General features: G+C 34.6%; 1 protein-coding gene across 1 annotated transcript; it reads left to right on the top strand.

Moving 5' to 3' along the window:
• Nucleotides 1–35,270: 35,270 nt before the first annotated feature.
• On the top strand, nt 35,271–55,024 carry LOC149785251 (uncharacterized). The gene is made up of 6 exons (XM_089979894.1): nt 35,271–35,577; nt 39,508–39,636; nt 43,692–43,900; nt 44,837–44,989; nt 53,990–54,143; nt 54,876–55,024. The coding sequence occupies exons 1-6, from the start codon at nt 35,271–35,273 to the stop codon at nt 55,022–55,024; spliced, it is 1,101 nt and encodes a 366-aa protein (XP_089836020.1).
• Nucleotides 55,025–72,089: the final 17,065 nt, after the last annotated feature.

Here is a 72,089-nt window from a genome sequence, read left to right as displayed (position 1 = left end):
CTCTCTCTCTCTCTCTCTCTCTCTCTCTCTATATATATATATATATATATATATATATATATATATATATATATATATATATATATATATATATATATATATATATATATATATATATATATGGGTCTGGCTGGACAGGATTGGTTGACAATGATTGCAAGAATTTAGTTTTTTAGATATTTCAAAGCTGATCCTATTTGCAACTAAGAAAAGGAAATACAGTGTTTTGAAAATACAGCTGGGAGATATCACATTGCTTACCACAATTACTCTATAAATTGTAAATTGTATAAACTCTATATATCTGATTGAACAGATAGATCTTAACCAGTGTGCAAAACACTCCAACTAGCAGTCAAAAATACCCACTTGTTAAGATCAACCTCCTCCCCCGTTCATGGCAGTAATTGCCATATTTGAAAGTATGTGTAATACCCTACTGACAGTCACTTTGAGGTATACAAATGGTCTTTGTTTGTTACCCACAAATAGAACCATAATTTTGCATTTATGTAAAGATAATTGCTTAAGCATGTGTTGAATTAATATAGGGCTGCTGTTCTCTATAGAGGGTTTCACGGTTGCAGCAGAGTTACTGACTGTGGCACTTAAAATTACCTCCCTTAGCTCCAACGCGCATCCACACAATACAATTCCAATTCTGGATAGTTCAGAATTTTGTACCGTTTTACGCTTGGTTAGTGAAACATAAAGTCAACAATAAGGAATCTTAGCTGTACTAAAAATTATTATGGTCAAACCATGGAATAAATTATGTGTCTAATATCTTTTGTTCATACTAGGAGAATAATTATAGACATTACATCAGATAATTAGATTCGGTGTCCATATTTACACTTTTTATCAGATAATTAAATAATATTTACTGTCCATACTTAAATGATATCAAAAACTTAAATTAAATACACTGTCCATATTTATTTAATACCAGCTGAATTCATCCATAATTTCAGATACATTTTTAGGAACATTTCACTTTTCTCTCCGATTTTAAACATTTATTGCACATTCTTGGCTACATAACTTTAACGAAAACCATCTCAACAATTTCCTTTTTTCATACATTGATATATCCTTCTTTCTCAATATTTTCTCACTGCTACTAATTCGTTTATAACACGAGTTAAGAAAGTTATAAAATGAGTTTGATAAGAAAATAATAACACAAGCTCAATATGTCAGCTGATCTGTAATGCTGAATAATTTAAACTAGAACAGTTTTTAAAGTGGAACAGTATATTAATGTATTCAGAGGAACTTAACAAAGCAATAATTACATTAGCTATCATGAAGATAAATGAGTGCAATTAATGCAGATGGAATAATGATTCATATTTGGGTGTAAATGTCATACATTATTCAGATTAATTAACATGCCTAATTACGTTTATTGCGTCATTTTCTTTTTGGTGGGAGGGGAGGGGTTCTCCCATCTTTAAGCAATCAAAAAAGTATTTCCTCATATACATATTTGTTCTTGCTATGTCCAGTCAAATATAGCCATGCATTCATTCAGCCTATTTTTTAATTATTTACATTCCTTGCTGGTTTTCTCAAAACTAGGAACATCAAGTATCGGACGGTGCATGCAAGAACTTTCAGCATGATTTTTCTTTACTTATTGCGCTCTCTGTCACGGATCACTGCCATCTCACCTCTGTCTGCGTGGGTTTGAGTCTCGGGCTCTGCCAATATGAATATGTGAGAAAGCTTGCCGGTAGGTTATCGTGGGTCGGTGGTACTTTCTGGACTTTTCCCGGGTTCTTCCTCCACCATTAATACTGGCTGACATGTCTAGCCTATCTTGTGCTGAAAAATGGTGTTAAACCCTATAACAACAACAACAACAACAACAATTCTTTGCTTATGCTGACACATGGTAATAACTCTCAAATTTGCTGGGTTCCTGGGGTCTTAAGACAACATTTCTGATTGCCACCAGCAAATTCATCTGGAACAACCTTCGTAAAATTAATTTAATTCTGTTTTACATTCCTTGCATTGAATATGTAAGTTTAAAAGATCCAATTATTTCACACATTCCCTCCTATTACTTTTGGTTCGCCTTTTAAATCAATATTGATCCACATGCTCTTCAAGTCAATATTAAATGGATACTCAAACATATTCATATTTGTTATCTTTATCTATCAGTCACTCTTTCTATCTTAGTACCATTATATACTCGTTTTTAACCAGAAGTATGTTTATGTAATATACGTATGCCAACACATTCATTCAAGCATATACATACCCATGCAACAGATGAAATGAGACAGACAAACAGGGAGACTGTGAATGCCATAAATGTCCTATATATGCATAGTGATATTTCTCCAAATTGTATACTTCAAAAATTCCAACTGTTCAAGGAAAAAATAATTTAAAACATCATCAACTAGACTCGTGCGTGTGCCTGTCTGTTCAGGCATGGATGACATTTGTGCATTTTTCAAAGATATATCGTTCCTTGATATAACTCAAGTCATTTCATGAAAAATATAATGAACATTACTAGAGATGCAACAGTCAAAATCAATAATAGAAGACCCTTAAGAAGGTATAGCTGTTCGCGTTGTCGTCCAACCTCCAGTAACTGAAATGATTAAAGCTGTACAAATATTTTCATTATTCTTCAAGCAAGATAAATTGCAGTAACAATCGTTTTACGCAGTGATTATTTTCACGCAATCAAAAAATACAAACTAGAGTATGAGGTAGTACTGGAAAGATAATGAAGTTCTGAACAGAGAACATTTATTTTAAAGCTGCGAAAAGCGCAAGTTAGTGAAAAAAGTAAATGATGTAAAAACAATTGATCAAATATTGATAGAATTTCTTTTTAAGATATCGATCTTGCTTGCAGAATGTGAGCAGTCTGTCACATTTTCTTGATCTACATCTGTCATCTTTATTGAATGAACTATCAGGAATTGAGCTGCACCGAAACGCCCTCTGGTCTTTTCAAGAAGGGGAGATAATAATCATGAAATGGTCTATAGGACTGCAGACACTAATTCAACTCCCATAGTAAACCCATGCAAGCACCATGATATTACAAATTCTATAACTTTAAATTTCTGAATGTATATCAGCACAAATGCATCCTTTAAAAGTTCCAGCTAATATGTAGAGAAAAACCATACAGGTCTGAGGCATTTTATGGCTCTGCATGTGTTTGAAATGTGATTTCAATTAAACACCAGTTAGTCAGGAGCTTCAGAAAGGAGTTTGCCAGTCACTTTCGTTTGTAAAAGGATTGAAATTTCATCAGTTAAATATTGTCTACTTTTTCAGTTACAATTAAGATAACCACTCAGAAAATTCCTTTGACTTAAAGTTTACTTTATCAGACAATCATGGCCAGCCAACGCCATGTATACTATAAAGTACATGTTTTGTTCATTAATTCCTAGACTGGTTCCATTTTTTATATATCATTAGTACAGTGAGTCATGGTACTAATTATAACGGAAGAATGGGAACCAGTTTAAAAATTGATGAAGATTACATAGGGTATATAGGTCTGGCCAGGACTGGTTGATAATACAAATCCGATATTTTTAAAAAGAATTGTGTGGAAGCTTATCCTATTTGTAGCAAAAGAAAGTGGCTTTCTGTTACTACTGGCATTTCAGTCCATTAAATATCATTTGGTTTTCTCTGCACATAAGCTGGAATTAAGGTTATGTCTATATTGATAGATTTGATCATGAGCATTCAGATATTTAGAGTTATGGACTGGTTGGCCTGGTGTCAGGATAATGGAACTGGATGGGACATGATCAACATGTCCGCGGCATGATGCCCCAGTGCTAGATATCACTATAAAGTGCCATGCTGCAGATATCATAATGATACAACAGCAACATTGTTAAAACTGTGCTAACATTTAGTAAAATTACATCTGTAATAATCGTACAGGACTGATATACAGCTTTGTTACGTCGGATTGTGTCCTTCCATGAGACCAAAATCCAAGATTCGCAAGCCAGACAGCATGGCCCATAATGCCCTGTGTGCTATTGAACATATTCATTTAAATATAGCGATTATATTAATGGATTCCAGCTCCAGGCCTTCACGAGTGGCGGAACCTGTTTAAACTGACTGGAGAAGGGATGACATGCTAGTTTCTGGCGCCTCAAAACCAGATGCTTCGGGCAGATGGAGCTCGTTAACCTTGGGTGGTCGCCCATCTAGGAGAAGGTAAACTCCGATTTCAAACCTTCGCTACCTTGCGACTATACCCTCTCATGGGAAAGGCCAAGGGAGTAAACCTGAACAGAAAATCCGGAGACGGAGTCCATTAGGCGACCTGGCATTGATTTCAGTGTCATCCCGGCACCTCCTGCGACGCAGCTTGTGCCATGACGTATCGGCTTGTCCTTTGCCTTGGATCCATCAGCTGAGTGGAGAGGGGGGATCAGCTGCATGGGCAACAGTTGATTCTCCATATCACCCTGCCCAGACTTGCGTCCTGGAGAGGACACTCCAGCTTCGCTCCACAACGTCGACACAACACCGGAAGCAGCAGTTTACCGATTATAAGTCACCGCTCGATTGGCGTAGAGCCAGATGTCAGTAGTTGCTTCTGACGGTGGGTGAGACCAATATGTTTCACTGGACAGCTACCGCACGCCTCAAACTGGGCAGCCCCCAGCCAATAAGGTGCCGTCCCGCCACAGTTCGCCTGCCTTGCTGGGTGCGTAAAGCTTAAGGTACGCGAGTACCTGACAAGCGGACTGCAACTACTTCACCAAGAAATAACAAAATAAAAATGAAAGAGAAAGCTTCAATCCTCAAGTTAGGTACTGGAATGTCCGGACCATGCTGAATGGGCTTTCAGATGATTTCCAGACAATCAGTGATGTTCGAAAGACTTCAGTCATGAACGACGAACTTGCAAGGCTCCAGGCCTACATCGCCTCACTACAGGAGACACGACTACCAGATCCCGGGTCCCTCAGAGGAAAGAACTACACATTCTTCTGGCAAGGAAAGAGCGCTGACGAAGCCAGAGAGTTTGGTGTTTGATTCGCTGTCAGGAACACTCTGCTGGGGATGACAGAACCCTGCCAACAAGGAAATGGAAGACTGCTATCCCTCCGCCTCCACACCACAATGGGCCTGTCAACCTGATCAGCGTTTACGCTCCCACACTAAGATCCTCCACATATACCAAAGATGAGTTTTACGATGAGTTAAACTCGCTCATCGACAAAATTCCCAAGGAAGAGAACTTGATTTTGCTGGGCGACTTCAATCCTAGGGTGGGTGCCGACCATGACTCTTGGCCCTCCTGTCTTGGCAAGTTTGGCGTCGGGAAGATGAATGAGAATGGGCAGCACCTTCTAGAGATGTGCTCGTACCACGACCTCAGCATCACCAATTCATTCATTCAGACAAAGCCACATCACAAAGTGTCTTGGAGGCATCCCCGGTCTAAACACTGCACCAGCTGAACTTGATCATTACAAGACGGTCATCCATGAAGGGTGTTCTTCATACCCGTACCTTCCAGTGCTGACTGCGACGCCGACCACTCGCTAGTGTGCTGCAAAAGGAAGCTTCAACCAAAGAAGATCCACCGCTCTAGACAAGAGGGTCAACCACGCATTGATGTGAGCAAAACATCATATCCAGACAAGGCTAAGGAATTCACCGATGCTCTTTCCAAGTTTCAGACCCCCCCCCAACGGCAGTGCCAAAGAAAGACGGGATCACATCAGAGAGACTGTATACAGCACAACCACACGGATCTTTGGTAAGAAGCAATCAAAGAACAATGATTGGTTTGAGGCTAACTCTGCCACACTCATTCCAGCCATAGAAGAGCGTCGCAGGGCTCACCTGCAATACAAGCGATCCCCGTGCCAGAAGACACTACAGGCATACAGGTCTAGCAGAAGCAAAATGCAGAGATTAGCACGGAAGTGTGCCAATGAATACTGGCTTCAGCTCTGTCAGAGCATCCATTCAGCAGCAGATATTGGAAACATCAGAGGCATGTACGATGGCATAAAGAAAGCATTGGGTCCCACGAAGAAACTGACAGCACCAATGAAGTCTGCCACATGCGATACCATCCACAACAAGGGCAAGCAAATGGAGCGTTGGGTGGAATACTACTCCGAACTGTACCACAAAGAGAACCACGTGACCAATAATGCCCTCAAGGCCATTGAAAACCTCCCTCTCATGGCCGAACTGGACGAAAAACCTACTGTAGACGAACTAAAGAAGGCCTTAGAGAAACTGTCCCTAGGTAAAGCCCCAGGGAAGGATGGCAACACAGCAGAACTCATCAAGTGCGGATGTAGCGTACTGCTCACACACCTACACGATCTCCTCTGCCAGTGCTGAGACGAGGGTGCAGTGCCTCAAGACATGAGAGACGCTAACATCATAACCCTGTACAAGAACAAGGGCGATAGAAGCGACTGCAACAACTACAGGGGCATATCACTTCTCAGCATCGTGGGTAAAGTTTTCGCACGCGTCATCCTGAACAGACTGCAGACGCTTGCTGACAGAGTTTACCCAGAGTCGCAGTGCGAGTTCCGCGCAAAGAGGTCTACAATCGACATGATCTTCTCTGTCAGGCAACTGCAGGAAAAATGCAGAGAATAGCACAGACCCCTCTTCCTGGCCTTTATAGACCTCACCAAGGCATTCGATCTGGTCAGCAGAGACGGACTCTTCACAATCCTGGCGAAAATTGGTTACCCTCCAAACCTGCTAAGCATGAACCAGTCACTCGACGATGACATGAAATACACAGTGCAGTACGATTGCTCAACATCCGACCCCTTTGCCCCCACGCTCTTCGGCATCTTCTTCGCAGTCCTGCACAAGCACTCCTTTGGGACGTCCACAGAAGGGATTTACCTGCACACGCGAGCAGACGGCAGACTGTTCAACCTGGCACGACTGCATGCAAAGAGCAAAGTGCGTGAAGTAACCACCAGGGACATGCTCTTCGCAGACGATGCTGCTTTAGCCACCCACACAGAAACTGAGCTTCAGCGCCTGATGGCCCGCTTTGCTAAAGCATGCGATGAGTTTGGGTTAACCATAAGCTCCCCCCCCCCATAAGTATCACTATCAACAACTACGAACTTGATATGGTAAGTCAGTTCATGTACCTCGGCTCTACCATCACCAACAACCTCTCGCTCGATGCTGAGCTCAACAAGCGGATCGGAAAGGCATCAACAACTCTCTCTAGGTTGTCGCAGAGAGTGTGGAACAACATCATGCTGACCATGAACACTAATATCACCGTGTACCGTGCCTGCGTGCTAAGCACTCTCATGTACGCCAGTGAAACCTGGACTCTGTACGCCTCACAAGAGAAAAGACCTAGAGCGATCAAGTAACAACGAGGTGCTCGAACGTGCCAAGATTCCTAGCATGATCACACTCCTCCGCCAACGTTGCATCAGATGGCTGGACCATGTACGTCGGATGGATGACGGACGGATCCCCAAAAACATTCTTTATTCGGAACTCGCCTCTGGCAAAAGGTCGATCGGACGGCCACATCTCCGCTTCAAGGATGTCTGCAAGCACGACATGAAAGCCCTTGATATTGATGTCAACACCTGGGAAGAGCTCGCTCTAGACAGATCAAGCTGGCGACATGCTCTGATCACTGGTCTGAAAGCCGGAGAGGACAAGCTACGCTTGCAAGATGATGAAAGACAATCGCAGAGGAAGAAGAAGCAGCTCCGATCAACACCAGACGCAACCTTCAAGCGCATCAAGTGCAGCAGGGACTGCCACTCAGGGACTGCCACTCCTGCATTGGACTACATAGCCACAGCAGACGCTGCACAACCACCAACCGGGACATCTCTCATGGGAGCAGTTCCATCGTCTCTCGAGACAAACGGATGCCAACAGCTATATTAATGATATTAGCCTTGCAGGTTATTAATAAAAAATCCCTAATAATCCGTATTTTACTTAATAAGATTCCATGATTTATCGCATTCATTTTTGTATGAAAGTCGCTATGTCATTATTTCCTCTCGTAGATATGATATGGGATTTTTGTATATTAATAAGTTATTTAATTGTTTGTTTTACTCCTGCCATAAGGCCAAAATCGGACATAAGCATGCAAGACAGCATAGCTCATAATGCACTGTGCGCTATTCAACATATTCATTTAAATATAGCGGTTATGTTAATGATATTTGCCTTGCTGGTTATTAGTGAAAAATTCCTAACAATGCGTATATTACCTAATAAGATCGCACAATTTATCGCATTCATTTTTTAAATGAAAAGTCGATATATAATTATTTGTTCTCTTTGATATGATGTATGGTTTTTGTATATTTATAAGTTATTTATCTTTGTGTTTTACTTCTTGCCCAGTTCTGTAACTAATTAGGACGTACTCATGCACAACATGGCCTATTTAGTTTAATAAAGTATGCATTCATTATAGCAAAATCACCACTGTACTAATCGTATAGTACTGCTATACAGCTTTTTTACGTCGGTTTTTGTCCTGCCACGAGGTCAAATCCGACATACGCAAGCCATACAGCATGGTTCATAATGCCCTGTGTGCTATTGAACATATTCATTTAAATACAGCGGTTATGTTAATGATACTAGCCTTGCTGGTTATTAGTGAAAAATCCCTAACAATCCGTATATTACTTAGTAGGATCCCATGATTTATTACATTCATTTTTTTAAATGAAAAGTCGCTATATAATTATTTCCTCTCGTTGATATGATATAGGGTTTTTGTATATTAGAAGTTATTTAATTTTTTGATTTACTCCTTGCCGAGTTCTGTAACTAATTGAGACCTACTTATATATAACCCGTCATTTGTAATTTAACACAGTATGCGCTAAATTTACTAAAATCACTTTTATACTAATCCTGTAGTACTAGTATTGTATAGCTTTATTGGTCGGATTTTGTCCTGTATCATGGCCAAAATCCGACATCAAAAACCACAATCCGACGAACGAAGCTGAAAGCTGTAAAAATTTACGCATGCTAGGATGTCAAACTCGGACGTGTATCGAAGTCAGCTGTGTCCGCCAGGTTTGATATGTCGGATTTTGCATGTATATGGAGGACAAAATCCGAACTTCGATTCGAAATTCGACATTATCTGTTTATATCTCCGTGTCATGTATGGTTTGATTAATTTTTAAAAGGAACCATATTATCGTATTTACAAAATGAATGCAGGTATCTACAGTGCATAATACTACTTTTATTTTAAAATAAAACTGCCTTTGATAGCTATGATAACTAAATGAATTATTCCATGTCACACCGGCCTCTTTTTGTCATAATTTGAATATATTTGAAATTTCGAATTATATGTTTTTTAATTTTCAATATAAAATTGTTACCAATAGAATGTCGTTGGCTGTGATTCAACCATTATAATATACTAAGAAATTACTGTGTATTGCGCGTTTAAATTTTGTGAATTTAAATATTAAAGTTCCCCACTTGTGCAACCGGTTTATTATTTTGTTTTCAGGAGTTTTCAAATCGTGTTTAAAATAATTTACCGACAGATATTCAATTAGCATTATTTACATGGAATATATTGAACCTATATTTTCACAAATGAATAATCAGGTCAATTTACGTATTTATCTTTTCTTTTTAAAACAAAATGAAACGTCAGTGTCATGTTCCTTGTTTCGTACCTTTTAATGAAAAACAAAGCATGTATCCTTGCAGTTAGAAAATGTACCAATATGTCCCGGTAGACTTTTGTATTCCCCTCATTGTGACACCTATATCGCCTAATATCTTTATAAATAATAATGCAAAAGCGATTTTCTCCCAACAATTGCCCTATATGGCTCATATGTCGGTTTCAGCATTTTTATGACTATTTTCACAACTGTATTTGCTACTGCAATGTACTTGATATCTTTAGAAAGATAAGGAAATTCCCGTCTTCTCATGCCATACACGCCCATCTACTTCTTAAGATAACAATGTTTTTTCTCGTCAGGTTGATATCAGATTTTACGTACTGGCTTTTCTCCATTTTACCAGAAGTCGGTTTAAAAAAATGGATAATACGTTTTATCTGTCTTATCTATGTTTCTAAGCTTGGGTATTCAGATACGCCGATCATTATCCATCTAATTTACTATCTGAAAATTGTGTTGCTTTTACAAGAAAGAAATAATGACTGATAAACTTAGCCATCTCTTGCACTGACCGGACGTCGGTTTTACAAGACAAACTGTTAAAGTGGACTTCTGTAATAAGGTGAACCTCAGTTTACTGCGTCCCACCTCCCACCACTATAAAAAAAATTTACACACACATTATTACAAATATTGAGACGCTGGCTGTTGACCAAGATATTCGCTCGGTGCATGCCGGATATAAAGACCGATTCAAACAATAACTCTACACTGTAACTGATTGACGGTCTTTAAAAATACTTGGCCTAATTTCGGGAGTGTTGTCCATGTTATGTTAAACAAATAAAAGGAGAAGGATAAGATTTTTGTGGTAGTATATTTATTCCACTCTTCTAGACCTACAGAAATGAAAGTTACAAATGTCCTTTTACATGTTAGGAATTAATCACGGCTATTTTTCCAAACAAAGAAAAGCGTGTGCAATCCAGAGACTGACCATACAAACATCAGACTCGATTCATCCATGGAGTTTATGTGTCTTAAGTTGAAGATACTCTGAATTTCTAAATTAGCCACCAGGAGAACATGGACCACGGAAACTAAAATGGGACCAATATTAGTTAGGGAATGAGGGCGGGAAAGAAACCGTATAGTTTGCTCAAATTTTAGTTTATAATACCGTTAAACACGTTTGTGTTAAACATATTTTATTTTCATTTAGTTTAATAATATGGCATTCGACGCGAGTTGTCAAACTCATCTAGATTTTTTCCCAAAAGATACAAAAATGGTCCAAAGATACCATTCGTTTAACAAAGATTCGAGTGCATGTGAAAAGCAAGGTAAAAAATTTCATCTATTAAATGGCATGTAACATTTTAAAGGACAAACAGAAGAGACATATACGTATGTACATCAAGGGGGGGGGAGACATTGCCCTGGTTATAGTCACTTTTGTATATTTCGTTTATTTTATTTATTCGTTACTTATAATTGTAAGCACTAGAAATGTCTAGTTCCGAGAATATATTTATGAACATTTAGAAATATTACATAGTGTGTTTCTTTACTTATATTGACGTCACATTCCAGTAATAAATCCAGACCTAGACTAGTAATGTACTGATAGATAGAGTGAAAGAGCTGGGATCTTTGGGTATTAAGTAAGGGGCAATAGACAAACAAAGTATTCGACATCTTTATTATCTTAATCACATGTACACGTGGAAGAGTTAACTAAATTCACCATGTAAAGGTCGGATTTCAGAGGACTACCAGCATCTCTAAATTTTAGTATGCAGGATATTAAGATGACGTTTGCCAGTTGCATACTAGTGTGATGACCCGTTTGTTGAATTAGAGAAACATTTCTTAAAAATAGAAATATTTGGAGGATTTCGGATATCGTCAGAGAGAGAGAGAGAGAGAGAGAGAGAGAGAGAGAGAGAGTTCCAAAGACGAATTGTATATGGGTAAAAGGTGGTCTGAAAATATAAAATCTGGTAGAGATTGGTGTGATACTTTGAGAGTAACGTAGACGAGAATTAGATGCCTCATATCTCCTTTGTGACTTAAATAGTTACGTACTTGAGTATTTATAATCGAATACATTATGCATAATCTCTTCTTTTTAATTCGTTGTGCAAACCGAACAGTTTCCGCATAAAGAGACTTTCTTTTTAAAATATTTGCAATGGAACATACATTTCTTCAACTATACTTTTACAAGTTTATAACTTATTTAATCGGTTCCAGCGGTTTTGTTTAGGTCAAAACTAGTTATTACATCCATAATTTATCGCTTATGTATAATGATGACAGAAATAAGAGTTTGATTTCTAACTTCAAAATGCGGTAACTGTTTATCATATTTTTTAAACCTGTAACAGAGCAAAATTACGAGTTCAGCAGCTCGCACTTTTCCTGATCATTTGTTGCAAAGTTAGAGGATCGGTTCGTACGTTTCAGTGGAGGTATTAGGTCCAATGTCTTTGTAGAATACTTGTTATCTTATTATTTTCCAATAAGGTCGATGATTTGATCCGATGGCAGGGCTTGAACCCGCATCATTTCGGTCGCAGGTCTGAGACGCTAACCACTGAGCCACCGTGGCTCCGCTTAAGATTGATATACCCATATGATATTTTCCAGTATTACCCCTGTTTAATAACACCCAAAAACACAGCAAACGACGGCATGACGACATCTAATTTGAAGGTGTAATAACGAATGCATCCGAATGTAATTTAAAGTCAATTATGTAACCTATGTTTTTTTTATTGAATATCATTTTTGTCATGTGATACACATAACATAATCTTACATTTTACATTATTTAAAATGAAATTTATGAAATACGTTGAATAGTATCAATCTTTTGCGACTCTCGTGAAAGATCGTACATTGTTATTTATATAATTTTGCATGTCATTATAATCCTTTATTGAGTTGCACTTTGGTTTCAAAACAGACATCACTTTGCTGTGCCCTAAAATTCGCGTGCCAATTTAAGATTTATTTTATCTATTCTACACTAGTAGGACTCATGAAAGGAAGGCAGCTTACTTGGCCTCCAATTCACCTTTCGGGAATAATACATGTGGTAAACTTCTCTATCTCCTCAGTTTGTAACTATGGAAACGGTAATTTAATTACCTCTACTCCCGTATGGAGATTTTAGATTAACACTGAAAACAGCTGTCTTATATAATGGTCAGTTCTGTATATGTGCAGTTTAAAGCTGGGAGAATTATACCAAGAGAATAGCAAATAAACCCTTCTGTAAAATGCGCAAACTCGCACTCTTACATTTTTTTAACTAGTTTCTCTTTCACTCGTTTATAAATAATTACAAATACGTGAGTAGTAACCTAGATTATATAAATTCTTCAGACCAAAATCCAAATTTTATTTTTAAGTATCATGATTTTTATGCTTACTTTCCAAAAATAATGATAAAGGAAAGTCTTATTATTTTGAAAACGGTGCTTTTTTATAAAGCCCAAAGTAAGACAACTGGATTATACGTTCAAAAAATGAAATGTACTAATGTGTAATTCGTTCGTTTGAATTTTAAGATACATTTTATTTTCTTGGATTTGTTGTTCATGTGCAAGTTGTTCGAGTAATAAGGTCATTGCAGTGTCCAAACCTATGAGACGTTAAAGAAGAAATAAATCCTTGATTAGTTAGTTTTATGGCATAAAGCTGAAACAGCATGATTTATAAAAACGTCATGTTACACAAGAGACGGTTTTGGAAAGTTGTTTCTTATTACGTGTATAAATCTCGCACATATGGTATCATGTTTTATTGAAATAACTTCTAGTTTTAAAAGAGATATGAAAATAAATAATTGTGAAAAAACTGTATGTTCACATGGTCTGCACACTCAGTGTGCATAATCAAAATACTCTTCTCAGCGTATTTGTGGTTCACATTTTAATATCAGAGAGATCATTGACAATTCCCATTATCAAAGGACGATCCGTTGTCTATGTACTACATTGAGTCTTAATTTTTACTTCAGACGGTATGGTGACAGCCTATTGGTACCATACATTTACTCAGAAGTAGATGATGGCGTGCATAAATAAACTCATGTATCAAAAGATCTTTTTTGATATTTCAGATGTACGTAATTTTCACCACATCAACAAAGTTTCTACATGACGTCTACCTGTTTTACATAATCTGATTCATAAAATCACGAGCTGATTTCTTTTTTCTTGTATTGTTATAACGTGTATCCTCTTTGGACTGTATAATTTTTCCTCGTATTAACTACCGATGTTAAATGGACCTAAGAATTAAAACTAATGCATCATATTAAAATATAGGCTTGATAGTTGATGTGTTTCTGACATTTTTGTAACAAATTCAGTTTTAAGAAATGTTATAAAACATGGATAAAATATTGTGTTGCCAAATGTACACCACTGGCCTTTTTTTAAAGAAATTTCATTAGTTGGTCTTTTGTGATCATATATAATTGTACATTCCAAACATCAGCACGAATTAAATATTTCCCGATCTCTTATCCGGTTACTAAAATGGTGCAAATATAGAATGATGTGAAAATTACCTATACACGATATATAGTGCGGTCAGAAAATAATGAAAAAATTAAATGGTATTGCTGAAGTTAGATTTTTAACAAATACAGGTATTGTGGAATCTATGTAATTATTTCACTTGCGTGAAAATAGAAGAAATAATTGGTATCAATTGTCCAAGATCGGTTTAGGCATGCTTAAATATGGGTGACAGTAGAAATAGGCATACGAATAAGTAAAAGGCTGTTTAACCGACCATATTAAAAGAAAAACATTCTATCTGACCTTATTATTTTCTTTAGTTTGTGTTCAAAAAATCATTTCAACGTTTATATTTTTTTTAAAAATGCCATTTAAAACTACCCCAGCAATGACCTTTTCATTTATTTTCGAATGTACAGGTGAATTCATTCCCACAATTAAATGTTCCAGATAATATGGACTTGTATATTTCCTTTCAGTTTTCATCTTGTATGTGTGTTTTCAGGAATTTGCTCACTTCCTCACAAAATACAAATACTATTTGCTTCCAGTGCACCTTTATTGGTATTTTTATTTTCTTCTATCACGAATGCACATTTGGCAGTTAGTATTACCCTTGCTTGACTGCACGTCAGTCCGTCCATCCATGCGACTCATAATACCTGATGTCTGCAAGACAATGTTAATCCCTTCAGAAGGTTTGCAGCAATATGTACAACAGCGCTTATTATTATAACAATGCCCTACAGGTTATATCCAATTTCACACCATCACTTGCCTTTGTTAAAAATGTTGACATTCACGTCGGTTTTAATGTAGGTGATGATTCGGTTTGGGATTCTGGTGCTAAGAAGGTACAAATAAAATGTGAATATTGAAAGAATTTGTAAGAAAAATGTCTACTTTAACAATAACTTTCTATTTGCTGATGTCGACTTTCGTGTCAACGTTGAAACTAGTTCGGATCTTAACCAAGACAGAGAAACGCAACTTTCCCTGAATACCTTGTAACCTGCAAATGGGTTTGACGAAGTTAAGCAAATAAAATCCATAAACAAAACAACCCCGAATCCAAATCTCTGAAGGGAGTAGAAAACAAATGTTCAGTATTTTAGTTTCGTCTTAGTGTTCTTCCTTCTATGCAACAGTCTTAACGTTCCTTATAAAACCCAAGACTTTTTACCGTTCAAACATGACTCATATTAATAATAATCTATTTCCAAAATATTCCGTACAGGGATACACATAAGGTATCTACATGCATACATACATACATACATACATACATATTTATATTATTAAAGTTTTCCTTGATTTGTTTTAATTACTTAATAAAAATAATCAAACGAACACTAACTTTAACGAACGAGTTTCCAAACCGTATATAAATTATCCTGTCCGTTCGTCTGTAAGAAGAAGAAAACCAGTAATGTCACGACGATGTCTGGAGTGTGTGAAAAATGGCTTGACGGCAATTGTCTCCCAAACTACAATCTCGTATCTTGCAGTACGACATATCGATACATCGGCGCTGAGAAGACGCATCTGGCAGTGAAAACCGAATGCAATTCGCCCTGTCCGTTCGTACGTAATCGTTAGAAAACCGTCCATTTATATGTTTATCAGCAGTCTAAATCGATTTGGATAATACTATAAATATAAAGTATAGAGACGATGCTATCCAACAGTATATAATATGTGTAGGTATCATGCTAAATAAGTCTTCATATGTCTGTCCGTGCGCCTATATATAAGTTTTCAGTATGGGTAAATAAGTCTTACCATTCGTATACAACAACATATTGGGACAAATTTGATATCAATTTATGTTTCTCGGCAGTCTAAATCGATCTATGCCATTGGATTTGTACAAACACGCAAACTTAAAAAGTTGGTATTGTTTCCTAAATATTGCTTTGATAAGCTACTTTACGGGTAATGAGCCTCAACACTTGCCTTGTTGACATGCTTCCACATATTTTGGTGATAATACCATAGGAATGAAGCATATAATCCAAGCTATCCAACATTATATAAAATGTGTATGTATCATGTTAAATAGGTCTTCATCTATCTGTGCGTGCGCCTAGACATACGTTTTCCATATAGGTAAAATAAGTCTTACCATTTGTATACAACCACAGATTTGGACAAATTTGATATCAGTTTATATGTTTCTCGGCAGTCTAAATCGATCTATGTCATTAGATTTGTATAAAAATGCAAAATAAAAAAGTTAGTATTGTTTCTTCAATATCGCGTAGCTGAGCGAATTTACGGATATATATTTTCATGATATGTGCTTGCACCCTTGCCTTGTTATGATGTTTCCACATAACTTGGTGATAACACTATATATATAAAGCGTTTAATACCTTGAACGCTTTTGCAGATCTGTATTACCTTTTCTAAGAGGATCTGGCTGGCATGCTACTACCATTTTAAAATATAACTTTGTTATTATTGAAACCACCACGACCCCCCCCCCCCCATATACACACAGAAGATTTATTTACTCGTATGGTTTGGTACAGTTTATTCCTATGAATCCCATTAGTTTTCAGTTTCTGAGAGATGTAAATCATAACTGATACTAAACCTTCCTTTAGTAGGAAAACAAAATATGTTTAAATTTAAAATCAAATTGCATCATAGATTATAATAATTAAGTGCACCTAGTTTTTCTCCTTGGAATGGAGGCAGATTGGAGGGTATGTTAATTTGGCGAACCTGCATCTTCCCTCCTGGGAGCTCAGGCAGTTAGGAGAGTCGAGTTAGATTTCACATTGATTACACAAAGTGAACATTACTGACAGGCTTGATGTATGGTCCCTCTTTACAGTTATATTGAACTGTCAGCCGCTTGGATTTAGCCACAAAATAAAAGCAAAAACTGCCAACGATATACTGTGATACTATCTACGACGTTTAATACAAAGTCCTTGATGATGCAATATCAAGCAACATAGTTACCACAAAGAAGTTTCGGACTGGCGGTTTAGTGTCCCATCTTTCAGAAAAGCAGTTGCTCATTTCACACAATTTAGCCTTGTGATAACATATGAAGCATAGAGTCTAAGCTATCCAACAGTATATACAATGTGTAGGTATCATGTTAAATAAGTCTTTATTTGTCTGTGCGTGCGCCTATACATAAGTTTTCCGTATAGGTAAATAAGTCTTACCATTCATATACAACCACAGATTTGGACAATTTTTATATCAATTTTATATGTTTCTCGGCAATCTAAATCGATCTATGTCATTAGATTTGTGTAAAAATACAAAATAAAAGAGTTGGTATTGTTTCCTCAATATTGCTTATTTAAGCGACTTTACGGATATAAATATTCATGATATGTGCTTGTACACGTGCCTTGTTATGATGTTTCCACGTAAATTGGTGATAATACAACAGATATAAAGCATATAGTCTAAGCTATCCAACAGTATATAAAATGTGTAGGTATCAAGTTAAATAACTCGTCATTTGTCTGTCCGTGCGCCGATACATAATTTTTCCTTATAGGTAAGTAAGTCTTACTATTCATATACAACCACAGATTTGCACAAATTTACTATTAATTTATATGTTTCTCGGCAATCTAAATCGATGTATGCCATTAGGTTTGTATAAAAATGCAAAATAAAAAGCTGGTATTCTTTCCTAATATCGCTTTGATAAGCTACTTTACGGGCTATTAGCCTCTACCCCTGCCTTGTTGACACGCTTCCACATATTTTGGTGATAAATTACCATACTAAATATTTCGTGGCAACTTCGTCATTTTCAAGCTGCTTTACTTGAATAAGTTGAGGATGTATATAACGTTATTTGTATTGTATTGTGAAGAGTGTTTTATATCAATCTCAACACAAGGAACACAAGTATACAAAAAATTATAAAACAAAACACAACATATTTAATTTAACAGACCTATAGCACTGGCGGCTGGTGTAATAGCATTGATATTCTATAATTCCAGAAGTGAAGTACTCTGGTCAAACTGATCTATTATAGTAAATGTACGTACAGAGTTAGTTGATGGGCATACTTTTCTAATACATACTTGCAAAGTGTATAGCTTTGTATTGTTTTTACTCTAATAATGAGAGATACACTTTAATTTTACACTAATCTCACAGCTTACTTTCCAGGTTACTTGAATTATACATTTGGAAATTCAAAGTACACTGTAAAGGTGTTTTGTATAACTGTTTGCAATTGTACAGATGATACGAATATATTTTTTAACAGTTTTGTGATCACCAGGTAACACTGTGTGTAAACCTTACTTTAAAGATACAATAGGAGTATGAATGTCTAATTCATTTACGGTATATAGGCTGGTCTCGTTGAACAGTCTGTGCTTTGGCTTTGACAAAAAACGCATTTAAACAACTTGGAAGGCAAAATAAAGTGTAACGATACCTGATTGACACCGCTTACCTTGTAGACATATTGGTGCCTGGTGTATTTATATTCATAAACTTAGACATGGCTTTACATGAAATAAAATTGTGCAACTATAATCAGCTTCTTCATTACCACATTACACATAGTTTATGCTAGCCAACAATTGTACATTTCCTCTAACAGTATTTATATTTCATAATTTTTCTTCAGTTATAAATTACAAATTATTCATTTGAATCCCTAAGTTGGATTAGTTTGCTAATGTTTATAAGTTGTTCTACTGAAACGTATGCATCGTGTGTTCTAAAATTTATTTTGTATATCTGGTTTTCATCATTCTTGCAAGAGGAAGAACTCAGCAACCACAAACATGTAACTTTCTACTCTATTGGTATTATGTACTTCTTAAACCCGGACTGGCATACGGTGAACAAGCAGAATGGAGATAATGTTGACACACCTCTATTCTGCTTTCATGTACTGTGACTGAAAATGTCTTTATATGTGATATGAGGGGAACTGCATGCTGCCTAAGGTAGAGAGCGTACAGAAAAATGGATGCGCCCATGTGCTCGAGAAATGAACTTGAAATAGTCCAAAGTACACAAACTTTAGCAGTGATTAAAATAGGGAAAATTAATTTTGTGACAGTAGAAAATACTAACTTCTAAAAGTGCAATACATGAAATATAAAATATAACCAGAGTCCCTCAATGGGACTGACGCTCTACTGGGCAAAATGATATTTCCAGGAATTCAAGATAAGACAATTTCTTCAGTTTAACTGTCGAGTATTAAAACCATCTCCCGTATCCTTCAGCAATAACAAGATTTTCAAATTCGCGGCTGTGGTACTCATACTGGATGTCAACTTGGCACCAATTTCATTTAGGACAAAGTAGACATCATTAAAAGTGTATTGGTGAAAACCACGTGTCATAATGATCATTCATTCAAAGGGAGTAGTGACAACACGATTTAAAGTCATTCGTCGTGATAGCCATATTTTGATGTAATACTGACACCAGTTTCATTTAGGACTTGGTGAAAAACCCATCATAATGATCCATTCAACACGTGGTTTTCACTAAAAGACTTACGATTTTTAAGACAGTCGTCGTGGCAGCCATATCAGATATACGACTGGCACCATTTTCATTTAGGACCAACAAGGTGTTATAAAAATTCTGTTGGTGAAAGTTCTATGTTGATATAGCCATCCATTTGGAGAGGAGTAAAAATAACAATATCTTCAAGATATGACTTTCCATTCCGGACGAGTAGCAATAACAAGAATTTCAAGATGGCCGCTGTGGCGGCCATATTGAACATCAGATCAGCACCATTTCATCCATTCAGTAGGAGTTGCAATAACAAGATTTTCAAGATGGCTGCCATGGTGGCCATATTAGACGTCAGATTGGCAGGATTTTCAGTCAGGACCAACTAGATAGCATAAGAAGTCTTTCTAGTGAAAACCACATGTTGATATAACCATCCACCAAGGAACAGTAGCGATAAGATGTTTCAAAATGGCTGTCATGATGGATATCTTGGATGTCAGATCAGCACCATTTTCAGTTAGGACGAACCAAACATCATAAGAAGTCTTTTAGTGAAAACCCCATGTTGATATGTCCATCCATGTAGCAGCAGTAATGATAACAAGATTTTCAAGATATCCACTGTGGCAGCCATATTGGATGTCAGTTAGGTACAATTTTCGTTCAGGACCAACGTGGCAATCTAAGAAGTCTTTTCATGCCAATCCCATGTTCATATGACCATTCATACAGGAATAGTAGTGATAACAAGGTATTCAAGATGCCCTCTGTGGAAGTGATATTGGATGTCCAAGCAAAACCATTTTCATTTAGGACCAACTAGATCATGGGATGAATGTGTGTAAAGTTTCAATTATATCCTCCGAGTAGTTTAGGAGAAGTAGTGACAACAAACATGCTAACAGACAGTCAGATGATGAATGGATGACAGACAACAGACCATCCCATAAGCTCCTCAAGGCTATGACTATTACAGCTATAAAAAAGTAACTTTAGTTTTTTTCTTCAATTTACCTGTCAAGTCCAGGAAGTGAAGATGACCAAGCGGAGATAATAGTCTTTTGAGAGGTGCATATCTGAAGCAAGGCCAAACTGTATACTTTATAACCCTATTTACACTCAACAATCATACACGAAAACAATGGAAATACAAAATTATTTTAATGATACCTAACATATAAAAGGTCTTTTTTAAATAGCCAGTATAACCAGTGAGGGAAACCTGGGAAATTATATTCCTTTAAAAGTCAAACCCTGTGCAAACTATGAAACTGTAGAGTGGAACCTTAAAACAAAGATGAACATTTGTGCAATTGCTGTTCTCTTTTTCATATCATCATGTATGATTTTCTCAATAAATCCATGCATTAATACTGATGTTATGAATAAAAAAATACGCTAATCAGCCTATCATGCTGTTGTTGATACAATGTTTTGTGGCAGTATTGTGCCTGAAATGTTTCTAATTGTAGGGAAATTAAATGTTTTAGAACACAGAAGTAACATAAACTTGGATTAGGTGAAAGAAAAATGTAGGAAAAATGTTTCTTTTCATTCATTTGTAACACAATAAAGGAAAAATTACAAGGCAGATTCACTTGCTTCCTTATACTACTGTTAGAAGAATGAGCAAACTTTATACCCTTTGACCTCCGTGAACCTGATCTTTTCCATCCCTATTCAACCTATAAATTTTATCAGTGACATCTCTGGAATGAATGTGGTAAGTCTTGTGTTCCTGTCTTTAGCATAATAATGGTTGCTATGTTGAGAAAATACAATATGCATTTTTAAAATAGCTCACTTTTCCTATTCATAACCATTTAAGATAAATTTTGACTTGTTTAATTACTGATAAATGCACTGAGACTGTTTGGTGTCTGAAAACCAACAGCCTCCAAAGACACAGAAAATAAAGTATTTTGTTTTAAAAGTCTGATAGGTACTGACACTGCCACACAATCTAGTTAAAAGCGCATGGTGTATGGATCCGATGTAATGTCAATATTTATCCTTGCACAATTGTTGAAGTATAGGTATTTTGTAAGTCCATTAAAAAAGCTTTCATGTCTCTTTTATCTTCTGCTTTGTGGCTGTATGGTGCTTAAACGATAGTTAAAACATGATGGCCAGCCAAATAACTGCATGGGATAATTATGGACACCTCATGTCCGATGACTGACATATCGAGTTGGCAAATATTCATTTGAACCCATTTGTTTGTCAAATTTAACAAACATTGCCATTTGAGGACCTTTTTCATGTATGTATGTATGTATGTATGTATGTATGTATGTCTGTATGTATGCATGCATGCATGCATGCATGCATGCATGTATGTATGTATGTATGTATGTATGTATGTATGTATGTATGTATGTATGTGTATGCCATGTCTGAAAGATTCTTTTTAATTGGTAGGTATGTATATGAGCAACATATGATAGATTAAAAACAGACAGACCGGTAGATTAGCAGCAATTTTTAAAAATTATATCTAAGTTTTCCTATTATTGAACATACTTTATTATTATTATTATAATTATATTATTATCATTATTATTATTAGTATTATTTTTATTATTATTATTATTATTATTTTTAAATATAATTTGGAAATCATTGAATATATCAGTAACAGTTATTATTATAATCTGTCTATCTTTATTTAACATCCACAGAACCCAAATACCTGAGATGCTATTTCAATATGATAAAATTGCCATGGGGATGAATGGCCCAAGGGTAATGAGTTCTTAAGGAATGAACTATCCAGGGACAAATTGGCTGAGGATGAGTTGTTATTGAACACATATCATTTTCTTAAACAACTTGCCAAAAGGTGATGTCATGGATGTGACATTTATGGCCAATAAACAATGACAAGATATTTTACCAACAGACAACCCATCAACAGCACACACAGAAACTGACACCTGCCAACAATAGTGAAGAAAAGTCACCAGGTTATTAACAGCATGAATAGGTTTTACTTTAAATATAAGTATACTTGGATAAATATTAAGAACATAAAAATAAAACGTCAACAACATTAGAGATGCAGTGAAAAGCATATTTATTCTAAGGTATAGTTTTGATGATGGTAAATGTACATCATCAAGCTATGGTAATTGCAGGCAAATGTATCAGATTTGATTGGTGTCTTGTGACATATCAACACATGAAGGTTATGTTGTGCTTAGGCAATGGGAGTTATACACCTTGACCAAGGCTACAGTGAGGAAGACACAAAGCAAACATCGTGGTGACCAATACAAGGGAAGTATGTGATGTCATTCATTAGTACCAAAGTTTTGATCTTTTGATAAAACAGTAAATTGTTAGAAGTAGATGAAATTGGTAAAGTGCTAGGTTACTTTATTAAAATAGTGATTGGCTGTTAAACTTAATGAGTGGACCAGAGAATTAAATTACATGATGTACCAAGAGGGCCCCTGAACATAAAAACAGGTGTGCCAAAGAAAGAAAGTATGTGGTGTTGGCATGGTTGCACTGTCAATATAAAGTTCTGATAAAATATTCAAAAAATAAAAAAGCATCTGCAATCTGGCAACTCTACCTTTTATAAAACAAGTGTCATACGGTCTTTAGAAGTTATATACACAAGAACAAGAATCAAGATAAAAAAAGAAAAAAACACTCTTTCTTGATCTAATAACTCTGCAAAATATATTAGTTCATTTGTCAGACCTTGTTCGTACAATACTACTGATAGTAATCCTTCTTCATCTGCCATGAATTAAGGGCCTAAATTACCCAAATTGATTGGCTGGCAATGTTGCTTAAAGGCACATCATGACATTTTCACTATTCAGTGCTAAGGCTGGGGGAGTCAAGTTCTTTGCTCCGAGACCCACAGCAGCCAACGCAGTTAATCTAGGCAGGATTCAAACTGGCGACCCAATGATCATGAATCCAGCATACTAACTACTGAGTCACTACCCAATTAGCTGGGCGGGGATGGTGTCATGTTACAACCCGTCTCAGACCCACAACAGCCAACCCAATTAATTGGTGCAGGATTCAAAGTGGCAACCCAACGATGGTGCATCCATCATACTAACCAATGAGTTACTTCCCAAGTAATAGGGAGCGAATAGTGTAATTTTGAAATTTGTCTAAAGTAAGTGCCAAATAAGCTTACACTGGCATTTTTAATTTTATTTTATCAAAAGGTATGATTCCGTTTGAAAACAAACCGTACAAACCTAACATTTTATTATATTCCAATAAGATGATCATAATTTGGATAAGTCCATTCTGCAAAATTATTATGGTATATGAAGATTTTCAATGGAATCTGACACAACAATGCTGGACAGTTAACATAGTAATTTCCAGTTGCATGGGTTGTCCCAGTAGGTAGCAAAAGTATAGCATATCTGATGCAACTGTAACAACCCTTGCTGTCCAACTTTGATGCAATACATACATTGTTTTTCCTTTACTAATATAAATATGGTGTAGTCCTATCAAGACAGTAGCATTTCAAAGTAATTACTGTGCAGATTGTACAGCTAATGTTATTCAGGTGTCAAGTTTATCACCTAAAAGCGATGTTCATGTACATAAATAAGGAAGAAAAACGTGGGTATTGGATTATTTACCACCACCAATAATTGGCTTCCTATTGGTCTTTTCAATACGTTTACACGATTTTCGCGTCCCCGCCCCCACCCCCCAACTCCGAGTGTTGGAGCCATTCACTGTACTGTATATGTACCTGCGTGATACTCTAAATCCCCTTGAAAGAGTATTATTTGGAGAGTGCAGTTTATAGTACATGATTGCTTCCTTTTTTAATAAAATAATTAGTATCCAGTAAAGACGAAATATTCGTGGCTCGAGGCCAGTTATTACGATATTTTAAAAGATATCACTCCAAATGCGTTATGTTAAGAGTTATAACTGATCAATATTTCTTCTATAATAATAAATATTGCCTGTATATATATATATATATATATATATATATATATATATATATATATATATATATATATATATATATATATATGGCTGTTGGCGTCGTATAGGCAGATTTCATCGTGCAACTTACGTTTTGGGCAGTTGAGATCCCTCAGATGAGAACGGGCAGACGATATGAAATGAATTACTTCTGGGTCAATCTTTCGCTATGCCTGTTAAACCTAAGTTTACAATGGGAAGTAACTCGTATATATTATTCAATTCAATTCAATACACTATAAATCGTAATTAAACATGAAAAAGGCAATCATTTGTTTAGTAGATACGTGTCTGTAGGAGTTTTAAGATCTAGAAACGAGTATGTATGTTTATTTTATTGAAATTTGGGATAATAGTGGAGATAAAGATGACGTTGGTTGCGGACAGATTCCAATCTGCCCAATAAATTTTATCTCCTCACAACATGAGTATGAGGACAACGGTTCTGCATATAACCCACCTAAAATATATATATATATATATATATAAAACAAGCTGCAAAGGCCATTCTGTTCACAACACAAAGACTTTCTCATTCACATCCTTTACCTAAAACAATAAATATCAGCAACGCCAACATTAAATTCTCACAGTCAGTACGAAACCTAGGTGTTACCCTGGACAGTACTCTCCCATTGCACCAACATCTCATGAACATATGCAAGGTTGCATCTCTTGAACTGAGACGCATCAGCTCAATTCGCAAATATCTTTCAGTTGATGCCACTAAAATACGTGTGTGTTCATTAGTACTTTCAAGACTGGACTATTGAAACTCAATTCTGTCTGGTTCATCTCAATATCTACTCCAGAAACTTCAAAAAGTTCAAAACACAGCTGCTCGGATCATACTTAGAGTACCACGATCAGAGCACACCTCCCCGCTGCTCTGTACCCTACACTGGCTATCCATTCGATCCAGAATCAAACACAAAATGTGTTCCCTGTGCTACATTTCACTGTCGGACTCTAGTCCAACATACCTATCTGACCTCACTCATGCGTACACACCAGCAAGATACTTACGTCCTCTTCTGACAATCGTATACTCATTATTCCAAGTATGAAAACAAAGTCATATGGACAACGTTCTTTTGCATACCAGGGCCGTACAACGTGGAATGAATTGCCCACTGAACTTAGACACAAAGACACAGTGATCACATTCAAGAGGGCTCTCAAAACTCACTTATTTCGACAGCAAGAACAAACTTAAAGACCTAATAATGTTTCCTACCTGAAATATTCTTAGCATGTTTTTTAATTTTTTTAATGTTTTTCTAATTTCATGTTGTTTGTTTTTGTAATAATATTATTATGTTTCTTATCTTATAGGTGTTGTCTAAAGTTGTAAAGCGCTTAGAGCTTCTAAAGATTAGGCGCTATACAAAGTCCTCATTATTATTATTATAATTATATATATATATATATATATATATATATATATATATATATATATATATATATATATATATATATATATATATATATATATATGTCTGTGTGTGTGTGTGTGAGTACGTTGCTATTGCACGTATCTTTGTCTATATATATATATATATATATATATATATATATATATATATATATATACAGCGAACTTACTTCAAAATGTTGAAATACTCATAAAGAGTAACGTATAATATATAAGGTTCTTGAGTAATAAATTATTGAGAAAAATGTTAATGATACCTGATTTTGTCAACCAAAATTGATTTTGCTTGTTGGAGATGCAATGGAATGGAAAACGACTTCATCAAAAGAAATTCCAGTGGGAAATATGGAGTTGCAAAACGACTAATCTAAAATGTGATTGTTGATTGAGGTGTTAAACCATGGCACTTTCGTCCAGGTACTACATAATCATAATCAGCGAACGAATGGAACCAAGTACATATGAACCACACGAAATTAAAGCAGCTTTGTTAGAAATATTAAAGTTGAATTTATTTCTAATACTAGGTATATACATGCCTACTGAGCAATAGGCAAATAGAAATTGAAACATATATAATTTATAAAGAAATTTGACTACAAGCAATCTTTGCAAATACATAATAAATTTATATTTTCATAGAGATTAAACGCAAGGGCAAAAAGGGAAGATGGAAGAATTTAGCATAAGTCTGAATTATATCAAATAGACAGGACAACTTGTGCTAAGAGTTTCATTTGGCCCACTGCCTACAATCGTAATGCTTGCTTCTGTCCAGTAATTATGATCGCCCTGCCTGCACACACCATCCCATATTCCATCTCGACCAAGTACACATCACCAAAATATGATGCTACTTAGTTGATGTTAATTCTCTAACCTGCATGATAGTACTATTTGTTTTAAATATGAATTTTGCTAGGACACTGAAAATCACCTCAAGAGTGCAATTAGAAACTTATAAGGATGATTTTTGTTGTTGTTGTTGTTGTTGTTCTTGCTGTGAAGTTTAATGCCATTTTCAGCATATGATAAGCTATACATGGCGGCCAGTATGAATGAAACATTTTCTCATCATTCAACTTTGCTGTAAACTTAAATTATGGTGATGAAAATTCAATTTCCTAGTTTTAGTAAATATATGATCAAAGTAACTAATTTCAAAAATTCATTTTAAAGTTCCTCAAACTACGAAGAAGATTAAGTTTTACTATAGTATCTCAAGATGCCAAGCGCCTTAAACGATCGCTGCCATCTCACCTCTGTCCGTGTAGGTTCGAGTCTCGGGCTCGGCCATTGTGGCTTTGTAAGAAAACTGCTAGTAGCTTACCGATGTTTTATTGGGTTCTTCCTCCAACAATAATAATGGCCGCCATGTATAGCATAATTTGCGCTGAAAACGTCGTTAAACCCAAAATGAACAAAAAAATGCTACGATGAATTTCCGTCGTTGCAGGTTGAATTTTGAAGACTTCACTTTCAGACATAGCCAGATCAATTTTGCGTTCAAATAGTAATTTTTTCCCAGATTCTGTTTCATCGACCTACCTACATCTATCTATAGTTTTAAAAAGTACTTACTAATTATTTACATACGACTGAAGAACATTGACTAAGGGCTTAATGGAACTGTCATGTTGAAAGTCAATATTAATAACTCGCAAGCAACAATTCAACATTGTAGGCATGGTCTTTAATCAAATAAAGCCATCATAGATAGATATAGCTAAATAAATGTTTGACAAATCGATATATGTAAATCAGGCCGACTCTATTTTCTATACTTTCCGTTAGAGACTCTTGAAAAGAGAAGTGGTTGGGAATATCGACGTCGCCATTTCCATACAGCATTTTAGCAAACACCACTTCCACCAAACAATTCCACCTGTTAGGGCCTAAATCCCATCAATTCATTAAAAGTATGTGTTGTTACGACTCTATGATCTGAAACTAAGTAACATAAAAGAGTGAAAACATCATGTTTTGTAAAATTCAAGAAATAATTTGTTTTCCAAGAATACAAAATGAAATTGTAAAAGATAGAACTTACATTATTCGAATTAAATCACAAATAATCATTGAACTAGAATTACCAAGACAAGCCCCAAGGAATGAAGTGCTGAATAAATTTTAGTGGTATTCCAAAATAAATACCATGCTGTAGCTGTTGATGTTCCTGTGATTCCCTCAACAGTTATTATGTGCCAACAGTCTATTGTTGAATTACAATAATACAAGCCAAGAATATATCTTTATTTAAGATTTATCGATAAATTCATGTCTCCATTTCCAAGAATACTTTTTTAGATGAGCACTTTGTATTTCTAGTGAATAAATAAATTAAACCCACCAAATGAAATAATGAACATAACACTAAGATTGATGTTGCTATAGGAATAAATATTTTTTTCCTGTAAAGAAGATTTTCTACTCTTCTACCTGTCTTTGGTAACAATTAGTATTTCTAAAAGAAAACTGTTACCATATGGAAAATGTCATTCTAGAAGTTGCAAATGTTTACAAGATAACATCATACTTATAATTAGAAGCTCTTTACCATACTTATAATACAGAACATGATAAACGCAATGGCTTTGTTTCAGGCCAAGTTAATAATCCTAATATTATTGTGCATTTCTTTTTCTCCTCATCGCTCATTTTTATCACGTACCCAACACCTTGCGTATATTCTGCGACATGCATACTAATACTAGAACTTGCTTAATTCTGATTTGCGTCAAGGCTCATACAGTCCATTGACTAGTAATTATAGTGGCCGTTTTACTCCTGGTTTCAGAGTAAATAAATCCTAATAGGGAACCGTATCACTGATGACTCGAGATCTGAATCAAACTATATTTAGTATTTAGCTGCACAATAACAAGTGTTTCTGGGAATCTGAGACGTCTTAAATAGCTAAATAAAAAAGACTAAGTTATAGACATATTCAAGCTGGAATAAAGCCGTTTATATTTGAAAGCCAAATCTGGTGTTCAAACCAATCAAAGTATGCAGTTTTAATTCTTCCTAAATAGATGAAAGCAGTTGAAGTCTTGTCATCAGAAATACCATAAAATTGTACTTTTTCGCACATAATTTAATATGCTCTCTCTAGATTATGCCTTGTTATAACCAGATAATAAAAAAAGCTATTTTCCAGATAAAGGCAACCCGGTCTACACGTATCTGAGAGATACAACATTTCGAAACTATTGTACTCGATACATGATTTAGTAATCTCTTCAATCATCTGTTCGCAAGCACATTTTGTTCACCATATTTAGCAAATAAATTTCACAGATTTGGTCATTTGGTCACACTAATAATACGAAATGTGATCTAGGTATATATTTAACAGAAAAGATGGCGATGCGGGCTTAGAAAGATAAGATCGTACTTAAATGTATCTCAGATTTGCCAGGATCATTTTAGCGTCAGGATAATGTCGGTAAAACGAGTTGGAAAAAATCAAGTGAAGGTTTACAAATGACAGGTTGTCATAGAACTTCGCAAAAGTTGACAGCAATACATTCCGACTTGCATTAAGATACACTTGTAATGTACAAGAGTATCTTCGAATGAAATCTGTATACTTACCTTACGAATAAGTTTCGTCTTTCCTTTATTAATAAATTGGACCGTTATATTTGAATATAGTAATGAAAGCATCAATATCGTAATGTATTACTGAGGTCAGTACCTAGGCAATTTTATATTTCAAAATTTCTGACGTTGTTTTAATAAGTAACCTGTGAGTAAGCATTTAATGGGTGTTATTCCATAGCAGTATTTAATATCGCCGTACGCGAATCATTGATTAAAGGATGGTACTACACTCTATCAATTTAGATCACTCGACTATAGAAGAAATTTACACTATATTATATTTGGACGAAGTGGAAAATGAGGAAAATTTCCAAATATTTCTCAAGACATCTGTTGAAAATATAAATATATATAATGTGACACAGATAAGATACTAGTTATTTTTACTCATTAATGAGAAATATGAACTTGACTTTAATATAATCTCCATTTTAAAGCATATATTTTTACAGTTTTACACTAGTTGGGCTTGTTGTCATTGTGGTTATTTTTCTGTTAATGTGGTACTCTCTCCTTTTGCATGGTCTCCAAACATAATGTAGATTTTTAACGTTTAATATTTATTGTTTATACGAGATACTATTGTTTAGATCCGATAAACATATTTAAAGTAATGTATGCACCAGGCTGATGTATTTATTGAGTCGACGTGCAGCTTTCTCAGTTAATCAAGAAAAATATGAGCTAAAATCGGGCTTTTGGTTTCGATTTTTGGCATACATTTTTATAGGTCACGTAGGTCCCGCTGATGTAACAGATGAATGATTGCTTTAGTTACGTTTACAAACGCTTTGCTTCGGAGACGCTTCTGATGAAACGTAGAGACCTTTCATTGCATGGACAATGGGCAACATCTGTGCATATTTAATATTATATCTCCCTTTATTTTAGCCAACTATATTCTACTTCTACGGATGTGTGAACACGAAGATTTGAATCATACTTACATCAGCAGGATATGTGATGATACTCAATTACATTATGATTAGGTTATATATCATTTGATTGGCTAGACTCCTCAAAGCTTTCTTTTATTTCTAGACAGACTAATGTCAGATCAGGTACATAGACTATGTAATAAATACCTCAGATATGAACAATTATGAGCTGTACATATGATTGCTAAAGACGAGATCTTGCATCTGATTGCTCTAGCTTGTTGCCACCATTATGGTTGCATTTATCAACAGGATTTAACCGTACCAGGCATTTAATCTTTAATCATTATGATTACGGATCAAACGTATTATGAAATACATCCTCCCATATCGCCATTCTTATTGAACAGTCATGGATTACTGTATATTACTTTTGCACAAACAGGATTTTATGATTCCTTGTTAATTTACAAGCACATATTCATCCTTGAAGGATGCTAAATTACATAGTCGTTTGCAGAAAGGCAAGTCACATGAGTGGTATCAAGTCTACTTGAGCTATATGTTCCTAGTTTTCACATTATACAGGAGGCTAAAACTAGCTGTACATACGGGATCATAGAAAGATTTGTGAATAATACTAACGTACATGTTTGCAGCAGGTGAGATTCAAGAACGTCAAACTAAACCATCGTTATCTCGCTTTTGCAAGGGAACGAGGCTATTACGGTCCAGTTGTACTATTGCTTTTCTTTACAGGAAATTTCCTTTAAATTATCTCCCGCATTTCTATTTTCCTTCATAGCACGCTTATTTTTAAAAGGCAAATATTGCGTCATTTTAAGAAAACACAGATTGTAATGAAAAATCCCTTTATTACTATAATACATTTTTTCCTTGTTGTATCGAATACCAAGTTGCTCTTATTCCGTTATTTGTTATTTATTTACATTATATTAAATATTGCTTCAATGTTCTATACTGGCAGGTTTTCCCTTACCTATATTCCAGGCCTATGTCATACTAAGTCATTACTCGACCAATAAAAATGGTTTCAGTATATGGCCAATCAGAACGACAGATAAATGAAGGTCGTACTGGAACTGGTCCGTTTTGTCTGGATCGATGACTCACTGATAATTCATTCTGCGTTAAGTTATGGGAAACGAAAACGTGCCATCTGAAGCACAGAGTGAGAGATGTCTTTGGCCTAGAAAGTCGCAAGGCAGGTCATGCGATGTGTTCCATGTTCCCATTTGCAGCAAACATTTTAAATTTCAAAAATGGGTATTATCAGTGTGAAACCTCTTCGAGGTCATACGTATGTGCTGTGTATACAATACTAATTTACGCATTGGCAATGAATTTCTACTGCATGCTCGCTGAGGGAGTGAAAATACATTACAGCAAGTATTTTAATGGTGAAGAATTGGTGACTATATACAAGATTTCTCTAGAGCGATGTGTGTGTGAATGTAATGCCAAGAACAACAGATGCCTCTCCGTGAACTATAAGAGAACGTTCACCTCTTGCCGACTTAATGTAAACAAATCAAATACCCCAGAGGAACTTTTCGACCAGCCAGGATCAGTTTATATTGAAATGGTAAATTTTCTTTCACCTCGTTCTCTCCCATCTCCCTAACCAACTTTTTACTCATCTAGTGCTTTTAATTACTATTTTGCAAATATAATACTAACATTGCTAATTTATAGAATATAGAGAAAATGGGGATGGACACACAACCTGGGGCTCATACAAAACAATTATTACAGTAATTCTGAAAACCACTTAAGAATTTGAAACTTCAGATCAATGTTTAAGTCCTCGAATGATATCAAACACTCTGCATTTCCAGTGAATAATTTAAATAAAAAATACACCCAAATTAAAAACTATGCACAGCAATAATACTGATTCTGCTTCAGATATTAAAGTAAGAACGAATCCATTTTAAAATAACATCATTATATTAAAAGCTAAGACACAGTAATAGAGCCAGAATGTAGGTGAACCTCCTCTTTAAAACATTCAAAGTTGTAAATACATTTAGGAATTACCAATTGAGAAACGAATATCATAGCTTCAGATAGAAGTAAACATATTTAATCTATACTCATAGCGAAGTGTTAGAACATTAGCTATATACTATTTAGTTTGCAGAATAAATCACGCTTGTCAAGTACAACATTAACTTTACTTTTGGACAAAGGTCACGAACAATATATATATATATATATATATATATATATATATATATATATATATATATATATATATATATATATATATATATATATATATATATATATATATATATATATATATATATATATATATATATATATATATATATATATATTGTTGCATTTGTATATAGCGATCAGGAGGAAATTAGTTACAATCCGTTCACTAATTATCGTAATTGAAATATACATTTTCGAGATTGGTCATTTCTTATTAAGTGGCAATAGAAATATAATAATTGGTGGTGATGTACATGGGTGAGATCTAAAAGCAACAAACGCACCCGATAATAGTCCCTAATGCTCTGTACAAAAATATATATATCTTAGCATTCTTATTTCATTTAAACCGCATGAAAACAAATAAGCTAGGGAAAGAGCTTTTATACCTAACTGCTCCATCGATTCAATGAATCTATTCCTCATATATAAAACGGGAGCACATGACAATTGCCAAAGAAGACATATAAGTCAGATAATTAATTTTGTTAGTCTCTAAATAATAACAGATATTGCACTGGTATATAATTCCTAGTGTCTTACGTCCGACAAGCCAGACCGAGTTAAATGTCTGTTTTATATCAAGCGAAGAAAGGAGATACTAACGCATATTATCAGTCATAAAGTTAATTGGGAAGGAGTTTCAATTGTTCAACGGTACTCGGTCATAACTGTTAGGTAGTGACTGATTATGCTCACGGATCGGGTCTGAGATTCCATCTCTTTGTAAGTCCTTCTGCTTGTGATTGCTTCTCTTTCCACGCTGGTGCGTGGATTTCTTTAAACTTTAGATTTACTTGTCTATATTCCAAAAATGTGAAATATTTTAGTTTCTTTTCTTTTTGCCAGAGGTCTCAGAGATGAGTATAAAGGTCTAATTTCATAAAACCTTATTTAGCATGATTTTGTTTCTTTTTCCATTTGTCGATGAATTATTTATATCGTTAAGACACAAATAACTAAACTGAGGTTACAACCTCTGGACCACTCTCCCGTAAGGAGTGTTAGATGTTGTATTTAAAATGTGACTGTTTCAAAGCTGGCCGTTTGTTCATTATGTCAGAATTAATATTATACGAGACCATCATTATATGCCTCACTACTACCGGTTTCATTGGGAATAAATCCTCATTTGGAATACCATGACCACAAACTAGGGAGTAAATAAATAATCATTAAGCACGATATTGCAAATGTTTGGAGAAATTCGGAAGATTGTTTGGGTAGCAGATCAAAAGGTAATTCGAAGATATTCACAGTGGAATTGAACGTTATATATATGGTTACAAAAGTTGTCCTAACAGCCTAACAGCGTATGTAAAATTGGGCTTTCTAAACTTGGGGCGATAAAAGCTGGGAAATTACTTTTTTTTAATGGATTTATCAGGATCTCTCTTAGAAATGGACAGTAACATCCAACAAATAAGAAGCCATTTCCTAGAATAAGAAACGATTGCAAACAAACAATTATCTCGGTCTAAACGGACATACAGCTATGGTTTCATTTCAATTTTCTTTTTTCTACAGGATGGTGACATATCAGGATGTGATAGCTATAAGATTGCGTCAAACGCTGATAAATCTGTCGTCCCGTTCAACCAACCAGGTAATCTCTCTCTCTCTCTCTCTCTCTCTCTCTCTCTCTCTCTCTGTATATATATATATATATATATATATATATATATATATATATATATATATATATATATATATATATATATATATAATTCTCTAAAAGTATATTAAAAAGATGACAGATGATTTCTACACTTACATTGTGCGTTCCAAACTTTGAGATGGAATAATATGCATTTAGAAAGAGCAATTTCAATTTTTCAAGAACAGTCAGTCAGACGATTGCGATAGAAATAAACTGTACGCTATGAGGTTCACAGGTACGGCAAAATAGTTATTAAATAACATATCCCCCGATCTGGTAAAAAAATTAGAACACTTATATCCAGTATCTTGTTTAATAATTATTTATCTTGTGGTTACTATCAAGTTATATAACTACATGCTGCTAGACAGATTTTGTTTCTTCAGGATTTAAGGGAAAGGAAATAAATGAAGATTTTTAAGTATGGGGTTGAAATGTTCATGCGGATTAATGTCTAATAGACACAAATACGGATTAAAACTACTACTACTATATATATATATATATATATATATATATATATATATATATATATATATATATATATATATATATATATATATATATATATATATATATATATATATATATATATATATATATATATATATATATATATATATATATATATGTGTGTGTGTGTGTGTGTGTGTGTGTGTGCTTGGCAAAGACGGTGTCGGCAGAATGAACAACAACGGTCTGCTCCTACTCAGCAAATGCGCAGAATTTAACCTCCTAATCACAAACTCAATGTTCAGAATGGCGAACAAACACAAGAACACCTGGATGCACCCCAGATCTCGCCAATGCCACTTAATCGACTATGTAATAGTCCGCCAGCGTGATGCCAAGGATGTCCTTATCACCAAGGCCATGCGAGGAGCAGAATGCTGGACAGACCACAGACTTGTCCGAACTACCCTACAGCTGCACATTGCCCCTCATCACCTAAGACGTCCTAAACTTGTGCGCACAGCCTTCAATATTGTCAAACTACAGCAGCCTTCCACCAAGCTCAATTTCCAGAAGAGACTAGATGACAAGCTGTCAACAAACGAACCGATATGTGAAAATGCCTCCGAAAAATGGAACAAGCTTAGGGACACGATAAGAGAAACAGCTATGGAGACCCTGGGCCCAAAGAAGCGAATCCATCAAGACTGGTTCGACGAGAACAACAATGCCATTGAAGATCTGCTTGCCAGAAAGAACAAAGCATTCATGGACTGGCAGAATGACACAAACTCCATCAACAAAAAAGACCGCTTCAAATTCTATCAGGCTGAGGCTCAGAGGGAAATCCGCAAGATGCATGACCATTGGTGGGAAAAGAAAGCTGATGAAGTGCAAAGCTATGCTGACACTAACAACTCCAAAGAGTTCTATAACGGCATCACGTCAATCTTCAGCCACGCAAAGTCCAGCTCTGCGCCCTTGCTCGCTGCAGATGGCATTACACTAATAAAGGACAAGAATAGCATTAAGGAAAGATGGAAAGAACACTTTAGTCAGCTCCTAAACATGCCCTCATCGGTCAGCCAATCTGTTTTTGACCAAATACCCCAGCAGCCGACGCACGACCAACTGGATATTCCACCAACGATGGAGGAGTTGAGGAGGGACATTAAACAAATTAACTGTGGCAGAGCACCTGGAAAGGATGGTATCCCAGCGGAGGTGTACAAGGCTCTCAGTGAACAGACTCTGGAGGCATTCCACGATGTGCTAATCAGCATCTGGACGGAAGAAGAGATGCCAAACGACTCAGGGACACATAAATAATGACCGTCTATATAAATAAAGGCACACGTGTGGACTGCAGTAACTAAAGAGACATCTCCCTGCTGTCCATAGCTGGCAAAATACTTGCTCGCATCATCCTCAACAGGCTTATTGCGGCAGTGTCAGAAGATAACCTCCCCGAGTCTCAGTGTGATTTTCGCCCAGACCGCAGCACCGTTGACATGATCTTCGCAGTGAGACTAGTCCAAAAGAAGTGCCTTGAGCAGAACATGAATCTGTATGCTGTCATCGTGGACCTCATAAAGGCTTTTGATACAGTCAACAGAGACGCACTGTGGGTAGTACTCAAGAAACTTGGCTGTCCTCAGAAGTTTACCAACCTCATTCGGCTCCTCCACGTTGACATGACTGGAGAGATTCTCTCAGACGGTGAACCCTCTGAGAAATTCCCAATATCTAATGGTGTCAAATAGGGCTGTGTACTTGCTCCGATACTCTTCAACCTCTTCTTCACACAGGTACTGTTCCATGCCATCCGTGACCTTGACATTGACATCTACATTAGGTATCGCCTGGATGGATCAGTGTTTGATCTCCGTCGCCTAGCTGCAAAAACAAAGACGCTGGAAAGACTCATCATTGAAGCACTCTTTGTAGATGACTGTGCCCTCATGGCCCATGAACAGACTCACCTACAGGCAATCATGGACAGATTCTCTGAAGCCTCCAACTTATTTGCACTCACAATCAGCCTAGGAAAGACAGAAGTCCTCTTCCAGCCCGCCCCAACCACTGTCCCCTCACAACCCTGTATCACCATTGGCGACACGCATCTGAAGAATGTGGACAGATACAAATACCTTGGCAGCACAATATCTAGTGACGGCTCCCTGGACAAAGAAATCACTGCAAGGATCCAAAAGCCAGTCAAGCACTCGGAGGACCTCGAACCAAGGTTTTGCAGCACAAGGACATACGCCTGTCAACAAACATGAAAGTGTACAATGCAGTTGTCCTCACGTTTCTCTTGTATGGCTGTGAAACGTGGACACTCTACCGAAGACATATCAGTCAGTTGGAACAATTCCGTCAGCGCTGCCTGAGATCCATCATGCGGATTAAGTGGCAGGACCGAATCACCAACCCGGAAGTCCTTGAACGAACCAACACAACAAGCATCGAAGCCAAAGTAATCCAGGCCCAGCTTCGTTGGACTGGCCATGTCATCCGCATGGATCAAAGCAGAATCCCAAAGCAGTTGTTCTATGGCGAGCTAGCCCAGGGAAACCGAAACCAAGGCCGCCCTCATAAGAGGTACAAAGACAACCTGAAGATGAACATCAAATGGACAGACCTCCAACCCCGCCAGCTCGAGCTCGCTGCCTTAGACAGAAGCCATTGGCGAGCGCTCTTCCACCTTTGAGGATGACCGCCGCCAGCGTCTTGCTGACACTCGGGAGAAACGTCACAGAACTGTATCACAAATACCACCAACCACAGGTGTCCCATGCCCCACCTGCAACCGCCAGTGTGCATATGAACTTGGACTCAGGAGCCACATGCGCGTCCACCGTTGAATGAGATCGCACAACTTGTCTTCCTCGACTCGAGAGACTACCATTATATATATATATATATATATATATATATATATATATATATATATATATATATATATATATATATATATATATATATATATATATATATATATATATAATCTTCGATAACGACATCCTTCCAAAGCCTTCCTTCCTTTTCTTCCTGTTTCTCTTTTAACGCGCCGATCAGCGGATATGAGACATTAGATTTTTAGTCATTCTTTCATCAGAATGTGATCTGTGTCCTTTAAAAGTATGTAATTGTATACATTGTTCTATACTTCCTATTACTGTAAAGATCTGTCATGAATATGTCATGTTTTAGAATATGAGAGACAAACAATGCGGATGGGAATTAGGGAGAAGTATCGGCTGTTTGCAGAAGTACAAAAAGATCGAGTCTTTAAAATGTATATATAAACAATTCCTTTTGCATTATTTCTTTACTATTATAATTTTCAAACTCCCTTTGCATTGAAATACTAGAAATCACAATAATCAATCCACAGCGAAAATGCAATACATGTAACAGTATGTCGTATAAATTAATGATCATTCACCGTTTTCATATTATGCTCCATTTAAACGCCATTTCTGTGTTCTCTCCGTGTATACACAGTGTTCCTCATGATCAGGTTATAACTGGTAAAATAAATTAGGCAATACATTTTTGGATTTAAAAATTTCAGCTTGCGGAAGACCAGCACAGAAGGCGAATGCTATTATCATGGGAAATGTTTATTCTAATGGCAGTCGTATAAAATACGTCTGTAATGAAAGATTTAAGCAACTCGATCAGACGGAATCTGTGAGTGCGTGCCTTCACAACGAGAGCTGGTCACAGATCAACTTCACATGTAAACGTATGTATTTTATTGTCTATCATTCAAAACTTTGAAACGTTCAATATTTCAGAACCAGAAAACACTTTCCAGCCTGAGATGGGAATAATTTCGTTCTATATTTTCTTCTTTCTCTCTACATTATTCTTTGGTACCCTTGTTAATCTTTAGGTATGACAACAAACATTCCTAAATGTATGTCTCGATTTGATGAATTTTGTTTAATAACGCAACCTGTGCAAACTAACATCATTTGACCGGCCTCTTATGGACAAAATTTCTGTATTCTTTTCTTTTCATTGACTGTCACTTTAGACCTTTAAAGAGATGACGCTTAAATGTGAAGTGCGCATGTGGTGTTCCCTTCAGTCGAGCGTAAGTACATGTTTAACCTTATTTAGAATAAATATCCAATAAGGTAAAATCAAATATGATCAATATCGATATCAAATATATCGAGTGGAAAATATAAATCTTAGAATTTAGGTTTAATAAATTAGTATGGCGTGTAATCATCACATCATAATATGTTTCAATGTTAATTATATGAAAGTTAGTATGTCATTAATATTGATTTAATTTGTTACCCGACTTATTAATATGCATATTAAGTATGTCTACAGAATGTTCATATATTCGTTTTGGTAGAGGGAAGATTAGATTAGTATGACGAAACAAGAGTCCTCATGAAAGAAATCTTGTTGAAAAGATATGTTATCAATCAATGTTGTCTTCTTGATCATGCATTTGTCCAGAAAGTGATCTTACTGATATTTATTTAGGCTCAATTTAGTATTTAATCTTTTACAGCGGACACGATTGGAAAATCCTGTTCTTCAAACCAGGAATGTCTAGAGCAGTTATCTGAATGCAGAGACGGTCTTTGTGTTTGCTTCCGGAACCACAGCTATTCACTGGCAGAGTACGCATGCGTACCCAGTAAGTCACTGATGTTTTCAGCAACAATTGTGCAACACAACACAGGTTTAGCCAGCTACAATTCCCATAACTGAAAGATATATCAATTTCTTTGTTTTAGCTCTCTTCCTGCATTTATAACCTTAGTAGTCACATATAGACAAGTGACGAATGGCATGATCGGAACGTTTGTATTTTAACATGCAAAAATATCAGTATATCGGTTTATATTTTTCATATATGTGCAGATAGAAATGAAAAATGTGGAACATATAGCAAATAACGTTTCAGTATCTGATTGACAGTTATGTAAACATTAAATACTTATTTTATGACGAGCATTAAGACACAATGGTTATATAGTACAGATAAGGATCGACTAGTAATATTCCGGCTACTCATCTTGAGACGTTTGATGTTCAACGGTCGAGAATGAAGACTTGGGTTCAATCAGCTGTTGATCATACAAAGGTCACTGAATGAGATGATCTTTGCATGAAAATCCTACAAATTATTTTCATTACACCATACTAATGATGATTGTGTTCACTCAAATAAGAAGACCGTTAAAATGCAGTCGAGTTAATATCCATTGCATTCCCCATTGTGGATTACTCTTTGCTGAATTCGTTTGCATGTAGGGATATAGTACGGCCTTTAGAAATATATATGTGAAGCTGATAAACATTGGATATGATGAAATCATAATTGTGAGAGAAAGAAATAGCAATAAATTGTTGGACCATTCACATGCATTCACTTGCGGACATATTCGGCCTCATGAAATTATCACCCCTGACATACATTTTCTGGTTGCTCACATTTTTGCCTCCAGACAAAGTCATTGAGAATTCATGCATACCTTCACAGTCAGGTAAAAGTTGGAAATGGCTATCACAACAGCGATGCAATTCGTAAAGTTTCATAAGCAACGAGCTCATGAATATTTCAAGCAACCTTGGCATCGGAAATTCTATCTTAACCCGTACTTGCTGTACTTTGAGTCATGGGGTAACTACGGTGCTCTCAGACAATCAGATTTGGCGGCTCATGTCTTCTGGTTTACAGGCTATTATTAATATTTTCTTGAACAGCAATCAGCGAAGATCGCAACAACTCCGATGAACATTGTGCAGTCATTTCTGATGTAGATATTTCCTATACCTTGTCTAGTAGTTCTAATCTATACCATTTCTATCCTACATACAAACGGAGTTACTATGCATATCTCCCCTGATACTCAATGGGTAATCAAGCTATGCGTCTGACTGGTCACACGTCTTTCACATCGAACTAGAGCTTCTCACATGTGGCGACACAGCTCATGAATATTAAAAGTTGATAAAAAAATGTACACAAAAGTCAAACGTCCTTCAGGTCAGCCAGTGAAACTGAAGTTACGAACGTTTTACTTGATAGGTTACTCCTACAAGAGTTCGACCTCTTTCATTTCATCGATCTCAAAAATGCCATTAATTGCATCAATATTGGGTACACTAGATGAGGAGTAAGTCCTTGTCACTGTGGGCACTATTTTAGAGGCCTATTTCGTCCGGTGCTCAACTAGTGAGACTTGATTTGCTTCTTTGACATTATTCATTGTTCTATTTCTCTTGTTATTGCAGCACATTATGTACAAGTCGTCCTTGCTTGAACTGCTTTCACATCTTTCATGTGTTTCTAATTTTATTCCGCACTGCGTTATTCTTTATCATTTGATGCATGTTCAACCTCGTTTTCAAGAACAAGCTTGGTCCATTTTAACAGCTCTTGATCTGATGTCTCTGTTCGTTATGACATGTGGCTCGTGTGTCTCTTTTTGGGACACATTGTTTTTTATTTCTTGTTGGTTTTATAGCCACAACTGAATACTTGAATACTTGCAGGTTTACTTTTGTTTTATAACACAATGCATCAAATGAGCTTTCGTCATTGCCGTATTTCAAATTCAAAACAAAACATACTAAAGTTTAGTTCTTTTCTCAGAGTGACTATAGTCTTTTGTTCAAACGAGAGTATCTTTAATATGAATTTACCTGTTTCAGCACCAATTTTGAATGGTAATTAATCGTGTCAGCAAAGCAGAATTAATATGTAGCGATACCAAAACAATACGAAGACCAAAAATGTATCGAACAGAACTAATACCATGTTAGCAGATAATTTAGCAAAAATGATCATCTGTTTAAATACCTCACTGTTTCACTGTACTTGAAGCTAGTCGGGATTTGGTAAGGCTGGTTTTCCTTGCATCTTTGTCAAAAAGGACGTAAAATATGCCACCAACTGAATTGCATCCTCTTTGAAACAAAAACAAAACTGTCGCTCTTGTGTCAAGAACAAATATAAATTTTCAATATATGCCTGGAAAATAGACAGCAGCGTCACCAGCGTATCTTGAAGCATACAATTGTTTTGTGTCATTAAGATACATAAACTAAATATTATTATTACGAAAGATCTTAGCTTCTAAGTCGAATTATACATCTATTTGACGCGACAGACATGTGCATAATGTAATATTTTTTTTCCAAATAATATCCTAGTAGGCTGTTTTCGTTGTTCTCCTGGCTGTTTGGCTCTTGTACACATGCTTTTCCGTCATGTCTTCTTATTCATTCTTCCACTGTAATCGTTTGTTTTTGAGCTGTGACAATAAAGATTCCCAATTGAACACTCGACAAATGTTTGAGAAATATCTCGTTTAGTCAACTCATCAGCAGGCTGAAGGATCTCTAGTTAATCTTCCTCTCCCGTGGATTTTCGTCCAGAGCCAGCATTGACCTGACACACCGAGATAATCCGCACCGTATATCGAACCAGTGTCTGAATTGCCTCCATTACCGGGATTCAAAATACAGTAACTGTGTGGTGTGTTGAAAGAAGTTTAGTTGCAAAATAGAATTATATACATTACGCATACATATACTTGACCCGACTTCCTTACACATCAAGACCTGTTTTAATAAGAACGATCTATAATACTATTCAAGAGCAAAGGCCACGTTAAAATACTATAATATCTATGACATAAATAATCGCATTAGAGACATAAAAATCGAACCTTTCTTATCATTTATTCCACACAATATATAACTGAATTAAACTGTCTGTATGCTTCAATATGTCTAACATGAAAAAGCTTATAAAACATTTAATAGTATGACTTTATGTGGCATAAGTCTTATTGTCTAGAAACTTTAGTATAAATTCCAAAAAACATTTAATATATGATTTCCTTATTTGGAACGATAAAAATGTAAGAATAAAGGCTGACATATTTAGATGCACCCACAATCGAAGATTGCTTTCTTACACTTGACAGTTTCCTGATAACGTTCATTTGTATTGTGACTATCTGGACATAATTAACACTATAATATAAGTACCGTAAATGTAAGTACCATCAAATACACAGCCTGAGAATTGGGAGTATAAGAGCACCCATTGCAGGCGCTCTCTGTATGTTAGAGTGTGAAGAGAGAGCAGTATTTTGAAAAAGACAGGACCAAAACCATAAGCAGCAAGTAACGCTATACGATGCATCCAAACCCTCTAGATTTATGTTCATTCGTAATGCAAGGGTATGTTCCTGTACAAAGTTCCGTGCTAGTCATAATAAAGTATTTGACTGATTATTAAGAAAAGTATTAAAAATGACTGGTTTGAATATGTTCATTGTTGGTGTGCGTTTGTAACGTAACTCACCAACTTTTGTGATTCAAGTCTTCAGATGAAAAATGTTGTTCAAGAACACATTCTCCTCCAGGAATTGTATTGATGTCACTGTAGTGGTTAGCGGGCTAGTGCAGGATTTCGCTACTGTGCATTGGATTGCTCTTCATTTATCACTTCACATTCGCATGATGTTTAACACAATTTCTTATGGAGTGTCAAAGGCATTATGACATCGGATATCATTCGTAGTAGTGTGTTACGTAGTATCCTCAATATTTTACATGTATTTGAATAAATATATACATTGGCAAAATGACAATAAAACGCCAGGTGCCAATTGCAGTAGTGTCAACCTTAATAATATACATTCACTTAATGAATACATTTCATAATTTTAGGGTTCCTAGGGCGCGGTAACTATATTATTTCTGGCCCAGATGTGATTCCTAATGACCATTTTACGGCATCTTCGAGTCATGACGAACCTGGCGATAGCCATGCGCCATGGTTGGCTCGACTTGATTCGCAGGAGTATCATGTAGCTTCCACGACTGTTCGTTGTGGTTGCTGGGCCGCTAAGTACCTCGACAAGCAGCAGTTTATTCAGGTGAGTCCACGTTATGCGAGGCATAATAGTACTTTACAATATGACGGGATACACTGGAATGGACTCGGTATAAAATTTCCACGCCAAGGCAGCTCCATAAAATGTTTAAATTTATTCTTCTAAGTGCGTTTTAAATTGATCAGTACATATATTTTGCCTTCACCATAGAGTATAATGTTCAACTGAGTAACAGGCACTGAAAAATATTTTGCCGACGAATGAATTAACGATGCAACCGAAATTCAGCATATTCAACCTATAAATTTCATATGAGGTCACGATTTAAGAATTGTTAGGAGACAATTGCACATGATAAAATAAGTACCATTGGTGCAATATTTTCGCTTCAGGAAAGGAACATTTATATATCATTGTTACTGGACTGCATATATTTAACCTTTCAAATCTTAAATGACCATACCGTTTTTATCTTTTCATACGTAGGCATATTATTTTTTAATGGAGGTAGCACACAGAAGATCCATTCATAAAACTCAGCTATTCATCGACTGGTTACATCTAATTTAAGTATCTTCCATTGATACCATTGATCAATGGATCTCCATCTTACACTCTATAAACCTACGTTCAGAAAATGCCTTTCTTTTACAATGATAACTCTCGTTTATACAGTTAAATTGTTGTAGAAATTCTTGCTTCTAGTAACTATCCTTATTAATCACATACGAAATATTTTGCCACGTTTTCTTTCGTACAACGACAAATGTTGTGTCATTAGTAAATTTAATGTTTCATTACCGATGATAATGATTCAATTTTACGCCGTCAAGATCAACAAAGTAAATACTGTTAATGAGGTGCTGATAGTACTGTTGAAGGCGTTCCTCGATGCAAATAAGACATCATCAGATATTATGTTATGAGTTCTTCTGCTTGTGTGTCAACTGACTGATCTGACATTTATCAATTTTGTAGGTGAACATGACAAATGCCCAGTCTGTAACAGCTGTCACAACAAAAGGAAGGGATCCCAAATATTTCATTCAGTTTGTAAAAGCGTACAAAGTGCTATATAGCGTTGACGGTTTTTCATTTAATCCCATTCAGGATCACAATGACAAGGACATGGTAAGATTCGATATGGATTCCATACTTTCTCTCATTCCTCATTTGTTCCAAATGAATTATCATTAGAACTGTTGCATACTCATTCTTAATTTATATCAAGTAAACAGCACGAAAATGAATCACTCGTGCGTCGTGAACGACGCCTTGAAACACATAAAAATCAACTGCGTCCGTTATGTCTGAACGTTATCTAAACTTATAACAAGATAAATTTACCGATTTTGTTTTAAAGAAATGAAATACAAGATCATCGCCATTAAATTTCAACGGGAACAAAACACAAAAGAATTCGGGGATTTAGTCACTCAAACTATAGAGAAAGCAATATGGTATATATACACACGCGAGAGGGAATTTTGCAAACAAATTATCTTCTCCCTTGATGTGTCTAAGATCAAAGTCGTTTTCCTGCGACATCAAAATTAACCTTTACATTCTCTGCGTTTGGTTTCATTATGTTATCGAAAGTAAGGGAATTCACTGATAGCGAATATTAAAATATTTCATTGCGATTGTGGAATAATGTCTATAGGTTGGTGACGCTGTTGATCTTTCTATAGTCGGTATACATACAGAATGTATTATCTGGAGTAGGCACACAAATACAAGGTGAACTCGGGTTACTTCTGATATAAAATCGTTCTCCAGCAAATATTGAATTTTTTTGTTTTCAAACAATCCTGCTGCACGGATGCATCCTGTGACGATGCTGTTCCATAGGTGTAGAATCTATTGGTTCAACGTCATGGTAGATTTTATTTGTTCCTGTTTATCTTGTTATTGCAGATGTGAAAGTTTCAGGTCCAGATTATTCATAATTTCTGAATTTCGAAAACTGCTTACACCAAAGTCACTACTGTCCGATATTGTATTCAATCGCATAAAAAATCACTAAATTCACTGATCTAACAAGACACTTCTTTAACATTTTTATGACAAAGTTGTTATGTTCCTAATCCCATGAGTATTAAAAATATATTCTAAGTCGTTTACATTCTTTCAATGACCGAATTATATTCTTCGACGTTCATGAACTGTTTCTCAAGCCAATTGTCCTTCAGATTATTAGGCAGAATACTTAAACTGTTGAATGCCTAATTTGTGTTTAACTTGTTTGGAAATCCCAGACATAAAATATTACCAGTTATCAGATTGGACTGATTTGGGAAGCCCAAAAGGTGTAAATAAAATAACAAAGTTTGACTATTGTTTTACTTTTAATTTCCTCTGAGAATTTGGTGGACGAATTTAGGATCGTCTACAATGATAACTTGCCAGGCTTTGTCTTATGCGAAGGGACAGATACAGTCTATCATTATTCTACTAAATTGTTCGTCAGATGCGAAAATCGGTTGCACATGTACCTTATGTATCTTTTTTTGGGTTTTCTTAACATTTGACAAGTGTGACAAGATCAACAATACTTGTAAACATCACTTTTAAGTTTTAGCCAATTAAAGTGATTCCAGATTTTGTGATAAGTCTTACTGACTCCTAAATGACCACTGTCTTTTGTATATTTTTGTGGTCTGTCGAAGACATGCTTTGCAGTGTCATTAAATTATCATACATCCTTACAATCGTTACATCCATATCATATTTGGGAGGTCTTCTATGCTTATTAAGACTATTGGAATATAAATTATTTGTTGTGGTACATTCGCAAAGGCAAGTTATTCCATTTCTGCATCCATATTGATGCAGTGTCTCGTTGAAGATGAAGTAATCAAAATTAGCGCCTTTTATAAATTTCGTTCTTTTGTAAGTTTTATACTGAATTAGAGATCTCGAGAGAGTATATAAAACTTTCATATCCCTTGTTTAAAGCACATCACTGTTTTGAACAAGAAGTTAATAACAGCAGAAAAAAGAACGACAATATAAAACTACTTGTCATGCATTGATAAAGGTCTCATTACGGATTCTCACAGAAAGTTTAAGAATAATAATGCTGAAAGTTTTAATTAGTTCACATGCATATATTAACGCAGATGAAATAGCCGATTTATTTCTCAATAATTTAGAACGGATCAAGAGGTTATGAGATTTGCAGACTGATACAGAAACGATTTTAACCGCAGTCACGTGGGCACGAGAAGAAAATAAATTATAGCGCAGAATATTACCAGAAAAGTAGCGATGGGTGATTTATTTTGCTACAATGCGGATTAGTACATAATGATGTTAAAATAATATTCAATGCAGATACCATGCGAAAATGGGTCATTTGATACAATCTATTCGGTTTATAAAAGAAGAGTTAATTCTCTTAGAGTAGCTGAAATGCAAATTCACACTATCAAAACGAAGTCATATGGACAACCTTCTTTTGCATACCAGGGCTCAGCAAAGTGGAATGAATTGCCCACTGAACTTAGACACAAAGACACCGTGATCCCATTTAGTAGTGCTCTTAAAACTCACTTATTTCGACTGCAAGAACAAACTTAAAAACCTAATAATGTTTCCTACCTTAATTATTTTCATCATGTTTTTTATGTTTTCTAATTTTGTGATGTTTGTTTTTGTAATCATATCATTATATATGTTTTTTATGATATTGGTGTTGTTTAATGTTGTAAAGCACTTAGAGCTTCCAAAGATTAGGCGCTATGCAAAGTCCTCATTATTATTATTATTACTATAATTATTATTGTTATTATCATTATTATTATTATTATTACTATCTTGCAATTGTCTCATTTTAATCTATCTAATTCTGATTAAAAGAAAGCGTATTTGAACTTCAGCAATCTATGACTAATTAGTGCAATTAATAATTTATTGAAAATCAGTAAAGTGCCCTCAAACGGTGAGACAGAGAAATATGACGTTGAATCGGACAACGTCAGTAAGTGTATTGTCTGTTGTTCAACTGATACTCAAGTTCAATGAAATGGTTGCTTTGTTTGTTCTTTTTAGTTTTTTAGAATATCTCTTGCTTCATGCGACCGTCAATAATATGGCTTTCTTCAAACACACCATCGATCGCATTCTTGTCTTGATTCAGTCAGTCATGAAATATCGGGCTTTCTTCAAACACACGATGCACTGCATTCGTGAATCGTTTCATTCAGTCATGGAATTTAGAGCTTTCTTCAAACACACACTGTATTGCATTCTGTCTTGCTTCATGCAATGATGAAATATAGAGATTTATTTAAACAGAGTGTGGATTGCATTCATGTCTGGTTTGTGCAATCGTCGATTATAAGGATTTTTGTAGGCATTGCATTCTGTCTTGCTTCACGCAATAATTGAATATAGAGCATTTTTTAAAACAGATTGTGGACTGCATTCAGGTCTTGCTTCATGCAAACATGAAATGTAGGGCTTTTATAGATTGTTGATTGTATTCATGTCTTGCTTTATGCAATGGTCGATTATGTCGATTTCTCGATGCATTGCATTTTTTCATGTTTCATGCAATTGTCGATTATATAGATTTCTTCAAAAACAACATAGATTGCATTCTTACCTTGCTAATTGCAATCACAAATGACACGGCTTTCTTAAACAAATTATGCATTGCATTATAGTCTTGCTTAACCAGTCGTGAATTAAATGGCTTTGTTCAAACACGGTATGAATTGCATTCGTCTCCTCGCGTTGAAGACTCTCCGAATCTTTCATTCTTTGAGCATATCTTGCTCTTTAGTTTGCAAATGATCATCTGATAAGTTTAAAGTTTGTACCATGCAATTTATGATCACGTATATATATATATATATATATATATATATATATATATATATATATATATATATATATATATATATATATATATATATATATATATATATATATATATATATATATATATATATATATATATATATATATCAGATGAATAGAGATTCGTAATGTTTGGGTGTAAATGTTATTGACATTTATGTCACTGAGTTATATTCTTTGTGTTTGATGTTCATCGAAGAAATAATTTTGTAGCTTAGGCATTTTATTGTGTTTCTTCGCAATCTTGAAAATGTATAATATGTGGGATGACCTCTATGGCTATTGAGGCTATTGAAACATTAATTATGGTTGCGGTATAATCTCCAATGAAAGCGGCTGTTTCATGTATGCGTCCTCAATAATTCAGTGAGTCATTAAAAATGAAGTAAGTGTATCATATACTGAACCGTTTCCAGTACACAATCCTTATTGCCACCTTTTATAACTTCTGAGGCTTTGTAATTGTTATGCTGAATTTCAGATGTAGCGAAAGAGTACAAAGACATAAACTACACTATCTAATATTTCAAAGTTAAACGGTATTTGTAAGTTCTCTACATACATTGTATATGAATAATTCCAGTGTCTTGTGATTTAGATGCCACTTTGATCAACTTTCTAAACTATATTTTTTATTGCAAACAATACCCCGTATGCATTATAAAGAATAACACCGTAGCAATTTTGCGCTAAGAGGGTTTTTACAATTAGTTCTTTGTCTAGCCTCTTCAATTGTTATATTATCTTCTTAGTGAATAGATGCAAACAAAGCAAACACATCATCCCAATGCTTCATGCAATGAGTAACCAAGGCATGTTCGCTATATTTATGCACTGTTTCCAAAGAACACCACCTTTTTTCAACAGTAATTCTTTAGATTTTCTCAAGCTTCGTTCTTTGTTAATCCGTTCCATCAGGATGGATTATGTAAAAGTTATTTTCTACGATTTCTAAATCATTAAGAATCGTTCCGCCTTTAAACGTGTGACTCTGCTGTCATGCTTCAATGGTGAATGCAAGATAGCAAATGCAAGTTGCAACATTTACCATAGCGAACATTATTTACGTGCATTCTTTGATATCAGTCCTAATTATTGTCTTCTATTACATAATATTTCTTTCGTTTTTATATTGCAAAAGTTAGTTGCATTTTCAGACGTTCAAATAAGCAAAACATTCATTTAATTCAAATACACTGCAATAAAATAAGTTTCCTTTCCAGATATTGCATTACTAAAAGTACTAATAAGACATGAATACGTTCCTGATTTCTTGATTTAATTTGTTATCTTTGGGGTTTGAGTATTTTAGCGAAAATCTCTGCTATGGTTTACGGATCATATTGAAGTCGAAAGAAGTTTACTACTGCTTTTTAATTCTGATGAAAGTTTTTTTTTTTTAAATCTATAATATTGCTGTGATTACTCGTGTAATCGTCTTAACTTGAATATGAATTATAACACAAGTACTCAACACGCTTTTATTAATACCGTCTGGATTCATCAGAAGGCTTAGTTTTCTTTATTAATAAACCCTTTTTCCTTATTTTATATTCATCTTTTAAGGCTAAAATCTTTGATCCACACCCGTCTTTTGTCGTTAGTGTATTTTAGTTTTAAATGGATCTGTTTCCATTTGTAACGTTGGTTTTAAATCAAATAAATCATTTGACTATCTTTTCGATACTATACAACATTTTATTATTTATTTACTGATGAAGATCTGGTTTTGCTTTTGTTGTTCATTATTGTATCACAGTATATAACTCACTATAAAAGTACATCTTTCTTCAATAGCATCTGCCCTATCTAAAATAAATAATGTTCATAGTACCAATAATATTTTCACTTACATGCTTATCCTGTTTAGTTTATGTCTTTTGTATTCTTTATTATTTAGGTGAAAACATATTTTATTGCTATTCTGCTGAAGTCTTATTATTGACAGTTCTTTTAAAAATTATCTTTGGCGTATGTAATACAAGTACGTTCATGATTTATTTGCATCACAACCACACGATCGTTATGATGGATTTTATTATTTGAATCTTCCTAGTTGACTGTACGGTGCCATTTTCTTTAAAGAATGTTTTGTAATTTCCATATCATTCTGCAAACAGATTTGTCTGAGCACATCCTCTATTATTGTAAAAATTATTGAATGTTAAATATTGTTGACATCATGTCTTAGTTTGAGATGTTTGCATCCAAAGTTTTTTTTTATAGCTCTCTTATTGTAGCCATTTCAAGAATAATCTGAAATAGGTATAAATTTGTTGTTTTAAGCTTGACGCCGAAAATGGGTTCAGTGTATGGAACTGTTATATGAAACTGTTATGTTTTAGTTGAAGACAGCAAGCTTAAAACCATTTTAATACATGACCCATTCGATAATATATAATACGAAACAAGGTTTGTAAGTAGAAAAATTGTAGTTTTGCACCCCACCCACCATTTCTTAATTGTTTTTTTTTTGTTGACAATTTATGCAATTGTTACGACTCAATGGTCATAAACTAAGAAAAAGAAGTAAGCAAAACCAGCAAGTTTTGTAAAACTGAACAAATCATTTAATTATGAAAGTTATAAAAATCAAATTTTAACAGGAACTTAGAGTATTATGAATTAAATCTACGATAATTCCAATGTTCTATCGCAAGTTCTAAAGAATCGAATGTTTCGAACGAATATTATTCCGGTCTGCCAACAGTTTTGATCTATCACAGTGGCATATGAACTCCTCTGAATCAATTCACAATAATCAAAGAATATTATTTTAGTTCAATGAACACCATACATTTCCAATGAATATTCCAAACAATCGTCTCCTCCTAAATTAAGATGAAATTACCATTAAACACATCTGCATACTGATATTAGCATAAAAATATTTTAAATATGAATACGGAAACAACAATGAATTAATTACACTGCACTACAGTAAAAATGCTACCGAAATAAATGCAGTAAATTTTGTATTACTAATTTTGGGTCACTTTGAACTAAAGTGATGCTTACAATTGTATATGTGCTCTAGTTTTACAGATATGATACTGAGTCAGTAAATACGACCATTGACTTGAGAATGGTGGATGATAAGTTAGTCATAAAAGAAAGGGACCTCTGTTTAAACCAGAAATGACTAAAATGCATCTTTGACTGAATCAGTAAATAAATATATCACTGGGAATGGACAGTACTTGCTTTTTATTCAAAACAATAAATGATGCATTCTGAAGACTGGATATTATGAAACAGGATTGTGAAATGAAGCGAGTAACACTGTCAAAACATATATTGATGCTATTTATATTATGAACCTTACTTAATATTTGTTGCGTCATACATGACATAAATTGCATAATGTTATTCGTAGACGATGCAATCATAACTAAGCTTACATCACTCTGCTTACGAAATTGCCCTATATCAGCTTTAGAATTCATACAGTGTCGTGCGCTCTTATTTGTCTGTTTGATTTTGCAAAGGAACACATTTCTGTTTAGCCAAAGTGAGCACAGATGCCTCTTACTGGTGAGAACAATGTAGATAATTTCTACTATATTTTTGGTGAAGTGACGTTTACATCACAAAGCGCAGTTTAACCTCTATGGATAAGAAAGCATATCACCTTTATTTTGATTGCAAAATTTAAGATCAGGACAAGAGTTGGGCATATAGACTGCAGCACTCGTACAACGAATCTTCGCCAGTGGTTGAACAGGAAAGAGACATATATGCCTTTTGCAGATTTGGAGAGAGCCAACTGATCATACCAGCACATGTTACATCTGCATGGTGTTTCCAGTTCGGAAAGGTGTGTCAAAGAATAAGTGGACTGTGTATTATCCAAACATTCCATAATGTATACGCCCAGTACCATAAGGAGAAGGACTTCCGGTTCCTGATGCACCAGGATCATTCTTCCTTGAGTCAGACGAGAAAAAGGACGAGGATGAAACTTCTAGTCCTGAACCATCAATGCCACATGACACACATTTTCTCCCAAACTCCTCATCTGAATCACACCTCATACTACAAGGTGAATGATCTTGTCAGGGATATCGAACTATCCAAGAGTAAGGCAGAACTGCTTTGGCTACAGATTACAGCATTGTAATCTCCTGACAGGTGATGTCTGGGTTTCCATGTTCCCTGACCGTCAGAAGTATCTTCTCCCATTCTTCTTCATGGAAGGCGAACTTGTAGCCTGCAATAGCATCGATGGTGCGATGGCAGCAATCAACATCGTTCATGATCCAGGTGGGTGGAGACTATTCATTGGTTCATCGAATACGAGTCTTAAATCTGTATTTCAGCGTAATAGCAATGTTCTGCCATCAATTCCATTTAGTCATGGAGTCCATATGAAACCTATGAAAACATGAAACAACTTTTGAGGTGCATAAACTATGACGATAATCAGTGGCAGCTTTGTGGCGATTTGAAGGTTCTTGATCTCTTGCTTGGTCTGATACTGTTTACTGCGAACGGTTTGTCGTGCGAGAGATTTCCACTGCATAAAGAGAGATTGGCCACTACGAAAGTCATTGGAGCCTGGGAAGAAAAATGTTCAGCATACACAATTTGTTGAATCGAGGAAGATTTTGTTGGTCTGATGAAGAACTTTGGTCAAGGTCATGGACAAAACAAAAGCAGCTTTCAGGTACCTCTGTGGAAAGTGTATAAGGTTCAATGAAGCTACGGTGTTTAACTGATGCCTTCTTCATTCTGTACTGATACAACAAATGCACTTTTACAGCTATATATGCCACTGTTATCATCTTTGAAAGTAACCTGTAAATCTCCGTCCCTTAACATTCTTATTTTCTTGTCTGTTTTTTGGTGTGTAACATAGAACAATTTAGGCACTCTGGTGAAGAAAATCAGATTGTAGTTTTCTAAAGTAGACCAGTACCTTTATAACGACTTGAAGATCTGAAGACAAAACATATCAAAACTCCTAAAATCTTACCATTTAGACGTTTTGGATTGCAACATTTGTAGACATTTGTCGTACGAACAAATGGACGTGGCTTATGATATCGCTCAAGACACGCTATATTATGATTACTGTCATGTCTATGTATGTTTGATATTGAGTCAGTTTCCTGACAGTATCATATATTATGGTTAATGAAACCTTAAAGCCCACATAACCTGGATATTATAAAATAGGATTGTGAAATGAAGTAAGTAACACTGTCAAAACATATATTGATGTTATTTATGTTATGTACCTTAGTTAATATTTTTTGCTTTTAGATATTTCTAGGGAACACTCAAGGAGAAGAAAATACTTCTGTGACAAATGAGCTACCGTGTCCAATCCAAGCCCAGTACATACGGATCAATCCTCAAGAGTGGCAGAATCATATATCGTTACGATTTGATGTAATAGGAAGTACACTACATTCAGGTAGCCTGTGTTATGCAAATGCATTATATGGTTTTACCAGTACTTAAATAGAAGCAACAAAGATCATCCCCAAATAATGGTTCACATGTCCCTGTGTTTAGTGTTTGAATCAATTACCTCTATATTTGGATTAATCATTTGGCGAGGAAATTACCATTTTAGTTGATATTTACCTGTACAAAAGAATAAAAGGAAACAAATGTCAATCCAACAGATATCTATATGAATGAATGTCATCCATGTCTGACTTTCATATTCGGAAATATTTTTCCAGTGCGCTTGGTATGCATCGTATTTAGATACTTTAATACGTATGTAAATAGAGCATATATAATTTGAAACGACTGTGAAAAACGGACTAATTTAAGATACTTAAATTATGTAAAGCATTATTAGTCACTTCAGAAGATACCAAAACGTATACTTTTCAATGGACTACTATTGCAAAATAAGTTTGTTATATATGTTGAAAGGGATGTATGATAATGTAATTATATAATGAAATGACATATGTGATTATTGGATTATTAGATCATGATGATCATGATTACAACATTAATAATAATAATAATAATAATAATAATAATAATAATAATAATAATAATAATATTATTATTATTATTATTATTACTAAAATTAATTATAATCACAATGATACGTCAATCATACAAGGACATGAAATGGACGATGAGAAATAGTTTTTATTGCAATAATACGAATCTTTTCTCCCAGCCGACTGTGACTTTGAAAATGGTACATGTGGGTGGCGGCACGAAGAGGGAAGCTTAATACAATGGCAAATTGGAAAATCAAATAACACTGAAGGAGGACCTGCTAATGATCACACCTATAGTGGGGGTAAAAGATCCACCATGCTTTAATTTATCGAACTTGTTCAATATCTTACAGTTCAAAATCCCGTCATTTAATAACAGCATATCACATATTTGCTATATTTTCTTTTTTATGTCCTTCATGATAGTTCTATGTGTTTACCAATCAAAATGCCTACCTAACTTACGGCTTAACTACATACCTATTGTTAAACGCATTTATATGGGTGCTTGAATATACACAAATTCATTCCTTTCAACGCCGTTAGCGCCTGTCGCTCAGATCTAATATTACTTCCGCTGTTATAGTATAAGAGGTGCACAAACTTGAAAGGAAAACAAACGAACGAATGAGCGAATGAATCTTTGGCAATCTGAGACAATGATATTTGTATTGCTGATTTCTATGCCTGAAAATATAAAAGAATCTCGCTCTAAATCTTGTATTCAACTAATCATCATAGGTAGGACAAGATATAGGATGCTTCTAAAGACCTCAATAGACGTTTAATTTAACCGTGAGATGGATTTAATATGCTAAATCAGGTAAATCGGTTGACTTCATTAATTAATATTGTTCTTTAAGGATGATTCTCATCAAAGTTTTATAATTACGACTATTTATCTTTCTATGTAACAAATACTTCAGACCTCTTAAGTTTAACAATAAATATGTTACAGCTATGAGAATTTTTAATAAATTTTGTAATATCTTAATTTTGGTATAGATCCGGTTACGGGCAGCTACATGTACTTTACCGCCAATCAACAGGAACACGTGACTGCTCAGATTTCGGTGAGCATTAAAGAGTCCAACGTTTCAAGATGTTTAAGCCTCTGGCACACGGCATCAAAAAATTATAGCGGATCTCTTAATGTCATCACAGTAAAATGTGATAATGGTATAGAGCAACTGAGAAACACGACAAATACCAATCTTGCTGAAAAATGGAATTTATCAACAGTACGAGTTGAGAGCGGTGTCTATCAGATCGTCATCGAAGGGGTTTGGACCAGTGCGACTCGTGGCTTTTTGGCGATCGATGATATAAAATTGAATGAGACCGATTGCTCATAGATATATTTTCATTGTTTCTCTCATTTTACGGAACAATGCAGATAGTATATGATTCCTTTCCTTCCTTTTCGTAATATTTTATTCTCTTTTTTCAATGGACCATGTCGTATATTTGCTGGAAAAATCATTTTGAACTTCATTTCTCAGAGATGCAAATAGTGTACTTGCAAAATGTTTCAAATTTGTCTGTTGTTCCACTTACTTTGTAAATAGAAGTATTATTTCGTGATCAACAGATTTATTTCTTAACGTGTTTTGATGAGTATCCTTATATGTTTGTATGTTCTTATTTGACATCTATGAATATTGTACTGCGAGGATTGTTGATATATTAAGATGTTTTCAAACAAATTGCTCTTGTAATTCGGGTGAAACAAGTATATGAGAACCAAATGTATTTTGTCTTATTTTTTTTATCTTATTACTAGAGTTTTTGCTGCTACGATGGGAATTTATGCTGCTAATGTAGATGTCAACCCTGTGGGCTACAGTAGTATATTAAACGTCAGTTTACCAAAGCCAGAGATGTACCGATCGTGTAATAGGAAAATAGTATTACTGTAAGGTAAAATTAACAAGTGAAAATAATAACTACAATAATACAATTGAAATTCGGTAAATGAGTCAAAGACAATATGTTTATTTCAACCAACAAAACTAAGATTCACGGACATAAGGTTAAAGGACAAAAATATAAAAAATGAAACAGGCATGAACTGCATCTTGGATTTGTCATGCATCTTATTTTTTCACAGCTTGTAATTCTCATATAGTGTCATATTCAATGACACAAAATCTTATTCACATAAAAATTTTGCTGTAATGTTCTTTGAACATGTCACATATGGATATTAAATTTTGGCAAATAAACTAAATTAGCCAGAATGAATAGCAAAATATTACATTTGATATTTCATTCTGACACAAAGCAAGCAAATATATCCTGAATTTTGTGAAATTTATATAAAAAATGTCATAATTATTTACAATAAGAAAACAGTTATCTGAATGTGAAGTGCTTTTTTCATGAGCAACAACTTAATTCTAAATTTTGAAACTAATTTACTTCTCGCATGTGTATTTATGGAAACAATGACTTGATATACATCTGAGAAAAGTACAATTAATAAACAATGGGGCAATTTTGCATAACACTGTACGTCATGTCACGCTTTTGTTTAAACAATACCATCGGTGAGTTTTAAGGGAGGACAATGGATATTCTAAGTATAAACTGTACTGTTTAAAACTGACAAAATTGTCTGCCAATCAAATGAATTAAATGGCAATGAGTGATCACCACTTTCTTATGACTGATAATTAACCTGTGATCGTAAAGCTGTTACGTATATTTAATTTGCATTGTTTGTTTGTTAGTTTTCGTTTATTTTTTACTTCATTACATTCTATTATAATGTAATATTTTGTGCTGGATTTAACCTTGTCCAAAATTAATTTTATTTTTTCTTGACCTGAATTATTGATATTTTTATTTTGTAAACAACTAATACATAACTACACTATTCTTTATGTGTATGAGTTTAATATCAGGATCATTATAACAGAAGTAAACATGTTTATTTGGTCTGGATCTAGGTTTTTTGGAATTCCCCTACAATTTTGCTGGTGTACCTGATATTGTTCAGGTTATATTATATAGTTTTAGTAACAAACTTTCTAATAATAACTAAGATATTATTTTGCGAACATTAAGAAAATGTTTGATGATTATCTTCCATTGGGTAATGGATTTGTTTTAGAAAATCTTAATTGTGACATGAGTTCAAGTGGAAGACTATATAATATTGTTGCTGGAAAATTTATTCACTAGTGCTTTTCGATCTAGCAGAATCAGTTTTCTATTATTGTGTGTCCAGGAGTTAATTTGGGCTTGTACTTATTTCTTCAAATTACTTAATTCAGTGATTATTTTCTCGTGAAAAAAGAGTGCTCATAAAAAGTAATATTCTTCGAATATTCCTGTGATTTATTGTTAATTCAAACCTGGAATTATATTACTGTATTTCAACAGAATATTGTTGGTACAACATCACAATACAGACCGCCACAGGCACATAAACACCTTCAGCGTTGGATATAATTTGGATTTCCACTAAAGTTTATTCAGACCGATAAAGTTTTAGGACTTTTATGTTGAATTTTATGATTATATTTGGATTTTATTCGCAATACCCTCATTTCTTTTGTTGTTTTTTTCTTCACTTTGGATCCGAGGAAAATAAACTATTTGTTCAATTTTACAAAGCTAGTTGCTTTTTAGTCTTTTCTGTTACATATTTTAAGAGGATAGTATCGTAACAAAGCAAACAATCGAGAATAGCAGACAATATGACAAACCCAAGAAAAAATTGAAAGAGGAGAATGAAAACCATCAAATGTTATGTTTTTCGTACCACGCAATGAAATATATCTTGTAATAACGTAGAAAAAGAAACTTTCTTCAATCTCTCTATACAAAGCTTAATGTAGAAATTAAATGACTTGGATAACACTAAGATAGAAAAGAAATAGTTTATATAGTTACTTACTTAATTATATTATTGTATCTTTTGCTGCAACCGTATGCTGACAAAGTAACGGAATGTAAATTTGGTCACAAACAGCTGGTTCATACCTGACGAAAACACTCTTCTTGTACTGATAAAACCTTAATAGAAAACAAAGCTAATTTTAGTTGCTATTTATCTATTGTGTTGTGATATGAGTAATTTCAACTGTGAAAAAGTATATGCAAAGAATAAGAAAATCATTGAAGTATAAAAAAAATATTTATGGAACTCAGAGCCTTAATAATAAAGGCGTTTGAACCTAATTATTTTTTCGCACGTGTTATATTAATCAAAAAGTTTCTCAAACCTGTTGGCAGATATATAAGCTAACTGGCTAAAAGTATTATAGGATAGAATGATCATGGTTGGGTATTTATCGATGTGTAAATTTTACATAATTACTCACAAAGTAAATAAAGTCCGAAGGACTTTATGTAAATTTTGTGAGTGATTAGGTATCATTTACACATCGATAAATACCCAACCATGATCATTTAATCCTTATAATTCCTATTTACTTCCTTTCTAACATCAGATCATCACAGATTTAACCAACTATACATTCATGTTTATGTAAAGTTTTTTTCATTAGCCTATTAACTCCGGTAGAATAGATAGCCCTATCTTCGCTAGCCTAGATTCATAGATTCTTTATACAGTGATATGGGGTAGAATGTCATAGCGGGTCATGCCAGTGATATACTGTTATGATGAATATTTTAATATATAAAAATTGGTTGTTGCGGTTAAACTAGAAATATTACGTTTTTTGAAAATTACGCTTGCGTATGGAACGTTTTGTTTTAGCAACGTCGTTGTTGCTTTCTACGCATTTCGATCTTTCAAAAGCAAAAAGCTTGTCCATTTTTAGCGACATCCCTTGGTTGACATATGAACCTGACCTTTAATAACCGCTGCTGTAACATGTTGTCGAGGTGAAATGCAATAATTTACGAAGATTAGCTTCTAAAGCCTGCCATATGCCTTCTTCGGAAAAATCGATGAGTGTTGGAGTGCAGGAAGGTCTGTGCAATTACATTGTTTTCACTTCTAATGGCCGATTCTAAGCTGTGGCTTGCCATTTTGTATCTGAAATCACATGAATGGGTGGGTGGTAGCATTTTGTTATTACTATCATTAGGGTGTAAGGCGTTGATACAGATAAAATTTCACATCAAACAATTTGGTAACAGTGAATCAAAAGTCGTCCGCATAATTTATCGATGTGTAAAAAATTCCAAATCAGTATCACGTGACAGTTTACATCCAATCAAAGCGTAGAAGACGCAGTCAATTTATAATAATGGGAATTATATAAATATATGATCCCACTTCATATTTTATGAACTATTGAGCAAATGGCGGGTCTAAGGTAAAGTTGATTGCATTTGCAACATGCACAGTGGATATAATATTGGTATAGCTCTTGGCACTGCGGCTGAAATTTCTCTCGATGTTTTACTTGTGGAAATTGTACATGATCTGATGACACAGCTAACTGAAATGTGTGCTCCATTGTGCTAAATACAAATCTGCCTTAATTAGTCTAAGTACACTGTCTTGTGCAGTTATTAAAATAGGCATAAAGTAATTTTTGCAGTACCTGATAGTGTCAGCTTCAGATGTGTAATGAATGAAATGCCAAATATATGATATTTAAAAGCAGTTATTGGCTGCTCTTTTACAAATTCAATCTGAAATGACCAAGAGGAACATTTTGAAACGTGCTCATCTGAAATAAGGCCAAATTGTGTACTCTGTAAACCAATATGGTATAAATATCAATTACACACCAAAAATAAAGTGAATTAAAAGCTGACTGAACAATACTAAAGATATACAAAGTCTTGTTAAAATATCCAATATATCCACCAAGGACAACCGGGGAGAATCTTTTTCTTTCGAAATATAACTTCACGCAAATTACGAAACTTCAGAGGGCCATATATATATATATATATATATATATATATATATATATATATATATATATATATATATATATATATATATATATATATATATATATATATATATATATATATATATATATATATATATATATATATATATATATATATATATATATATATATATATGTATGTATATGGATGAAAAACAAATTTTCTGCCTGTGCAGGTAATGTATTTACTGACTATAGAATTTCATGTATTGTAATTTCTGAATATAATATGCCAACTAAGTTCACAATATTGAACTCTGAAGTCTATCCTGATATATAGTGACGGATGTTGTCGTTCCAAATTTATGAAAGGTGTATTAAGTAATGTTTCTAATTCATATTTGTTTATTACATTTGAAGTTGTTAATATTTTTACGAGAATATTGAAAACTGTATAGTTACTGTTGACTGATAAATTACAAAGTAATGTTTGACTCACAGTCTGCTTTTTTATACATATGTTGCCATTATTTATTAACATATTCTACAGCAGCCTTCAGCTAGCAAGACATTAGTTATGTTTATTTTATTGTCGTAGTCCTCCCCCTCCTCTTCAATATCACCAGCTTTACCAAACCTTCCAGTATCTGCAATTTGGTTCAGCGCCACCATGCAGATGTAGAAACACAAACGTAAAGCATTCAGAGAAGCAATGCCAGTAATGCAGCCATTATCACTACCACTTCTTCTGAACCATTACCACCAGCTTATTCTCACTTTCATCCTACTCTACAGTGATAACAATAACCTCTAATACAAGCAATTTACATCTGTATCAAATCTTCACTTTCAAATATGAACTAAAATTAGGTTAGCACTGCAAGAGAGGTAATCAGTAGGAACACCGTTTAATTTATTTAACGTTATGCCACTATTACTAAACACTAACATTAATTATTTGATTTTCATAATTGTTTTAGAAGCCAATATTTGTATCAGACAATCGATAAATACCTGCAAATTTCTGTTCTTTGCTCGATATTTCTCTGATTTATTCCAGGTTTCATCCGCTTCACTATTACATATTATTCACAATAATTATAGAGATTTTGTATCATTCGTTATTTAATTGAAGCATGCTAGAAAATGATTTTGGCTTTAAAATTAAATGTTCAAGACACGTGTTGATATCAATAACTCTTTAAGAATTTGACTACTGTTGAATCACAACAGAAACATAAACACACGGGGATCAACATATCTGAGTATTCCTAATATATATTATTTTATCTCAGCATATACATAAGAAATATTCATTAAGAACCTTAAGCTGTTGGTGACATAAATGTATCAAGAAATCGGTAATTTTAGAGAAACAGAATGTGAAAGGTAATACGCAGGAAAGAAAAGACGTAAGACAAATTCAGAGATTTCTACATTTGCATGGGAAAATATGACAGCTCTTTCTCTGAGCTATAGTGCACGATGTTAGGAAATGGTGCAACGTTTTTAAATTATATACTCATTTTGATATTCTACGTACACACTACAAGAAAGAAAGTAATTAAATATGGTTGAGAGATTGAAAAGTAATTACACAAGCGTACAAATACACTGACAGTATTCATGCACACATAGTTAGGCTAAGTGACATCTGAACTTGGTATCGTACCGCTAGCTCATTTGTTTGTTTAAAAAAGAAATCTTATTTTGGTATCGTGACCTTTCTAGACTCTTACAAAAAGTAATAGAAAAGAGTAAAGACAACAAGCTTTGTAAAATTTAACAAAATAATTTAATTTCCTAGAATACCAAGTGAAAAATGAAGAAAAAAAATAAACTTACGCTTTTACAAATCCAATCCAAGAATAATCAAAGAATTAAAAAAAGTGCCTGTAATAAAATGTCCTAAATGAAACTGAGTTCGAATCCCGATGAAATTGAAAATGAAGGGCGATGACGTCTGTTTTAGTCTGTGATGTACCGCTGGCACTGTCAACATATAATTATTAAATCACAGAAAATGTTATTCCAGTTTTAAATTCCGTATAAATTTCAGTGAATATCTCTGTCCAAGAATATTGTCAAAAGCACTTCCGTTTTTCAAGGGAATAGAATCTTGAATTCAAATAATTTTAAGAAAATATAAAAATTCAGCCCAGACTGGACACAACATAGAAACACTTGACATCTCAAATGTTAAGACACGACTGAATATAATTTGTATCAAAATAAGATATAAGACTAACTAAAGCGCAACACAGATTCCCGGATGAAGGTCAATCCTCTGGAAAAACCAGGAGTTTGTAGCAATCGGTACATTTTATTTCTCATGTAGTCCATGTATGACCTCGACTTGACTCAACAATCCCCACTCTGAGAAAGAATTCGATTTTTTTAAAAAGTTGTTTACCCAAAAACTGACACTGTTTCTGAATTAAGGTCAGACGCTATATACACTGTTTCCTTTTTTAATTGTTTATCAAAATTGACAGTCAGGTCCATGAGAACTGAACTGAATTTCTGGAAAATGTCAAATACAGTAAATAAAGTTACATTACAATAATATGCAAAGGAAATAAAAAATATTTAAAACTTACAAACAAATTATTAATCTAAATATACGTAACAGTCTCAATAAAATTGAAATTCAGAGTTATACTGTGAATGATTGCCCCATAGAACAACTTTTGCACTTGCTCTGTGATAGAGGTATTTTGTTTTTCTGTTTCACCCAACTAAATTCTGCTAGTCTAGTTATGATGGACTGCAGTTATTAGCTGACTTGATTTCTTTCGATGTTCATGTGCCTGGAGTGACTGACCTTGACGTCACATGCGTTTCGGTTCTATTCATTTGATAGTTTGAAATCAGACGGTGGAAAAAAATATGAAAATATTTCAATTGAAATTCTCAAGAAGACGCAGGATTAAGTATAGCTTGTTAGGGAATATCAGATTCATTTTGTTGTGGGTTGTAGTAATTTCTCCTTTGGCGCGTGATTTCTTCTGGAATCGTAGTCTCGATTACAGTACAGTTTCGTGCTGTGGAACCCAATTTATTCTGATTATCGGAATCAGCTCAGAAAGTATATGTTGAGGAAATTCAAGATCAAGGAAGGTTAGTCTAGTATTTGTCATTAGTATTGCTATCTAGAGATGACATATTTGTATCCTATGCCACTTGATGAATTTTGTTTACTCCAATCCATACTTCTATAGTTTGCTCGTTATTCTCTTTTAGAACAGATATTGCAGCAACAAATTCTAATAGATGCAGGGCAGAATGAAAATATGTATGAGAATTCGACGAAGTAAGTGTGTTACAATATGGTGCTAAGTTCATTCTAAAATCTTTCATAGAAATACAAAACTCAATAGTAGTTTAGATGGACTATAATATTTACTTTTCACGATCGAATTCGTTTCATCATCTAGGTCTGCTAAATATTTTCGAAGATTTTTAAATATGGGATATTGCTTCTTTTATAACTAATACAACTTAGCGTGTTTTAAACTCAGCATAACTTAAAAATTTGAAATTTTGAAACCGACATTATTATTTATTACAGCACCAACATCTTCTCATTTACAATTAAAACAAAAAGTCTATGAATTGTAATTGGTTTTATTCCTTGCAATAAAACATCTCTAAATGTCTTCAATAACTGCACAATAATAGCGTCCTTTTATAACAGTGCAAAAGTTTGTAGAATAGTTCACGGTATTTCAGTGGTCAGCGTGACACGTACACATGAATTTTGAAGTATGGGCTAGACTGCCGATAAACTTGGCTACTAGAGACAATACAATTGTTGAGGCATAAATTGAATTTTAATGATGACTCCCATGGTTAACAGTCAGGCATAGATAGAGTTCAATGTTAACGCAAGGTCAGCAGGGGTAACATGACCAGAGTTTCTGACGAACCTGGTAGGCCAGGGGTAATTTAAAACAGGTGTCATAAAATGATATTTTCCAGAATAGTTTTTAATAAAGGCGGAAAAAGAGGATTATTCTAACTTTCATGGGAGTGATACAATCTTTTGCAGGTAAAGAAGCAATCCTGATTGTCTAAGAGAACCGAAGGGTGTGTGTTCCCAAACGGAATTATTGGTTTCAAAATAATGTCCCTCGCAAGTTTGGCAGTTCATGGTTTTCTGTAGAGGGGGAAAGCCTGAGGGGCTCCGAAATCAGTAGATATTACTCTTTTTGTAAAGTAAATTGCCTTAGAGACGAGAGTGGGATTTTTGAGGTCAGGGAAAGAGAGATATTCTGCTTCATAGGAAGGTGCTAATCTCGAATAAAACCCATGGATTTTCTCGTTTGCATGTAATGTATATTCATTGATGTAGGTTTGTAATCATTGTTGAATTTATTCATTTTAAATAATAGTTTCAATATTTCCTTGAGTTTATGAAAAACATCATTTATGTCATATGAATCATATTTGTAAGAATGTCATAGCATATTAGGTTAAATAAATTAGGTCGGAATCAGTCGTTCTGGTTTAATATTGGCCTAACCAAATGCTGCCAACTGCTTATAGGTTCGGGTTTATTGTTGATTCCAAACACCAAAGAACGGTCATATTTCTTCCAAACCAAGGCATCGCTATCTATTGAAATCATGCACCTCTGAAATATTTATTCCTGTTCGATATTTAGGCATTATGGGAGAATATGGCACAGTAGTACATCTAGTAAAGTTTCCATTAAGCCACATTAATCGAGTCAATAACACAATTTGTTCGCAGGTAAATTAGGTAAGTATGAACTGAATTATGATCAAACCAATAATGCAACTAGAAACTTACAAGGATGAAAGAGTAACACTGTTTTGACTAGCCACTGAGTTACCATATCACCTTTCTGTTGCTATTAGTCCACAAAGGATCATGAAACGTGGTGAAGTCGTGGAAATTTAGAAGAACTTTACCCTTATTACAAAACGTGTCATTGTGACCTATATATGCTTCAGTCATTTTGTGTTTAAAATTTATTTTATAGAGTCCTGTTTATGGACGAATAATAAAATTTAATGATTGAATCAAATTTTGTTAGTACTACACCCTTACACTCTAAGTTAAGTATGACTTGGATTCTGTGTTCATTAACATTGGTTAAGTATTGACATTTATTTCATACCCACATAGATATATCTAAGGCATATACACGATATAAATCACAGAAGGCCTTTCTGCTCGGCGCATTAAGAAGTAGAAATAAAGATCTTTATTCAGTGATCACGTTCCATATTCATGAATGTACATGTACAGTTTCGTATGATGCCAGTTAAATGTGTATTTAACATGTGAGTCATTATATCAATTAGATAAATGGGATGCATGTATGTCACATGACTCTTGACTGTACTGGCTACTCAAGGTAAATGCTTATGAATGACACATGCTTTTGTATAGTGATTGTATTGGCTGTCGCTCTAAAGAAACTCAAAGCCTGTGACTTTTAACCAGTACAATACGAATACAAGGGGTCGACAATGATAATAAATTCCGAAGAAGATTTCAAGAATAATAGGTTAGAGTTACTCCCCTTGAGTCTGAACTTCATCTCGTTACAAGGGGTACTGTTTGAAACTGGATAAATTCAACTTATTCTGGTGTCATTTGGCATTAAAATTGTCAGATAAGCTTACGTGAGGCTTTGATGGTTCTCTTCTCCTCTATTTTTGCAATAAAACTCCAGCTATAAATCATGTATACACGATGCATGGAATATCATACTCATGACACCCATACATCAAGGTGAAGTTGTTTGACGCACAAAATGTAACTCTGAATTGAATCGCTGTATGAGGCATCATTTATGAACCACACTGAAGATTTTACTGAAACATTAACAAGTAAAAAGTATGTTGCATACCAGAGACACACACCCTGTCTCAAGAATAATGTCACGGGAAAGGAAAATATAACTAAATTACATATATTCATGTACAAGTAAATATGATGAATCCATTTATATATTTTAACGAAATTTACTTGATCAAGGGTCAGTCCATTTTTAGCGGCAAGAGTAATACGATATACGCAACATTATGTACTCTTGATTAAGATTTCACTTCAACGATGAGGGAGACCTTTGGGTTTAGCAGTGTGATGATCAAGACTGTTAGCATGTCAACACTATTCTAGGGTAGTTATACATCAGCACATTCAAAACTGAAATTCGTTCTGATCACATTACTCTTTACTTTTGGACTTGTGATGGAACTTTTGGACAGTTTGGGAATTTATCCACAATGGAATACATTCTTTTTAAGTTTTCACTTTTGTATTCTGGGAAATTTGATTATTTGTTAAATTTGTTAACTTGTTGTTTTTCATTCATTGTTTGCTACTTACTTTATAGTTTTTTTTAAACCTTAATTTTGAAGATAATAACAGATAGAATGATGAATAGATAAATATCCACACGAGCAGGCAACAACAACAAAATTATTCCATAAATTTAGAGTAATGCGTAATGTACAATCGGGGACAATTACATACTCCAGACAGAATACTTACATTTCATTGTCATTTGTTCAAGTTTCTGACATCGGTTTGTGTATGACATTATATGCGAAGTGACGTCAGGTATTTGTAATTATAATTATTTGATTGGAATTTGTACACATCATGATCTTCATTAATTGTACTTAAATATTGTAAAGATTTAGTATAGACAATAAATTATCAATAACTGTTAATATTGTGTTGTTTAACCGTATAAGGTTGAGTTAGGAGCGTTTATTTGTTCTCTTTTCCATTTGTCTTTTATTCAAATTATATGAAATGATCAAATCAGTCATTGCAATCTGTATGAATTTGGACGTATTTGGTCATTAAAAAAAACGATTATTCATTGAAAATGGGGAGGAAGACAATGACTCGTGCTAGAACGTATTTTGTGGCCCTTAACTTGCTACCTTTAGTTGTTTGTTGTATTCAGTGAACGTGTATTGAACACGTTGTGTTTGTGCTTGCCTGTAACTACTCCTAACACTACTTGTTTTCAATATACATTGTAAGTCACACCCTTATGCTCGGCTTCTATCTATTTGGTACGACTTTATAAGTTTGGCGTTAGCTGGACGTTTTTACTCAGTCGGATACTCACCTTGTATTCTAATAATTATCCAATGCATGTTCAGCGAAATATTTCATACCGCTTTAACTGGGGGATACTCTCCTACCTCCCTTGTATTGAGAAATCTTGGTTGACCGCAGACTATATACGTCCTGTAGACTGTAACTAAGTCCACGTGTGGATTCAGATCATAGCATTTAGATATACCGGCTGGTTTAGATTTGTTCAATGTAATTGGATATCAGACTACTTTATTCATACTGAGATCAGCCTGACACAGTTCTACCTAAGGTGGTTCAGCTCAAACTCTCCACTGCTGCAATCAGCCTAGCACACATTCTGCTGAATCTGGAATCAAGCCAGAATACACTCTTAATCCGGGACCCTCCTAGCACAGATTTTTCTTAGTCTGTGATCAGCGTAGAAAACATTGTAACGGTTGGATCTGCCAAGCACAAATTGGTCATCAGCAATATCATACAGAGTTTGTTTCATGCAGATTCTAGATCATAATTTTCCCCCATAAAATGCCAAATTTGAATTTGTTTCAGTGGAGACATAGTTTTTATTGTCACCTATTGACTTCTAATATTTGCAATGAGAGAATACGGTCATGTAGAATCAATGTAGAGGGAGAAATGCAAAAAACCTCATGTACCTTACAGTCTGCAGAGACAGGTGATTTTGTATGATATGTCATTAAATACGATCGTTTTGTAAATATAAATATAATTATTTCCATTGCTTCATTAAATTGCATCCGTATTAATTCGATTATTGATATCTTAATGTTTATGCTCATGCCATATAAAAAATAAAGAGCACATTATTTGCAATGAAAGGCTTTCTTCTCACCTGGCTGCCTAAAATAATTCAAACAACTAGATTTTTACTTAATATAGTATGCGTCATCTCTCCAATGACTATTTTAATTCGACTAATGTTTTCAATACGTGTCTTACGAGAAAGGAATATTTCGCTTTGATTAACAAACTTAAAGAAAACCGTGTCTCAGTTATTTAAAAAGACAAGTGACTGTGGATACGGAAACCAATTAATGTAATATAATTTTATTCTAGTTTTGAGAAATCAACTGATTTTGTTGAAAAATTCAATTTTGTATTTTAACAAATGAAATATCTTCCTTTTATTGAACTTTGCTCTAAATTTAAATTCCCGTGTTGAAAATTCAGTTGACTAGTTTTAGTAACTATAAGATCAAATTAACTAATTTCAAAAATTCATTTTACGGTTCCTCAAACTATGAAGCAGTTTAATTTTCACTCTGATAACATAAGATGCAAAGCGCCTTAAACGTGTCCGTGTGGGTTGGAGTCTCGGGCTCGGCTAATGTGGGCATGCAAGAAAACTGCTAATAGCTTACAGGTTTTTTTCGGGTTCTTCCTCCACCAATTATAATGGCCATCATGTATAGCATACCTTGCGCTAAGAAACGTCGTTAAACCCAAAACTAACAACAAAATGCAAAGATGTGTTGGCGTTGTGGCAGGTTGAATTTTGAAGAAGCCAAAATGTTTCCTATGGTCATGAGAGGCTTCTGTACTACTTTGCAAGAACTCACATAAATTAGACTGATAAATCTAGAACCATATACTCATTCACTTTTCTCATGTGAAACTGAAATGTGCAATACATTACTTAGAAAAATTATTTATTTATCCCAGTTTAGTAGCATCATACACATACTACACTGATTTTGTGCTCCCAGGGAAGTATCATTCCATCAAGTTTCAGAAAGGCTTTATGAATATTGTCTAAAAACTCCAATGAAATTTAACAGTTAACATTACAGAACTATAACTAGCGTCCAAGAAAATAAACTAACACATTCATTAGCTGCAGACACTTAACTCCAAGAAATCACGTCATCTTATGAAATGTATGTTTAATGAAGATGACAAGAAAATGTGTTCCAGTTCTATGGATCATATTATTGAAATAAAACAAACTATGTAAAGAAAGCTGGAAATGTGTTCAAGGAATATAAATACCCAGTCATCCCACCTTTTATGACCTTGAACCGACATGCCTGAGAAACTGAATCTGAACACAAACCTACTTTCGGAACGATGATATTTTACTTCTCAATAGGCAACTTACATGCCACGAAATGTAACATCTGACATGGCAAAAGGTCGAAGTGACCCTTCACATAAAACCTTACTGGCTTGATTGTACTAAAATTTTAATGCACAATGTATTAATTGTTAAGGCTCATTACAACAATTCATGGCCACTGACCACAAGCAAAACGTGAACGCAATACTTAACCGAAATCATTGAGGCGTGAAGCTCATTACACTGTGACCTACATTTGGTATGATAGTAATCTACTCACCAAGATCCACCCACGCACTAAGATGCGTGAATGAGAAACAAGCCTTAACGCAACACATAGAAGAAGATGCCGAAGCGTGCAATTTGGTAGAACTAACATATTTTTAGTCCGTATCATCAATTCGTCCTTTAGAAATCAAGATCATCCTCATCATGGTATCACCATCATTATTAACTTGTTTTCTTTTGTACAAAGCTAAACGTTCGCAGGTATATATTTTTAAGGAGAGTTGAATGTCTGCATTCAAAGTCATCAAGAGATACTCTAAGCGTTTGAAATATGGTTAATGATTTTTAAATAAATTTGTTTCTTCTTCAATCATTCACTGACTAATATTTCGTTCAAATCTATTACAATTTAAATTTAGTTTTTGTTAAAACAAGAGGTTGATGACTTTACAATATATTTTTTTAAACTTGAGTCATTTTGCATTATTCTTTCCTGATAAATCAACACGTTAGAGATGTTTACAGCCGAGGTAATTGGAAGCTGAAGTGATGTGCATTGATTAAAGACACTGCTGTAATCGACGCAGACTCATCAGAAATTTAAGTTTCCAAAACTCATCTTATTGACTGCGTATTTAGATAAGCAACAGCTCTACCTAGGGAACAATGTGCCTACATTTAACAAGATCGCCAACATGGTATTCAGAATGTATTCAAAAGGTATAATCTCTTTTGAAACACATGAGTCACAACTTTTATATTAGCATCCTCGCTTTGAACGCGTTTCAGGATTGTCATAAGTTGGAGTTGATCGTATTAATTTTGCACGTCCGTCTGTCTGTTCCATGTTTTATTTCCACAAAACCGCATTCTTAAACGTTTACATTGCAGATTAATTGCAATGGGGCAAAAAATCTAATGATTTCGGATACAAAAGGTCATAAATGTTTGAGGTCCAGACCATTATGACTCTAAGAAAAACAGCTTTCCTTATCACTGACGATGACTATACTGTATGTACAACCTGCAAAGGAGAAAAATATTTTGGGAACGTCAAGTGGTCAAAAATAATGAAAGAATGATAACCCATTTCTATATTTTTACAAGCCAGGGGTCCTTACTTGACCGAGCGGGGTCGAACACTGGCGCGATTCCCGCTGAAAGTCATAAGTTTCCCCAAATTTCCAAAGACTTCCATACAACTTGACTTGTAAATTAGAAAGCCACACGCGTCCATTCTATACATAAATTTTACTCTAATCAATGCAAGACACAGATCTCACAACCTGCCAAATACATGGTTTCTCTATGGTAGGTGTTCCTACCACCATCAGTTCTCGCCGTAGAAACTATGCAACTCTCCCTTAACACAGGGAACTATTTTAACTGCGCCACCTTAGGCTAGTCAAACGATGTTTTCCAGGCACTTTATACCAGTACAACTGCATCACTTTTGCCATCATGGCGACACAAACGGTATCTGTACAATAATACTCAAGCAGATAGATATGGATTATTATTTGCAAATGTGGACTTTGGTAAAGAGGTAAAAAAAAAGTTGGTTGTTTATATGCAAATTAAGACAGATTTAAGAACTCAAGGACACTTAGGTTATTTACAAAATTGTTATATTAAGATATATTTTACAAACATCAGAATATCGGCTCATCAGTTCTGTGTAGAGTTTGGATATTGTGTTAATTTTATTTATCTATAAGATGGATTTTATTAACTGTTTATGTCCTTCGTATGGTAAATTACGTAAAAGATATATTTAAAAGTATTACTAGTCATGACAAAGCATGTCAAAAGTCTTGTAGCTTATGGATTCTATATATATATATATATATATATATATATATATATATATATATATATATATATATATATATATATATATATATATATATATATATATATATATATATATATATATATATATATATTTCATTTAACAATTTGTTACGGTAGATAATTATAGAGATCTCAACATGTTTTATTATGTTTGTAAGATAGGTAGATTTAGAAGAACACATTTTCCAAATTCTGTATGTGAGATAATTTAGCATGAAGATGATTATATTTATTTAACCAACCACATTTTTTCATTTCGTTGTTTTCTGACTATAAAGTCCATTTTTCAAGTCAATCAAGATGTCATT

Source organism: Sinohyriopsis cumingii, chromosome 13 (assembly GCF_028554795.1).
Source record: "Sinohyriopsis cumingii isolate HCF-2022 chromosome 13, ASM2855479v2, whole genome shotgun sequence".
Classification (NCBI taxonomy): domain Eukaryota; kingdom Metazoa; phylum Mollusca; class Bivalvia; order Unionida; family Unionidae; genus Sinohyriopsis; species Sinohyriopsis cumingii.
The sequence above is the reverse complement of the archived record's forward strand: the minus strand, read 5'-3'. Positions and strand labels throughout refer to the sequence as shown.

Coding starts and splice junctions, on each gene's coding strand:
- LOC149785251 (XM_089979894.1), top strand. CDS start 35,271: ATGGCGAACAAACACAAGAACACCTGGATGCACCCCAGATCTCGCCAA. Junction 43,901..44,836: donor ACAAGCAGCAGTTTATTCAG/GTGAGTCCACGT, acceptor TCAATTTTGTAG/GTGAACATGACAAATGCCCA. Junction 54,144..54,875: donor AGGAAGTACACTACATTCAG/GTAGCCTGTGTT, acceptor CTTTTCTCCCAG/CCGACTGTGACTTTGAAAAT.